General features: G+C 30.9%; 1 long non-coding RNA gene across 2 annotated transcripts; it reads left to right on the plus strand.

Moving 5' to 3' along the window:
* The first annotated feature begins 14,423 nt into the window (after positions 1–14,423).
* Positions 14,424–18,334, plus strand: LOC140051715 (uncharacterized). 2 transcript variants are annotated; one of them, XR_011845548.1, is made up of 6 exons: positions 14,424–14,528; positions 15,349–15,419; positions 15,980–16,063; positions 16,616–16,695; positions 17,243–17,332; positions 17,946–18,334. It is a non-coding gene; the product is annotated as an uncharacterized lncRNA (long non-coding RNA). The 2 variants fall into 2 exon arrangements; XR_011845547.1 differs by having other exon boundaries at positions 15,980–16,059.
* Positions 18,335–72,089: the final 53,755 nt, after the last annotated feature.

A 72,089-nucleotide genomic window follows, 5' to 3' on the forward strand; every position in this document is an offset into this window, starting at 1 on the left:
CTTCAAATCGCATTTGGAGACGTTTTAGACCATTTTGAGCATTTAGAAAAAACTTTTTCACACCAAAGTGCTTAGAATAGCTTCAAATCCCATTTGGAGACGTTTTAGATCATTTTGTGATTTTCGAAAAAAACTTGTTAACATAAAAACACCAAAGTGCTTAGAATAGCTTAAAATCGTATTTGGAGACGTTTTAGACCATTTTGTGATTTTCGAAAAAGCTTGGTTACACAAAAACATCAAAGTGCTTAAAATCACATTATAAACCATTTTAGACCATTTTGAGCATTTCTATAACACTTTTCACACAAAAACATCAAAGAGCACAAAATAGCTTAATATCGTATTTAAAAACGTTTTAGACCATTTTGAGCATTTCGACAAAACTTTTTCACACAAAACACCAAAGTGCTTAGAATAGCTTCAAATCGCATTTGGAGACGTTTTAGACCATTTTGTGATTTTCGAAAAAACTTGTTAACATAAAAACACCAAAGTGCTTAGAATAGCTTCAAATCGCAATTGGAGACGTTTTAGACCATTTTAGTGATTTTCGAAAAAACTTGGTTACACAAAAACATCAAATTGCTTAAAATCACATTATAAACCGTTTTAAACCATTTTGAGCATTTCGATAACACTTTTCACACAAAAACATCAAAGAGCACAAAATAGCTTAATATCGTATTATCAACGTTTTAGACCATTTTGAGCATTTCGACAAAACTTGTTAACATAAAAACACCAAAGTGCTTAGAATAGCTTCAAATCGCATTTGGAGACGTTTTAGACCGTTTTGTGATTTTCGAAAAAAATTGTTAACATAAAAAAACCAAAGTGCTTAGAATCACATTATAAACCGTTTTAGACCATTTTGAGCATTTCGATAACAATTTTCACACAAAAACATCAAAGAGCACAAAATAGCTTAATATCGTATTTAAAAATGTTTTAGACCATTTTGAGCATTTAGACAAAACTTTTTCACACAAAACACCAAAGTGCTTAGAATAGCTTCAAATCGTTTTTGGAGACGTTTTAGACCATTTTGAGATTTTCGAAAAAACTTGGTGACACAAAAACATCAAAGTGCTTAAAATCACATTATAAACCGTTTTAGACCATTTTGAGCATTTCGATAACACTTTTCACACAAAAACATCAAAGAGCACAAAATAGCTTAATATCGTATTTAAAAACGTTTTAGACCATTTTGAGCATTTCGACAAAACTTTTTCACACAAAACACCAAAGTGCTTAGAATAGCTTCAAATCGCATTTGGAGACGTTTTAGACCAATTTGTGCATTTCGATGAAACTTGGTTACACAAAAACATCAAAGTGCTTAAAATCACATTATAAATCGTTTTAGACCATTTTGAGCATTTCGATAACACTTTTCACACAAAAACATCAAAGAGCACAAAATAGCTTAATATCGTATTTAAAAACGTTTTAGACTATTTTGAGCATTTAGACAAAACTTTTTCACACAAAACACCAAAGTGCTTAGAATAGCTTCAAATCGCATTTGGAGACGTTTTAGACCATTTTCTGATTTTCGAAAAAACTGGTTAACATAAAAACACCAAAGTGCTTAGAATAGCTTCAAATCGTATTTGGAGACGTTTTAGACCATTTTGTGATTTTCGAAAAAACTTGTTAACATAAAAACACCAAAGTGCTTAGAATAGCTTCAAATCGCATTTGGAGACATTTTAGACCAATTTGTGATTTTCGAAAAAACTTGTCAACATAAAAACACCAAAGTGTTTAAAATAGCTTCAAATCGCATTTGGAGACGTTTTAGACCAATTTGTGATTTTCGAAAAAACTTATCAACATAAAAACACGAAAGTGCTTAGAATAGCTTCAAATCGCATTTGGAAACGTTTTAGACCATTTTGTGATTTTCGAAAAAACTTGTTAACATAAAAACACCAAAGTGCTTAGAATAGCTTCAAATCGTATTTGGAGACGTTTTAGACCATTTTGTGATTTTCGAAAAAAATTGTTTACATAAAAACACCAAAGTGCTTAGAATCACATTATAAACCGTTTTAGACCATTTTGAGCATTTCGATAACAATTTTCACACAAAAACATCAAAGAGCACAAAATAGCTTAATATCGTATTTAAAAATGTTTTAGACCATTTTGAGCATTTAGATAAAACTTTTTCACACAAAACACCAAAGTGCTTAGAATAGCTTCAAATCGCATTTGGAGACGTTTTAGACCATTTTGTGATATTTGAAAAAACTGGTTAACATAAAAACACCAAAGTGCTTAGAATAGCTTCAAATCGCATTTGGAGACGTTTTAGACGATTTGGTGATTTTCGAAAAAACTTGTTAACATAAAAACACCAAAGTGCTTAGAATAGCTTCAAATCGTATTTGGAGACGTTTTAGACCATTTTGAGATTTTCGAAAAAACTTGGTTACACAAAAACATAAAAGTGCTTAAAATCACATTATAAACCGTTTTAGACCATTTTGAGCATTTCGATAACACTTTTCACACAAAAACATCAAAGAGCACAAAATAGCTTAATATCGTATTTAAAAACGTTTTAGACCATTTTGAGCATTTCGACAAAACTTTTTCACACAAAACACCAAAGTGCTTAGAATAGCTTCAAATCGCATTTGGAGACGTTTTAGACCAATTTGTGCATTTCGATGAAACTTGGTTACACAAAAACATCAAAGTGCTTAAAATCACATTATAAATCGTTTTAGACCATTTTGAGCATTTCGATAACACTTTTCACACAAAAACATCAAACAGCACAAAATAGCTTAATATCGTATTTAAAAACGTTTTAGACCATTTTGAGCATTTAGACAAAACTTTTTCACACAAAACACCAAAGTGCTTAGAATAGCTTCAAATCGCATTTGGAGACGTTTTAGACCATTTTGAGATTTTCGAAAAAACTTGTTAACATAAAAACACCAAAGTGCTTAGAATAGCTTCAAATCGCATTTGGAGACGTTTTAGACCATTTTGTGCATTTCGATGAAACTTGGTTACACAAAAACATCAAAGTGCTTAAAATCACATTATAAACCGTTTTAGACCATTTTGAGCATTTCGATAACAGTTTTCACACAAAAACATCAAAGAGCACAAAATAGCTTAATATCGTATTTAAAAACGTTTTAGACCATTTTGAGCATTTCGACAAAACTTTTTCACACAAAACACCAAAGTGCTTAGAATAGCTTCATATCGCATTTGGAGACGTTTTAGACCATTTTGTGATTTTCGAAAAAACTTGTTAACATAAAAACACGAAAGTGCTTAGAATAGCTTCAAATCGCATTTCGAAACGTTTTAGACCATTTTGTGATTTTCGAAAAAACTTGTTAACATAAAAACACCAAAGTGCTTAGAATAGCTTCAAATCGTATTTGGAGACGTTTTAGACCATTTTGTGATTTTCGAAAAAATTGTTTACATAAAAACACCAAAGTGCTTAGAATCACATTATAAACCGTTTTAGACCATTTTGAGCATTTCGATAAAAATTTTCACACAAAAACATCAAAGAGCACAAAATAGCTTAATATCGTATTTAAAAATGTTTTAGACAATTTTGAGCATTTAGACAAAACTTTTTCACACAAAACACCAAAGTGCTTAGAATAGCTTCAAATCGCATTTGGAGACGTTTTAGACCATTTTGTGATTTTTGAAAAAACTTGTTAACATAAAAACACCAAAGTGCTTAGAATAGCTTCAAATCGCATTTGGAGACGTTTTAGACCATTTTGTGATTTTCGAAAAAACTTGTTAACATAAAAACACCAAAGTGCTTAGAATAGCTTCAAATCGTATTTGGAGACGTTTTAGACCATTTTGAGCATTTAGACAAAACTTTTTCACACCAAAGTGCTTAGAATAGCTTCAAATCGCATTTGGAGACGTTTTAGATCATTTTGTGATTTTAGAAAAAAACTTGTTAACATAAAAACACCAAAGTGTTCAGAATAGCTTCAAATCGCATTTGGAGACGTTTTAGACCATTTTGTGCATTTCGATGAAACTTGGTTACACAAAAACATCAAAGTGCTTAAAATCACCTTATAAACCGTTTTAGACCATTTTGAGCATTTCGATAACACTGTTCACACAAAAACATCAAAGAGCACAAAATAGCTTAATATCGTATTTAAAAACTTTTTAGACCATTTTGAGAATTTCGACAAAACTTTTTTACACAAAACACCAACGTGCTTAGAATAATTTCAAATCGCATTTGGAGACGTTTTAGACCAATTTGTGCATTTCGATGAAATTTCGTTACACAAAAACATCAAAGTGCTTAAAATCACATTATAAACCGTTTTAGACCATTTTGAGCATTTAGACAAAACTTTTTCACACAAAACACCAAAGTGCTTAGAATAGCTTCAAATCGCATTTGGAGACGTTTTAGACAATTTTGTGATTTTCGAAAAAACTTGTTAACATAAACACACCAAAGTGCTTAGAATAGCTTCTAATCGCATTTGGAGACATGTTAGACCAATTTGTGATTTTCGAAAAAACTTGTCAACATAAAAACACCAAAGGGTTTAGAATAGCTTCAAATCGCATTTGGAGACGTTTTAGACCAATTTGTGATTTTCGAAAAAACTTATCAACATAAAAACACCAAAGGGTTTAGAATAGCTTCAAATCGCATTTGAAGACGTTTTAGACCATTTTGTGATTTTCGAAAAAACTTGTTAACATAAAAACACCAAAGTGCTTAGAATAGCTTCAAATCGTATTTGGAGACGTTTTAGACCATTTTGAGATTTTCGAAAAAACTTGGTTACACAAAAACATCAAAGTGCTTAAAATCACATTATAAACCGTTTTAGACCATTTTGAGCATTTCGATAACACTTTTCACACAAAAACATCAAAGAGCACAAAATAGCTTAATATCGTATTTAAAAACGTTTTAGACCATTTTGAGCATTTTGACAAAACTTTTTCACAGAAAACACCAAAGTGCTTAGAATAGCTTCAAATCGCATTTGGAGACGTTTAGACCATTTTGTGATTTTCGAAAAAACTTGTTAACATAAAAACATCAAAGTGTACAGAATAGCTTCAAATCGCATTTGGAGACGTTTTAGACCATTTTGTGATTTTCGAAAAAAAATGTTAACATAAAAACACCAAAGTGCTTAGAATAGCGTCAAATCGTATTTGGAGACGTTTTAAACCATTTTGTGATTTTCGAAAAAACTTGTTAACATAAAAACACCAAAGTGCTTAGAATAGCTTCAAATCGTATTTGGAGACGTTTTAGGCCATTTTGTGATTTTCCAAAAAACTTGTTAACATAAAAACACCAAAGTGCTTAGAATAGCTTCAAATCGCATTTGGTGACGTTTTAGACAATTTTGTGCATTTCGATGAAACTTGGTTACACAAAAACATCAAAGTGCTTAAAATCACATTATAAACCGTTTTAGACCATTTTGAGCATTTCGATAACACTTTTCACACAAAAACATCAAAGAGCACAAAATCGCTTAATATCGTATTTAAAAACATTTTAGACCATTTTGAGCATTTAGACAAAACTTTTTCATACAAAACACCAAAGTGCTTAGAATAGCTTCAAATCGCATTTGGAGACGTTTTAGACCATTTTGTGATTTTCGACAAAACTTGTTAACATAAAAACACCAAAGTGCTTAGAATAGCTTCAAATCGTATTTGGAGACGTTTTAGACCATTTTGTGATTTTCGAAAAAACTTGTTAACATAAAAACACCAAAGTGCTTAGAATAGCTTCAAATCGCATTTGGAAACGTTTTAGACAATTTTGTGCATTTCGATGAAACTTGGTTACACAAAAACATCAAAGTGCTTAAAATCACATTATAAACCGTTTTAGACCATTTTGAGCATTTCGATAACACTTTTCACACAAAAACATCAAAGAGCACAAAATAGCTTAATATCGTATTTAAAAACGTTTTAGACCATTTTGAGCATTTCGACAAAACTTTTTCACACAAAACACCAAAGTGCTTAGAATAATTTCAAATCGCATTTGGAGACGTTTTAGACCAATTTGTGCATTTCGATGAAACTTGGTTACACAAAAACATCAAAGTGCTTAAAATCACATTATAAACCGTTTTAGACCATTTTGAGCATTTCGACAAAACTTTTTCACACAAAACACCAAAGTGATTAGAATAGCTTCAAATCGCATTTGGAGACGTTTTAGACCATTTTGTGATTTTCGAAAAAACTTGGTAACATAAAAACACCAAAGTGCTTAGAATAGCTTCAAATCGCATTTGGAGATGTTTTAGACAATTTTGTGATTTTCGAAAAAACTTGTTAACATAAAAACACCAAAGTGATTAGAATAGCTTCAAATCACATTTGGAGACGTTTTAGACCATTTTGTGGTTTTCGAAAAAACTTGTTAACATAAAAACACCAAAGTGCTTAGAATAGCTTCAAATCGCATTTGGAGACGTTTTAGACAATTTTGTGCATTTCGATGAAACTTGGTTACACAAAAACATCAAAGTGCTTAAAATCACATTATAAACCGTTTTAGACCATTTTGAGCATTTCGATAACACTGTTCACACAAAAACATCAAAGAGCACAAAATAGCTTAATATCGTATTTAAAAACGTTTTAGACCATTTTGAGCATTTCGACAAAACTTTTTCACACAAAACACCAAAGTGCTTAGAATAATTTCAAATCGCATTTGGAGATGTTTTAGACCAATTTGTGCATTTCGATGAAACTTCGTTACACAAAAACATCAAAGTGCTTAAAACCACATTATAAACCGTTTTAGACCATTTTGAGCATTTCGATAACACTTTTTCACACAAAACACCAAAGTGCTTAGAATAGCTTCAAATCGCATTTGGAGACGTTTTAGACCATTTTGTGATTTTCGAAAAAACTTGTTAACATAAAAACACCAAAGTGATTTGAATAGCTTCAAATCGCATTTGGAGGTGTTTTAGACCATTTTGTGATTTTCGAAAAAACTTGTTAACATAAAAACACCAAAGTGCTTAGAATAGCTTCAAATCGCATTTGGAGACGTTTTAGACCAATTTGTGATTTTCGAAAAAAAATTGTCAACATAAAAACACCAAAGTGTTTAGAATAGCTTCAAATCGCATTTGGAGACGTTTTAGACCAATTTGTGATTTTCGCAAAAACTTATCAACATAAAAACACCAAAGGGTTTAGAATAGCTTCAAATCGCATTTGGAGACGTTTTAGACCATTTTGTGATTTTTGAAAAAACTTGTTAACATAAAAACACCAAAGTGCTTAGAGTAGCTTCAAATCGCATTTGGAGACGTTTTAGACCATTTTGTGATTTTCGAAAAAACTTGTTAACATAAAAACACCAAAGTGATTAGAATAGCTTCAAATCGCATTTGGAGATGTTTTAGACCATTTTGTGATTTTCGAAAAAACTTGTTAACATAAAAACACCAAAGTGCTTAGAATAGCTTCAAATCGCATTTGGAGACGTTTTAGACCAATTTGTGATTTTCGAAAAAAATTGTCAACATAAAAACACCAAAGTGTTTAGAATAGCTTCAAATCGCATTTGGAGACGTTTTAGACCAATTTGTGATTTTCGCAAAAACTTATCAACATAAAAACACCAAAGGGTTTAGAATAGCTTCAAATCGCATTTGGAGACGTTTTAGACCATTTTGTGATTTTCGAAAAAAAGTGTTAACATAAAAACACCAAAGTGCTTAGAATCACATTATAAACCGTTTTAGACCATTTTGAGCATTTCGATAACACTTTTCACACAAAAACATCAAAGAGCACAAAATAGCTTAATATCGTATTTAAAAATGTTTTAGACCATTTTGAGCATTTAGACAAAACTTTTTCACACAAAACACCAAAGTGCTTAGAATAGCTTCAAATCGCATTTGGAGACGTTTTAGACCATTTTGTGATTTTCGAAAAAACTTGTTAACATAAACACACCAAAGTGCTTAGAATAGCTTCTAATCGCATTTGGAGACATTTTAGACCAATTTGTGATTTTCGAAAAAACTTGTCAACATAAAAACACCAAAGGGTTTAGAATAGCTTCAAATCGCATTTGGAGACGTTTTAGACCAATTTGTGATTTTCGAAAAAACTTATCAACATAAAAACACCAAAGTTCTTAGAATCACATTATAAACCGTTTTAGACCATTTTGAGCATTTCGATAACAATTTTCACACAAAAACATCAAAGAGCACAAAATAGCTTAATATCGTATTTAAAAACGTTTTAGACCATTTTGAGCATTTCGACAAAACTTTTTCACACTAAACACAAAAGTGCTTAGAATAGCTTCAAATCGCATTTGGAGACGTTTTAGACCAATTTGTGCATTTCGATGAAACTTGGTTACACAAAAACATCAAAGTGCTTAAAATCACATTATAAACCGTTTTAGACCATTTTGAGCATTTCGATAACACTTTTCACACAAAAACATCAAAGAGCACAAAATAGCTTAATATCGTATTTAAAAACGTTTTAGACCATTTTGAGCATTTAGACAAAACTTTTTCAAACAAAACACCAAAGTGCTTAGAATAGCTTCAAATCGCATTTGGAGACGTTTTAGACCATTTTGTGATTTTCGAAAAAACATGTCAACATAAAAACACCAAAGGGTTTAGAATAGCTTCAAATCGCATTTGGAGACGTTTTAGACCATTTTGTGATTTTCGAAAAAACTTGTTAACATAAAAACACCAAAGTGCTTAGAATAGCTTCAAATCGTATTTGGAGACGTTTTAGACCATTTTGAGATTTTCGAAAAAACTTGTTAACATAAAAACACCAATGTGATTATAATAGCTTCAAATCGCATTTGGAGATGTTTTAGACCATTTTGTGATTTTCGAAAAAACTTGTTAACATAAAGACACCAAAGTGCTTAGAATAGCTTCAAATCGCATTTGGAGACGTTTTAGACCAATTTGTGATTTTCGAAAAAAATTGTCAACATAAAAACACCAAAGTGTTTAGAATAGCTTCAAATCGCATTTGGAGACGTTTTAGACCAATTTGTGATTTTCGCAAAAACTTATCAACATAAAAACACCAAAGGGTTTAGAATAGCTTCAAATCGCATTTGGAGACGTTTTAGACCATTTTGTGATTTTCGAAAAAACTTGTTAACATAAAAACACCAAAGTGCTTACAATAGATTCAAATCGCATTTGGAGACGTTTTAGACCATTTTGTGATTTTCGAAAAAACTTGTTAACATAAAAACACCAAAGTGCTTAGAATCACATTATAAACCGTTTTAGACCATTTTGAGCATTTCGATAACACTTTTCACACAAAAACATCAAAGAGCACAAAATAGCTTAATATCGTATTTAAAAATGTTTTAGACCATTTTGAGCATTTAAACAAAACTTTTTCACACAAAACACCAAAGTGCTTAGAATAGCTTCAAATCGCATTTGGAGACGTTTTAGACCAATTTGTGATTTTCGAAAAAACTTATCAACATAAAAACACCAAAGGGTTTAGAATAGCTTCAAATCGCATTTGGAGACGTTTTAGACCATTTTGTGATTTTCGAAAAAAATTGTTAACATAAAAACACCAAAGTGCTTTAGAATCACATTATAAACCGTTTTAGACCATTTTGAGCATTTCGATAACACTTTTCACACAAAAACATCAAAGAGTACAAAATAGCTTAATATCGTATTTAAAAACGTTTTAGACCATTTTGAGCATTTCGACAAAACTTTTTCACACTAAACACAAAAGTGCTTAGAATAGCTTCAAATCGCATTTGGAGACGTTTTAGACCAATTTGTGCATTTCGATGAAACTTGGTTACACAAAAACATCAAAGTGCTTAAAATCACATTATAAACCGTTTTAGACCATTTTGAGCATTTCGATAACACTTTTCACACAAAAACATCAAAGAGCACAAAATAGCTTAATATCGTATTTAAAAACGTTTTAGACCATTTTGAGCATTTAGACAAAACTTTTTCAAACAAAACACCAAAGTGCTTAGAATAGCTTCAAATCGCATTTGGAGACGTTTTAGACCATTTTGTGATTTTCGAAAAAACATGTCAACATAAAAACACCAAAGGGTTTAGAATAGCTTCAAATCGCATTTGGAGACGTTTTAGACCATTTTGTGATTTTCGAAAAAACTTGTTAACATAAAAACACCAAAGTGCTTAGAATAGCTTCAAATCGTATTTGGAGACGTTTTAGACCATTTTGAGATTTTCGAAAAAACTTGTTAACATAAAAACACCAATGTGATTATAATAGCTTCAAATCGCATTTGGAGATGTTTTAGACCATTTTGTGATTTTCGAAAAAACTTGTTAACATAAAGACACCAAAGTGCTTAGAATAGCTTCAAATCGCATTTGGAGACGTTTTAGACCAATTTGTGATTTTCGAAAAAAATTGTCAACATAAAAACACCAAAGTGTTTAGAATAGCTTCAAATCGCATTTGGAGACGTTTTAGACCAATTTGTGATTTTCGCAAAAACTTATCAACATAAAAACACCAAAGGGTTTAGAATAGCTTCAAATCGCATTTGGAGACATTTTAGACCATTTTGTGATTTTCGAAAAAACTTGTTAACATAAAAACACCAAAGTGCTTACAATAGATTCAAATCGCATTTGGAGACGTTTTAGACCATTTTGTGATTTTCGAAAAAACATGTTAACATAAAAACACCAAAGTGCTTAGAATCACATTATAAACCGTTTTAGACCATTTTGAGCATTTCGATAACACTTTTCACACAAAAACATCAAAGAGCACAAAATAGCTTAATATCGTATTTAAAAATGTTTTAGACCATTTTGAGCATTTAAACAAAACTTTTTCACACAAAACACCAAAGTGCTTAGAATAGCTTCAAATCGCATTTGGAGACGTTTTAGACCAATTTGTGATTTTCGAAAAAACTTATCAACATAAAAACACCAAAGGGTTTAGAATAGCTTCAAATCGCATTTGGAGACGTTTTAGACCATTTTGTGATTTTCGAAAAAAATTGTTAACATAAAAACACCAAAGTGCTTTAGAATCACATTATAAACCGTTTTAGACCATTTTGAGCATTTCGATAACACTTTTCACACAAAAACATCAAAGAGCACAAAATAGCTTAATATCGTATTTAAAAATGTTTTAGACCATTTTGAGCATTTAGACAAAACTTTTTCACACAAAACACCAAAGTGCTTAGAATAGCTTCAAATCGCATTTGGAGACGTTTTAGACCATTTTGTGATTTTCGAAAAAACTTGTTAACATAAACACACCAAAAGGCTTAGAATAGCTTCTAATCGCATTTGGAGACATTTTAGACCAATTTGTGATTTTCGAAAAAACTTGTCAACATAAAAACACCAAAGGGTTTAGAATAGCTTCAAATCGCATTTGGAGACGTTTTAGACCATTTTGTGATTTTGGAAAAAAATTGTTAACATAAAAACACCAAAGTTCTTAGAATCACATTATAAACCGTTTTAGACCATTTTGAGCATTTCGATAACAATTTTCACACAAAAACATCAAAGAGCACAAAATAGCTTAATATCGTATTTAAAAATGTTTTAGACCATTTTGAGCATTTAGACAAAACTTTTTCACTCAAAACACCAAAGTGCTTAGGATAGCTTCAAATCGCATTTGGAGACGTTTTAGACCATTTTGTGATTTTCGAAAAAAAACTTGTTAACATAAAAACAACGAAGTGCTTAGAATAGCTTCAAATCGCATTTGGAGACGTTTTAGACCATTTTGTGATTTTCGAAAAAACTTGGTTACACAAAAACATCAAAGTGGCTTAAAATCACATTATAAACCGTTTTAGACCATTTTGAGCATTTCGATAACACTTTTCACACAAAAACATCAAAGAGCACAAAATAGCTTAATATCGTATTTAAAAACGTTTTAGACCATTTTGAGCATTTCGACAAAACTTTTTCACACAAAACACCAAAGTGCTTAGAATAGCTTCAAATCGCATTTGGAGACGTTTTAGACCATTTTGTGATTTTCGAAAAAACTTGTTAACATAAAAACACCAAAGTGCTTAGAATAGCTTCAAATCGCATTTGGAGACGTTTTAGACCATTTTGTGACTTTCGAAAAAAATTGTTAACATAAAAACACCAAAGTTCTTAGAATCACATTATAAAACCGTTTTAGACCATTTTGAGCATTTCGATAACACTTTTCACACAAAAACATCAAAGAGCACAAAACAGCTTAATATCCTATTTAAAAATGTTTTAGACCATTTTGAGCATTTAGACAAAACTTTTTCACACCAAAGTGCTTAGAATAGCTTCAAATCGCATTTGGAGACGTTTTAGACCATTTTGTGATTTTCGAAAAAACTTGTTAACATAAAAACACCAAAGTGCTTAGAATAGCTTCAAATCGCATTTGGAGACATTTTAGACCAATTTGTGATTTTCGAAAAAACTTGTTAACATAAAAACACCAAAGTGCTTAGAATAGCTCCAAATCGTATTTGGAGACGTTTTAGACCATTTTGTGATTTTCGAAAAAATTTGTTAACATAAAAACACCAAAGTGCTTAGAATAGCTTCAAATCGTATTTGGAGACGTTTTAGACCATTTTGTGATTTTCGAAAAAACTTGTTAACATAAAAACACCAATGTGCTTAGAATAGCTTCAAATCGCATTTTGAGACGTTTTAGACCATTTTGTGCATTTCGATGAAACTTGGTTACACAAAAACATCAAAGTGCTTAAAATCACATTATAAATCGTTTTAGACCATTTTGAGCATTTAGGTAAAACTTTTTCACACAAAACACCAAAGTGCTTAGAATAGCTTTAAATCGCATTTGGAGACGTTTTAGACCATTTTGTGATTTTTGAAAAAACTTGTTAACATAAAAACACCAAAGTGCTTAGAATAGCTTCAAATCGCATTTGGAGACGTTTTAGACCATTTTGTGATTTTCGAAAAAACTTTTTAACATAAAAACATCAAAGTGTACAGAATAGCTTCAAATCGCATTTGGAGACGTTTTAGACCAATTTGTGATTTTCGAAAGAACTTATTAACATAAAAACACCAAAGGGTTTAGAATAGCTTCAAATCGCATTTGGAGACGTTTTAGACCATTTTGTGATTTTCGAAAAAACTTGTTAACATAAAAACACCAAAGTGCTTAGAATAGCTTCAAATCGCATTTGGAAACGTTTTAGACCATTTTGTGATTTTCGAAAAAACTTGTTGACATAAAAACACCAAAGTGCTTAGAATAGCTTCAAATCGTATTTGGAGACGTTTTAGACCATTTTGTGCATTTCGATGAAACTTGGTTATACAAAAACATCAAAGTGCTTAAAATCACATTATAAACCATTTTAGACCATTTTGAGCATTTCGATAACACTTTTCACACAAAAACATCAAAGAGCACAAAATAGCTTAATATCGTATTTAAAAACGTTTTAGACCATTTTGAGCATTTCGACAAAACTTTTTCACACAAAACACCAAAGTGCTTAGAATAGCTTCAAATCGCATTTGGAGACGTTTTAGACCATTTTGTGATTTTCGAAAAAACTTGTTAACATAAAAACATCAAAGTGTACAGAATAACTTCAAATCGCATTTGGAGACCGTTTTAGGCCAATTTGTGATTTTCGAAAAAACTTGTTAACCTAAAAATACCAAAGTGTTTAGAATAGCTTCAAATCGCATTTGGAGACGTTTTAGACCATTTTGTGATTTTCAAAAAAACTTGTTAACATAAAAACACCAAAGTGCTTAGAATAGCTTCAAATCGCATTTGGAGACATTTTAGACCAATTTGTGATTTTTGAAAAAACTTGTTAACATAAAAACACCAAAGTGCTTACAATAGCTTCAAATCGTATTTGGAGACGTTTTAGACCATTTTGTGATTTTCGAAAAAACTTGTTAACATAAAAACACCAAAGTACTTACAATAGCTTCAAATCGCATTTGGAGACGTTTTAGACCATTTTGTGCATTTCGATGAAACTTGGTTACACAAAAACATCAAAGTGCTTAAAATCACATTATAAACCGTTTTAGACCATTTGAGCATTTCGATAACACTTTTCACACAAAAACATCAAAGAGCACAAAATACACAGCTGTTTCAAACATACGAATTAAGTCATGCGCCCTCAACGTTACAAGTCGTATCGCTGGAGTAACAATACATAAACAATTACTTACAAATCCACGTGTGCAGAGTGGAGTCAAACGTCATTTAAAGACATGTTTTAAACAGCCAATGAGAATGAGATAAAAAAATAAAGGGTCGCTAAAAATATGAATATTCATTAAAGAGTCCCTGGATGAAACAAGCACGTTGTCGTTTTGTTTTTTTACAAGGAATGTAACGCTGAAAATTAATGGAAGGGTGGACCATAAAATACAAGCATATACCAATTTACGCACGTGAGTGACATTTCCAAATTTGGTACATGTTTGTTTGTCCGTATCTTTAAAAAATGTAATTTTCACTCTAATTCTTTGGTACTGCATGATAATTTAGTTATCTGTGAATGTTATAACATAGTAATGGTCGAGAGGTGATGGTTGAATTTTTGAGCTACGGCCGTTTCAAATTGTTTCATTTTTAGGCTTAGGCTTGTGTCTACTCTAGTTGCAACACTGCCTTTCATGTGACAGCTGACACAAATGAGTTTGGAAATGTTACATTATATTAATTATTTAGGCCTGGCTGGGTAGGGTAGGCATATACCAATATTATAGGCCCTATTTTTATTTTAATACTAGGCCTAGGCCCTAGCTAGACCTGTGCTCTCTAGCAGCCTACTACAGAGAAGCAGCTTTCCGGCTTAGTTAGCCTGGCCTTGAGTAGGCTAGCCTACTACTAGCCTACTACTAGCCTAATAGGTATTAGTAGGCTACCTAATTAAAATTAGGCCCAGGATCTAGGCCTAGGCCTATATATTTTTAATATTATTTAATCAGTATAATTAATTTTAGTTTTAATAAATTTACAGTATTCATTACAAAAACTGTAAATTTAATATTATGAGGATTATATATACCATGTATGCAATGACATAGGGAATATTATAGGCCTACCCTGTATGTAATAATTACAATATAAATAATGACAAGCATCATATTAACATTCGGTTTTGCTCATCACTGCATATTCAAATTAGTATGCAATCATATTAAATTTAATAAGTTAAATTAATTTTATAAAATTGTTATAATAATTATTAATGTTATACTATTGTAGGTAGCCTACATATATAGAGCAGTAACCTGAAGTGGCTAAGCAGATTTGGACCATACCTACCATCTATATAGGTAAGATTATTTTGCTGTTCAAGAAGTAGCAAATATTAAATTGTGTTTACCATGCTATTAATTTTCAATATTAACAATCAATCACTACCTCTGGCTGGGTAGGCTAGGCCTATATGATAGGCCCTATTTTTATGTTAATATACTAGCTAGACCTGTGCTCTCTATCACTAGCAGCAGCCTACAGAGAAGCAGCTTTCCAGCTTATTTAGCCTAGCCTAGAGCAATTAGGCTAGGTATAAGTAGACTACCTAATTAGGTCTAGGCTCTACGCCTATATATTATTATTTAATTATTATTAATTTTAATTTAATATATTTACAGTATTTATTTAAATAATGTTTCTTATGAGAATACCTGGTTATATATACCCTATGCAATGACATAAGGCATATATGCCTTCCCTGTATGTAATAATTACAATTAATAATTATTATAAATAATGAATTTTAACATTCGTTTTTGCTCATCACTGCATATTCAAATTAGTATGTATGCAACCATATTAAATTTAATAAGCTAATTTTAAGTAATTCTTATAATAATGTTTTACTATTTTGTAGGTACATAGCGGCAACCCAAAGTGGCAAAAACATTTTAAACAGATTTGGACCAATACCTAGCAGCCTACCATCTATATACAGTAGGTAAGTTTATTTTACTGCTCAAGAACTAGTAAATTTTAAATTGTGTTTACCATGCTATTAATTTTCAATATTAACAATCAATCACTACCAGTGGCTGGGTAGGCTAGGCCTATATTATAGGCCCTATTTTTATTTTAATATACTAGCTAGACCTGTGCTCTCTAACACTAGCAGCCTACAGAGAAGCAGCTTTCCAGCTTATTTAGCCTAGCCTAGAGCAATAGGCTAGGTATAAGTAGACTACCTAATTAGGTCTAGGCTCTACGCCTATATATTATTATTTAATTATTATTAATTTTAGTTTTAATATATTTACAGTATTTTATTTAAATAATGTTTATTATGAGAATACCTGGTTATATATACCCTATGCAATGACATAAGGCATATATGCCTACCCTGTATGTAATAATTACAATTATTATAAATAATGAATTTTAACATTCGTTTTTGCTCATCACTGCATATTCAAATTAGTATGTATGCAACCATATTAAATTTAATAAGCTAATTTTAATTAATTCTTATAGTAATGTTTTACTATTTTTTTAGGTACATAGCGGCAACCCGAAGTGGAAAAATCATTTTAAACAGATTTGGACCAATACCTATACCTACCATCTATATTATAGGTAAGTTTATTTTACTGTTCAAGAACTAGTCAATTTTAAATTGTGTTTACCATGCTATTAATTTTCAATATTAACAACCAATCACTACCACTGGCTGGGCTAGGCTAGGCTAGGCCAGGCTAGGCTAGGCCCTATTTTTATTTTAATATACTAGCTAGACCTGTGCTCTCTTGCACTAGCAGCCTAAGAGAAGCAGCTTTCCAGCTTATTTAGCCTAGCCTAGAGCAATAGGCTAGGTATTAGTAGGCTACCTAATTAGGCCTAGAGGCTATTATTAATTTTTATTTTTAATATATTTACAGTATTTATTACAAATAATGTTTATTATGAGGATACCTGGTTATATATACCCTATGCAATGACATAAGGCATATATGCCTACCCTGTATGTAATAATTACAATTATTATAAATAATGAATTTTAACATTTGTTTTTGCTCATCACTGCATATTCAAATTTGTGTGTATGCAACCATAGTAAATATAATAAGTTAATTTTAATTAATTCTTATTATAATGTTATACTATTACTATTAATATTTTTTAGGTACATAATAATATAGTATAGCGGCAACCCAAAATGGCTAAAACATTTTAAACAGATTTGGACCAATACCTATACCTACCATCTATATAGGTAAGTTTATTTTACTGTTCAAGAACTAGTAAATTTTAAATTGTGTTTACCATGCTATGAATTTGTAACTTTAACAATCAATCACTAACACATGTACAGTACAGCAGTAGTACTATCAATCAATAGTAATTAGTTAGTAATTGAAATATAGACATACTACTGTATAGTATTACTTTTACATGTTCATTATCATTAGGCATTGTTAATAGGAAATCAATACAATGCAATATTCCTTTAACATTTAAAAATGTACAATATTTTATGATCATTAATGTTAATGAATCATTCTTTGTTGGCTTTCTTGCATTTGTTGGGTTTTATTATTTCATTTTGTATCATTGGAGATGTGAAAGTCAGATGAGTCTAAGTTTGACTCTAATCCACACTGCTGTTTTGTGACGGTTGAGTTTGGCATGTATTAGCTCCCCGCCTTGTTCAGAGACCACCTTCCATTCTCTCATGAATGCAATAGCATGGTGCTCAAGCATATGTAGCTTAGGCTGTATTACACCTGGTGCAATATGCCTGTATTCTGCTAAAAATACTTGTATCATATTTTTTATGTAATTAAAAAAATACTTATTTTACACATTAATACATTTTATAATTTCAGAAATTTTGTGATGAAAAAGTCAATCTGTGGTGACTGTAGAATGGACCCGAGTCCTGACTATCTTAGACATTTAAATAATAGAAAGTTCTGACAATTTAGTTGAATAGAAATGTACAATGTATGATGTAATCTTAATTGAAAATTGGCAGTTTTTAAACTATGTATATAAATTAGGATGAGAAAACAGTTATTTGATTATGAGGTATGTTCATTTAAATAAATTTGTTAGTATAAACTTTCAAAAAGAGTGAAGATATAAGGAAGAAAAGCAGATTATGGAGCAGCTGTACCAAATAAAAAAACTGTTCCCTTAAACGCCAGTGTGTTCTTTCACTTGTGAATGTAGTTTTTGCCCAGGTCATAGTTGTTGTAAGTTGTTGGTGTAGCATGCCAAGCAATTTTTCCATGCCCTGTTAATTTAAATGTTAGCGTGGTAGTATACAGTATCCATTGCAAATTCGTGAATGGCAGGTTGTACAAATGTATATAGGTTGTGATTTTACATTTGTTAGATTTAGTGCAAATTTGTGACGGCTTTTCATATTTTAAAAATTGTATTTTTTATCTTTTTCTTTAAATTTTGTTCCACAACAAAAGCAAGTAGAACGTAAAGCCTTTTCGTGAAACTGTGTTGCCTACAAAAATGAAAAGAAATGTTAATTTTACCAACCTTTAATTTTATATTATATTTATCATACAGTAGTTTGAGTATTTTTGTATAGGCTTTAATTTTAAAAGCCTAGGCCTGGTAGTTAGTAGTTTTACTAAATTTTTACATTTATGATGAATTATATTCAGTTGAAATAAATACAATGATAATAATTAAGCTTATTATTTAATCTATTGTAAATTAAAATGATATATAGCATGATTACACTACTTATACGTACCAACTAGGCCTAGCTACAACCTAGGCCTAGTTGCGTACAGCCTAGCGAGCGGTTATCAGACGCGTTCATCGACCTCTCGCCAAATACGCTGTTTCGCATTTAACAAAACAGTCGAGTTTTTCAATGAAAATTTCTTGAGATTTTCACCGTCACCTCCTAACAATTCAATGTCTCATGTAAGCATATATAATCAAACTTTTACCTAGATTTTCCAAGTATTATGAAAATTACGAATAAAAACAAAAAGTGTACAATTTGACAAGCATTTTTTCAAACTTTCCATTGTTTACATTTGCTAGGCCGATCGATGTTAATTTTTAAAACTTCCGGGTGTAAATAATTTCGTAAACTTGGTGTTATGCTTAATTACTTATTATTTCCAAAAAATCGGTAATTAAAAAACTTATTTTCTAACAAATAGTATAAAAATGGTTTTATAATATTTATGACGAAATTGATTAAAATAATTTAAAGTGTAGTTATAAAAGTTGCAAATGTCGCGAAAGTTGAACGAGATTCAACCACTCGCGCGGCGTCACGCTCAGGCACATATCGCCGTCTGACAATATTGAGGGCGCTTGACTTTCTCTATTTATTTTACATTGGTTGAAACAGCTGTGAATAGCTTAATATCGTATTTAAAAACGTTTTAGACCATTTTGAGCATTTCGACAAAACTTTTTTACACAAAACACCAAAGTGCTTAGAATAGCTTCAAATCGCATTTGGAGACGTTTTAGACCAATTTGTGCATTTCAATGAAACTTGGTTACACAAAAACATCAAAGTGCTTAAAATCACATTATAAATCGTTTTAGACCATTTTGAGCATTTTGATAACACTTTTCACACAAAAACATCAAAGAGCACAAAATAGCTTAATATCGTATTCAAAAACGTTTTAGACCATTTTGAGCATTTCGACAAAACTTGTTAACATAAAAACACCAAAGTGCTTAGAATAGCGTCAAATCGTATTTGGAGACGTTTTAGACCATTTTGTGATTTTCGAAAAAACTTGTTAACATAAAAACACCAAAGTGCTTAGAATAGCTTCAAATCGCATTTGGAGACGTTTTAGACCATTTTGTGATTTTCGATAAAACTTTTTAACATAAAAACACCAAAGTGCTTAGAATAGCTTCAAATCACATTTGGAGACGTTTTAGACCATTTTGTGATTTTCGAAAAAACTTGTTAACATAAAAACACGAAAGTGCTTAGAATAGCTTCAAATCGCATTTGGAAGCGTTTTAGACCATTTTGTGATTTTCGAAAAAAATTGTTAACATAAAAACACCAAAGTGCTTAGAATCACATTATAAACCGTTTTAGACCATTTTGAGCATTTCGATAACACTTTTCACACAAAAACATCAAAGAGCACAAAATAGCTTAATATCGTATTTAAAAACGTTTTAGACCATTTTGAGCATTTAGACAAAACTTTTTCACACAAAACACCAAAGTGCTTAGAATAGCTTCAAATCGCATTTGGAGACGTTTTAGAACATTTTGTGTTTTTCGAAAAAAACTGTTAACATAAAAACACCAAAGTGCTTAGAATAGCTTCAAATCGCATTTGGAGACGCTTTAGACCATTTTGTGATTTTCGAAAAAAATTGTTAACATAAAAACACCAAAGTGCTTAGAATCACATTATAAACCGTTTTAGACCATTTGAGCATTTCGATAACAATTTTCACACAAAAACATCAAAGAGCACAAAATAGCTTAATATCGTATTTAAAAATGTTTTAGACCATTTTGAGCATTTAGAAAAAACTTTTTCACACAAAACACCAAAGTGCTTAGAATAGCTTCAAATCGTATTTGGAGACGTTTTAGACCATTTTGAGATTTTCGAAAAAACTTGTTAACATAAAAACACCAAAGTGCTTAGAATAGCTTCAAATCGTATTTGGAGACGTTTTAGACCATTTTGTGATTTTCGAAAAAACTTGTTAACATAAAAACACCAAAGTGCTTAGAATAGCTTCAAATCGCATTTGGAGACGTTTTAGACCATTTTGTGCATTTTGATGAAACTTGGTTACACAAAAACTTCAAAGTGCTTAAAATCACATTATAAACCGTTTTAGACCATTTTGAGCATTTCGATAACACTTTTCACACAAAAACATCAAAGAGCACAAAATAGCTTAATATCGTATTTAAAAACGTTTTAGACCATTTTGAGCATTTCGACAAAACTTTTTCACACAAAACACCAAAGTGCTTAGAATAGCTTCAAATCGCATTTGGAGACGTTTTAGACAATTTTGTGATTTTCGAAAAAACTTGTTAACATAAAAACACCAAAGTGCTTAGAATAGCTTCAAATCGCATTTGGAGACGTTTTAGACCATTTTGTGATTTTCGAAAAAACTTGTTAACATAAAAACACCAAAGTGCTTAGAATAGCTTCAAATCGTATTTGGAGACGTTTTAGACCATTTTGTGATTTTCGAAAAAACTTGGTTACACAAAAACATCAAAGTGCTTAAAATCACATTATAAACCGTTTTAGACCATTTTGAGCATTTCTATAACACTTTTCACACAAAAACATCAAAGAGCACAAAATAGCTTAATATCGTGTTTAAAAACGTTTTAGACCATTTTGAGCATTTCGACAAAACTTTTTCACACAAAACACCAAAGTGCTTAGAATAGCTTCAAATCGCATTTGGAGACGTTTTAGACCATTTCGTGATTTTCGAAAAAAACTTGTTAACATAAAAACACCAAAGTGCTTAGAATAGCTTCAAATCGTATTTGGAGACGTTTTAGACCATTTTGTGATTTTCGAAAAAACTTGTTAACATAAAAACACCAAAGTTCTTAGAATCACATTATAAACAGTTTTAGACCATTTTGAGCATTTCGATAACAATTTTCACACAAAAACATCAAAGAGCACAAAATAGCTTAATATCGTATTTAAAAATGTTTTAGACCATTTTGAGCATTTAGACAAAACTTTTTCACACAAAACACCAAAGTGCTTAGGATAGCTTCAAATTGCATTTGGAGACGTTTTAGACCATTTTGTGATTTTCGAAAAAACTTGTTAACATAAAAACAACGAAGTGCTTAGAATAGCTTCAAATCGAATTTGGAGACGTTTTAGACCATTTTGTGATTTTCGAAAAAACATGTCAACATAAAAACACCAAAGGGTTTAGAATAGCTTCAAATCGCATTTGGAGACGTTTTAGACCATTTTGTGATTTTCGAAAAAACTTGTTAACATAAAAACACCAAAGTGCTTAGAATAGCTTCAAATCGTATTTGGAGACGTTTTAGACCATTTTGAGATTTTCGAAAAAACTTGGTTACACAAAAACATCAAAGTGCTTAAAATCACATTATAAACCGTTTTAGACCATTTTGAGCATTTCGATAAAACTTTTCACACAAAAACATCAAAGAGCACAAAATAGCTTAATATCGTATTTAAAAACGTTTTAGACCATTTTGAGCATTTCGACAAAACTTTTTCACACAAAACACCAAAGTGCTTAGAATAGCTTCAAATCGCATTTGGAGACGTTTTAGACCAATTTGTGCATTTCGATGAAACTTGGTTACACAAAAACATCACAGTGCTTAAAATCACATTATAAACAGTTTTAGACCATTTTGAGCATTTCGACAAAACTTTTTCACACAAAACACCAAAGTGCTTAGAATAGCTTCAAATCGCATTTGGAGACGTTTTAGACCATTTTGTGATTTTCGAAAAAACTTGTTAACATAAAAACACCAAAGTGCTTAGAATAGCTTCAAATCGTATTTGGAGACGTTTTAGACCATTTTGTGATTTTCGAAAAAACTTGTTAACATAAAAACACCAAAGTTCTTAGAATCACATTATAAACCGTTTTAGACCATTTTGAGCATTTCGATAACAATTTTCACACAAAAACATCAAAGAGCACAAAAAAACTTAATATCGTATTTAAAAATGTTTTAGACCATTTTGAGCATTTAGACAAAACTTTTTCACACAAAACACCAAAGTGCTTAGGATAGCTTCAAATCGCATTTGGAGACGTTTTAGACCATTTTGTGATTTTCGAAAAAACTTGTTAACATAAAAACAACGAAGTGCTTAGAATAGCTTCAAATCGAATTTGGAGACGTTTTAGACCATTTTGAGATTTTCGAAAAAACTTGGTTACACAAAAACATCAAAGTGCTTAAAATCACATTATAAACCGTTTTAGACCATTTTGAGCATTTCGATAACACTTTTCACACAAAAACATCAAAGAGCACAAAATAGCTTAATATCGTATTTAAAAACGTTTTAGACCATTTTGAGCATTTAGACAAAACTTTTTCAAACAAAACACCAAAGTGCTTAGAATAGCTTCAAATTGCATTTGGAGACGTTTTAGACCATTTTGTGATTTTCGAAAAAACATGTCAACATAAAAACACCAAAGGGTTTAGAATAGCTTCAAATCGCATTTGGAGACGTTTTAGACCATTTTGTGATTTTCGAAAAAACTTGTTAACATATAAACACCAAAGTGCTTAGAATAGCTTCAAATCGTATTTGGAGACGTTTTAGACCATTTTGAGATTTTCGAAAAAACTTGGTTACACAAAAACATCAAAGTGCTTAAAATCACATTATAAACCGTTTTAGACCATTTTGAGCATTTCGATAACACTTTTCACACAAAAACATCAAAGAGCACAAAATAGCTTAATATCGTATTTAAAAACGTTTTAGACCATTTTGAGCATTTCGACAAAACTTTTTCACACAAAACACCAAAGTGCTTAGAATAGCTTCAAATCGCATTTGGAGACGTTTTAGACCATTTTGTGATTTTCGAAAAAACATGTCAACATAAAAACACCAAAGGGTTTAGAATAGCTTCAAATCGCATTTGGAGACGTTTTAGACCATTTTGTGATTTTCGAAAAAACTTGGTTACACAAAAACATCAAATTGCTTAAAATCACATTATAAACCGTTTTAGACCATTTTGAGCATTTCGATAACACTTTTCACACAAAAACATCAAAGAGCACAAAATAGCTTAATATCGTATTTAAAAACGTTTTAGACCATTTTGAGCATTTCGACAAAACTTGTTAACATAAAAACACCAAAGTGCTTAGAATAGCTTCAAATCGCATTTGGAGACGTTTTAGACCATTTTGTGAATTTCGAAAAAAATTGTTAACATAAAAACACCAAAGTGCTTAGAATCACATTATAAACCGTTTTAGACCATTTTGAGCATTTCGATAACAATTTTCACACAAAAACATCAAAGAGCACAAAATAGCTTAATATCTAGTCTGGGTTCCAGACGGAGTTTTGTCTTAATATTAGTTAAAAGATAAATATTTTGGCACATATGGCGTTTCATACGTATACTACTTGATTTTGGATACTCCGTCTGGGGAAACACGCACAAGTCACGTGGTTTGACACCAAGAATTCTTGGTGCATACGATTATCCGGTTGACTAGTTTCAGCTGCATGCGATTGGCTACTCTCTCGTACACCGTTTAAATATTCATATTTAAGAATTTCAAAGACTCAACAAATAAGATGATGCGCATGCGCTATGTTACGTTTAGACAATGTGTACTTGTTGGGTACATTTATGAAAGTTCTGAAGGCTAGAAATTATTTTATATGCCTAGTAGTCTGGTAAACATTTGATGGGATCTTTGAAATATGAAAACTCGTCTTGATATATGATAGGCTAGCTTCTCCGCAAATCAAACATTGAATGGATCATTTATTACGCGGACATAATTTTGATTTAATTCTCACTCAGACCCTGTCCTGTTCTGTGTGGTGGTGTAGCCCTGTTGTGTGCCGGTGGTATGTAGGCCTACTTCATTGGCGTTTTATTTGGCAGGTCATACGTGCGAGTTGAGTAGGACCTACGAAAGAGGCCTAGGCCAAAGACTAAACAATTAATAAACAAAACAACTTGGCATTACTATTTTATATTTCAACAGTCTCGATCGTACATTAAGCACTGGTAGGCCTACGTACTCGATCTCTTTCATTTTGAAACAAAATGATCATTGGTTGATTCGAAATCCATATTTACATACCGCCCGCCCCATATAGCCAAATACGGTATGATAACCTACGTCATTCTTATCGTATGTTTGCGGTCTGCAAATCGATTTCTATACGTGTTTCACAAGTCTGTATTTTCAGAAAAAAATCGCGGTCGAAATAAAAACAAATAAATAAAAAAAAAAGATAATACAGACTTGGGGCAAGTCTACTTAATATCGTATTTAAAAATGTTTTAGACCATTTTGAGCATTTAGACAAAACTTTTTCACACAAAACACCAAAGTGCTTAGAATAGCTTCAAATCGTATTTGGAGACGTTTTAGACCATTTTGAGATTTTCGAAAAAACTTGGTTACACAAAAACATCAAAGTGCTTAAAATCACATTATAAACCGTTTTAGACCATTTTGAGCATTTCGATAACACTTTTCACACAAAAACATCAAAGAGCACAAAATAGCTTAATATCGTATTTAAAAACGTTTTGGACCATTTTGAGCATTTCGACAAAACTTTTTCACACAAAACACCAAAGTGCTTAGAATAGCTTCAAATCGCATATGGAGACGTTTTAGACCAAGTTGTGCATTTCGATGAAACTTGGTTACACAAAAACATCAAAGTGCTTAAAATCACATTATAAACCGTTTTAGACCATTTTGAGCATTTCGATAACACTTTTCACACAAAAACATCAAAGAGCACAAAATAGCTTAATATCGTATTTAAAAACATTTTAGACCATTTTGAGCATTTAGACAAAACTTTTTCAAACAAAACACCAAAGTGCTTAGAATAGCTTCAAATCGCATTTGGAGACGTTTTAGACCATTTTGTGATTTTCGACAAAACTTGTTAACATAAAAACACCAAAGTGCTTAGAATAGCTTCAAATCGTATTTGGAGACGTTTTAGACCATTTTGTGATTTTCCAAAAAACTTGTTAACATAAAAACACCAAAGTGCTTAGAATAGCTTCAAATCGCATTTGGAGACGTTTTAGACAATTTTGTGCATTTCGATGAAACTTGGTTACACAAAAACATCAAAGTGCTTAAAATCACATTATAAACCGTTTTAGACCATTTTGAGCATTTCGATAACACTTTTCACACAAAAACATCAAAGAGCACAAAATAGCTTAATATCGTATTTAAAAACGTTTTAGACCATTTTGAGCATTTCGACAACACTTTTTCACACAAAACACCAAAGTGCTTAGAATAGCTTCAAATCGCATTTGGAGACGTTTAGACCATTTTGTGATTTTCGAAAAAACTTGTTAACATAAAAACATCAAAGTGTACAGAATAGCTTCAAATCGCATTTGGAGACGTTTTAGACCATTTTGTGATTTTCGAAAAAACTTGTTAACATAAAAACACCAAAGTGCTTAGAATCACATTATAAAACCGTTTTAGACCATTTTGAGCATTTCGATAACACTTTTCACACAAAAACATCAAAGAGCACAAAACAGCTTAATATCCTATTTAAAAATGTTTTAGACCATTTTGAGCATTTAGACAAAACTTTTTCACACCAAAGTGCTTAGAATAGCTTCAAATCGCATTTGGAGACGTTTTAGACCATTTTGTGATTTTCGAAAAAACTTGTTAACATAAAAACACCAAAGTGCTTAGAATAGCTTCAAATCGCATTTGGAGACATTTTAGACCAATTTGTGATTTTCGAAAAAACTTGTTAACATAAAAACACCAAAGTGCTTAGAATAGCTTCAAATCGTATTTGGAGACGTTTTAGACCATTTTGTGATTTTCGAAAAAACTTTTTAACATAAAAACACCAAAGTGCTTAGAATAGCTTCAAATCGCATTTGGAGACGTTTTAGACCATTTTGTGCATTTCGATGAAACTTGGTTACACAAAAACATCAAAGTGTATAAAATCACATTATAAACCGTTTTAGACCATTGTGAGCATTTTGATAACACTTTTCACACAAAAACATCAAAGAGCACAAAATAGCTTAATATCGTATTTAAAAACGTTTTAGACCATTTTGAGCATTTCGACAAAACTTTTTCACACAAAACACCAAAGTGCTTAGAATAATTTCTAATCGCATTTGGAGACGTTTTAGACCAATTTGTGCATTTCGATGAAACTTCGTTACACAAAAACTTCAAAGTGCTTAAAATCACATTATAAACCGTTTTAGACCATTTTGAGCATTTCGATAACACTTTTTCACACAAAACACCAAAGTGCTTAGAATAGCTTCAAATCGCATTTGGAAACGTTTTAGACCATTTTGTGATTTTCGAAAAAACTTGTTAACATAAAAACACCAAAGTGATTATAATAGCTTCAAATCGCATTTGGAGATGTTTTAGACCATTTTGTGATTTTCGAAAAAACTTGTTAACATAAAGACACCAAAGTGCTTAGAATAGCTTCAAATCGCATTTGGAGACGTTTTAGACCAATTTGTGATTTTCGAAAAAAATTGTCAACATAAAAACACCAAAGTGTTTAGAATAGCTTCAAATCGCATTTGGAGACGTTTTAGACCAATTTGTGATTTTCGCAAAAACTTATCAACATAAAAACACCAAAGGGTTTAGAATAGCTTCAAATCGCATTTGGAGACGTTTTAGACCATTTTGTGATTTTTGAAAAAACTTGTTAACATAAAAACACCAAAGTGCTTAGAATAGCTTCAAATCGCATTTAGAGACGTTTTAGACCATTTTGTGATTTTCGATGAAACTTGGTTACACAAAAACATCAAAGTGCTTAAAATCACATTATAAACCGTTTTAGACCATTGTGAGCATTTCGATAACACTTTTCACACAAAAACATCAAAGAGCACAAAATAGCTTAATATCGTATTTAAAAACGTTTTAGACCATTTTGAGCATTTCGACAAAACTTTTTCACACAAAACACCAAAGTGCTTAGAATAGCTTCAAATCGCATTTGGAGACGTTTTAGACCATTTTGTGATTTTCGAAAAAACTTGTTAACATAAAAACACCAAAGTGCTTAGAATAGCTTCAAATTGCATTTGGAGACGTTTTAGACCATTTTGTGCATTTCGATGAAACTTGGTTACACAAAAACATCAAAGTGCTTAAAATCACATTATAAACCGTTTTAGACCATTTTGAGCATTTCGATAACACTTTTCACACAAAAACATCAAAGAGCACAAAATAGCTTAATATCGTATTTAAAAACTTTTTAGACCATTTTGAGCATTTCGACAAAACTTTTTCACACAAAACACCAAAGTGCTTAGAATAGCTTCAAATCGCATTTGGAGACGTTTTAGACCATTTTGTGATTTTCGAAAAAACTTGTTAACATAAAAACACCAAAGTGCTTAGAATAGCTTCAAATCGTATTTGGAGACGTTTTAGACCATTTTGTGATTTTCGAAAAAAATTGTTAACATAAAAACACCAAAGTTCTTAGAATCACATTATAAAACCGTTTTAGACCATTTTGAGCATTTCGATAACACTTTTCACACAAAAACATCAAAGAGCACAAAACAGCTTAATATCCTATTTAAAAAAGTTTTAGACCATTTTGAGCATTTAGACAAAACTTTTTCACACCAAAGTGCTTAGAATAGCTTCATATCGCATTTGGAGACGTTTTAGACCATTTTGTGATTTTCGAAAAAACTTGTTAACATAAAAACACCAAAGTGCTTAGAATAGCTTCAAATCGTATTTGGAGACGTTTTAGACCATTTTGTGATTTTCGAAAAAACTTGTTAACATAAAAACACCAAAGTGCTTAGAATAGCTTCAAATCGCAATTGGAGACGTTTTAGACCATTTTGTGCATTTCGATGAAACTTGGTTACACAAAAACATCAAAGTGCTTAATATCGTATTTAAAAACGTTTAAGACCATTTTGAGCATTTCGACAAAACTTTTCACACAAAACACCAAAGTGTTTAGAATAGCTTCAAATCGCATTTGGAGACGTTTTAGACCATTTTGTGATTTTCGAAAAAACTTGTTAACATAAAAACATCAAAGTGTACAGAATAGCTTCAAATCGCATTTGGAGACGTTTTAGACCATTTTGTGATTTTCGAAAAAACTTGTTAACATAAAAACACCAAAGTGCTTAGAATCACATTATAAAACCGTTTTAGACCATTTTGAGCATTTCGATAACACTTTTCACACAAAAACATCAAAGAGCACAAAACAGCTTAATATCCTATTTAAAAATGTTTTAGACCATTTTGAGCATTTAGACAAAACTTTTTCACACCAAAGTGCTTAGAATAGCTTCAAATCGCATTTGGAGACGTTTTAGACCATTTTGTGATTTTCGAAAAAACTTGTTAACATAAAAACACCAAAGTGCTTAGAATAGCTTCAAATCGCATTTGGAGACATTTTAGACCAATTTGTGATTTTCGAAAAAACTTGTTAACATAAAAACACCAAAGTGCTTAGAATAGCTTCAAATCGTATTTGGAGACGTTTTAGACCATTTTGTGATTTTCGAAAAAACTTGTTAACATAAAAACACCAAAGTGCTTAGAATAGCTTCAAATCGCATTTGGAGACGTTTTAGACCATTTTGTGCATTTCGATGAAACTTGGTTACACAAAAACATCAAAGTGTATAAAATCACATTATAAACCGTTTTAGACCATTGTGAGCATTTTGATAACACTTTTCACACAAAAACATCAAAGAGCACAAAATAGCTTAATATCGTATTTAAAAACGTTTTAGACCATTTTGAGCATTTCGACAAAACTTTTTCACACAAAACACCAAAGTGCTTAGAATAATTTCTAATCGCATTTGGAGACGTTTTAGACCAATTTGTGCATTTCGATGAAACTTCGTTACACAAAAACTTCAAAGTGCTTAAAATCACATTATAAACCGTTTTAGACCATTTTGAGCATTTCGATAACACTTTTTCACACAAAACACCAAAGTGCTTAGAATAGCTTCAAATCGCATTTGGAAACGTTTTAGACCATTTTGTGATTTTCGAAAAAACTTGTTAACATAAAAACAACAAAGTGATTATAATAGCTTCAAATCGCATTTGGAGATGTTTTAGACCATTTTGTGATTTTCGAAAAAACTTGTTAACATAAAGACACCAAAGTGCTTAGAATAGCTTCAAATCGCATTTGGAGACGTTTTAGACCAATTTGTGATTTTCGAAAAAAATTGTCAACATAAAAACACCAAAGTGTTTAGAATAGCTTCAAATCGCATTTGGAGACGTTTTAGACCAATTTGTGATTTTCGCAAAAACTTATCAACATAAAAACACCAAAGGGTTTAGAATAGCTTCAAATCGTATTTGGAGACGTTTTAGACCATTTTGTGATTTTCGAAAAAACTTGTTAACATAAAAACACCAAAGTGCTTAGAATAGCTTCAAATCGCAATTGGAGACGTTTTAGACCATTTTGTGCATTTCGATGAAACTTGGTTACACAAAAACATCAAAGTGCTTAATATCGTATTTAAAAACGTTTTAGACCATTTTGAGCATTTCGACAAAACTTTTCACACAAAACACCAAAGTGCTTAGAATAGCTTCAAATCGCATTTGGAGACGTTTTAGACCATTTTGTGATTTTCGAAAAAACTTGTTAACATAAAAACATCAAAGTGTACAGAATAGCTTCAAATCGCATTTGGAGACGTTTTAGACCATTTTGTGATTTTCGAAAAAACTTGTTAACATAAAAACACCAAAGTGCTTAGAATCACATTATAAAACCGTTTTAGACCATTTTGAGCATTTCGATAACACTTTTCACACAAAAACATCAAAGAGCACAAAACAGCTTAATATCCTATTTAAAAATGTTTTAGACCATTTTGAGCATTTAGACAAAACTTTTTCACACCAAAGTGCTTAGAATAGCTTCAAATCGCATTTGGAGACGTTTTAGACCATTTTGTGATTTTCGAAAAAACTTGTTAACATAAAAACACCAAAGTGCTTAGAATAGCTTCAAATCGCATTTGGAGACATTTTAGACCAATTTGTGATTTTCGAAAAAACTTGTTAACATAAAAACACCAAAGTGCTTAGAATAGCTTCAAATCGTATTTGGAGACGTTTTAGACCATTTTGTGATTTTCGAAAAAACTTGTTAACATAAAAACACCAAAGTGCTTAGAATAGCTTCAAATCGCATTTGGAGACGTTTTAGACCATTTTGTGCATTTCGATGAAACTTGGTTACACAAAAACATCAAAGTGTATAAAATCACATTATAAACCGTTTTAGACCATTGTGAGCATTTTGATAACACTTTTCACACAAAAACATCAAAGAGCACAAAATAGCTTAATATCGTATTTAAAAACGTTTTAGACCATTTTGAGCATTTCGACAAAACTTTTTCACACAAAACACCAAAGTGCTTAGAATAATTTCTAATCGCATTTGGAGACGTTTTAGACCAATTTGTGCATTTCGATGAAACTTCGTTACACAAAAACTTCAAAGTGCTTAAAATCACATTATAAACCGTTTTAGACCATTTTGAGCATTTCGATAACACTTTTTCACACAAAACACCAAAGTGCTTAGAATAGCTTCAAATCGCATTTGGAAACGTTTTAGACCATTTTTTGATTTTCGAAAAAACTTGTTAACATAAAAACACCAAAGTGATTATAATAGCTTCAAATCGCATTTGGAGATGTTTTAGACCATTTTGTGATTTTCGAAAAAACTTGTTAACATAAAGACACCAAAGTGCATAGAATAGCTTCAAATCGCATTTGGAGACGTTTTAGACCAATTTGTGATTTTCGAAAAAAATTGTCAACATAAAAACACCAAAGTGTTTAGAATAGCTTCAAATCGCATTTGGAGACGTTTTAGACCAATTTGTGATTTTCGCAAAAACTTATCAACATAAAAACACCAAAGGGTTTAGAATAGCTTCAAATCGCATTTGGAGACGTTTTAGACCATTTTGTGATTTTCGAAAAAACTTGTTAACATAAAAACACCAAAGTGCTTAGAATAGCTTCAAATCGCATTTAGAGACGTTTTAGACCATTTTGTGATTTTCGATGAAACTTGGTTACACAAAAACATCAAAGTGCTTAAAATCACATTATAAACCGTTTTAGACCATTGTGAGCATTTCGATAACACTTTTCACACAAAAACATCAAAGAGCACAAAATAGCTTAATATCGTATTTAAAAACGTTTTAGACCATTTTGAGCATTTCGACAAAACTTTTTCACACAAAACACCAAAGTGCTTAGAATAGCTTCAAATCGCATTTGGAGACGTTTTAGACCATTTTGTGATTTTCGAAAAAACTTGTTAACATAAAAACACCAAAGTTCTTAGAATAGCTTCAAATCGCATTTGGAGACGTTTTAGACCATTTTGTGCATTTCGATGAAACTTGGTTACACAAAAAAATCAAAGTGCTTAAAATCACATTATAAACCGTTTTAGACCATTTTGAGCATTTCGATAACACTTTTCACACAAAAACATCAAAGAGCACAAAATAGCTTAATATCGTATTTAAAAACGTTTTAGACCATTTTGAGCATTTCGACAAAACTTTTTCACACAAAACACCAAAGTGCTTAGAATAGCTTCAAATCGCATTTGGAGACGTTTTAGACCATTTTGTGATTTTCGAAAAAACTTGTTAACATAAAAACACCAAAGTGCTTAGAATAGCTTCAAATCGTATTTGGAGACGTTTTAGACCATTTTGTGATTTTCGAAAAAACTTGTTAACATAAAAACACCAAAGTGCTTAGAATAGCTTCAAATCGCATTTGGAGACGTTTTAGACCATTTTGTGCATTTCGATGAAACTTGGTTACACAAAAACATCAAAGTGCTTAAAATCACATTATAAACCGTTTTAGACCATTTTGAGCATTTCGATAACACTTTTCACACAAAAACATCAAAGAGCACAAAATAGCTTAATATCGTGTTTAAAAACGTTTTAGACCATTTTGAGCATTTCGAAAAAAACTTTTTCACACAAAACACCAAAGTGCTTAGAATAGCTTGAAATCGCATTTGGAGACGTTTTAGACCAATTTGTGCATTTCGATGAAACTTGGTTACACAAAAACATCAAAGTGCTTAAAATCACATTATAAATCGTTTTAGACCATTTTGAGCATTTCGATAACACTTTTCACACAAAAACATCAAAGAGCACAAAATAGCTTAATATCGTATTTAAAAACGTTTTAGACCATTTTGAGCATTTAAACAAAACTTTTTCACACAAAACACCAAAGTGCTTAGAATAGCTTCAAATCGCATTTGGAGACGTTTTAGACCATTTTGTGATTTTCGAAAAAACTTGTTAACATAAAAACACCAAAGTGCTTAGAATAGCTTCAAATCGCATTTGGAGACATTTTAGACCAATTTGTGATTTTCGAAAAAACTTGTTAACATAAAAACACCAAAGTGCTTAGAATAGCTTCAAATCGCATTTGGAGACGTTTTAGACCATTTTGTGATTTTCGAAAAAACTTGTTAACATAAAAACACCAAAGTGCTTAGAATAGCTTCAAATCGCATTTGGAGACGTTTTAGACCATTTTGTGATTTTCGAAAAAACTTGGTTACACAAAAACATCAAATTGCTTAAAATCACATTATAAACCGTTTTAGACCATTTTGAGCATTTCGATAACCCTTTTCACACAAAAACATCAAAGAGCACAAAATAGCTTAATATCGTATTTAAAAACGTTTTAGACCATTTTGAGCATTTCGACAAAACTTTTTCACACAAAACACCAAAGTGCTTAGAATAGCTTCAAATCGCATTTGGAGACGTTTTAGACCAATTTGTGCATTTCGAAAAAACTTGTTAACATAAAAACACTAAAGTGCTTAGAATAGCTTCAAATCGCATTTGGAGACGTTTTAGACCATTTTGTGATTTTCGAAAAAACTTAACATAAAAACACCAAAGTGCTTAGAATAGCTTTAAATCGTATTTGGAGACGTTTTAGACCATTTTGTGATTTTCGAAAAAACTTGTTAACATAAAAACACCAAAGTGCTTAGAATAGCTTCAAATCGCATTTGGAGACGTTTTAGACCATTTTGTGTTTTTCGAAAAAACTTGTTAACATAAAAACACCAAAGTGCTTAGAATAGCTTCAAATCGCATTTGGAGACGTTTTAGACCATTTTGTGCATTTCGATGAAACTTGGTTACACAAAAACATCAAAGTGCTTAAAATCACATTATAAATCGTTTTAGACCATTTTGAGCATTTAGATAACACTTTTCACACAAAAACATCAAAGAGCACAAAATAGCTTAATATCGTATTTAAAAACGTTTTAGACCATTTTGAGCATTTCGACAAAACTTTTTCACACAAAACACCAAAGTGCTTAGAATAGCTTCAAATCGCATTTGGAGACGTTTTAGACCATTTTGTGATTTTCGAAAAAACTTGTTAACATAAAAACATCAAAGTGTACAGAATAACTTCAAATCGCATTTGGAGACCGTTTTAGGCCAATTTGTGATTTTCGAAAAAACTTTTTAACCTAAAAATATCAAAGTGTTTAGAATAGCTTCAAATCGCATTTGGAGACGTTTTAGACCATTTTGTGATTTTCGAAAAAACTTGTTAACATAAAAACACCAAAGTGCTTAGAATAGCTTCAAATCGCATTTGGAGACGTTTTAGACCATTTTGTGCATTTCGATGAAACTTGGTTACACAAAAACATCAAAGTGCTTAAAATCACATTATAAACCGTTTTAGACCATTTTGAGCATTTCTATAACACTTTTCACACAAAAACATCAAAGAGCACAAAATAGCTTAATATCGTATTTAAAAACGTTTTAGACCATTTTGAGCATTTCGACAAAAACTTTTTCACACAAAACACCAAAGTGCTTAGAATAGCTTCAAATCGCATTTGGAGACGTTTTAGACCATTTTGTGATTTTCGAAAAAACTTGTTAACATAAAAACACCAAAGTGCTTAGAATAGCTTCAAATCGCATTTGGAGACGTTTTAGACCATTTTGTGATTTTCGAAAAAACTTGGTTACACAAAAACATCAAATTGCTTAAAATCACATTATAAACCGTTTTAAACCATTTTGAGCTTTTCGATAACACTTTTCACACAAAAACATCAAAGAGCACAAAATAGCTTAATATCGTATTTAAAAACGTTTTAGACCAATTTGAGCATTTCGACAAAACTTGTTAACATAAAAACACCAAAGTGCTTAGAATAGCTTAAAATCGCATTTGGAGACGTTTTAGACGATTTTGTGATTTTCGAAAAAAATTGTTAACATAAAAACACCAAAGTGCTTAGAATCACATTATAAACCGTTTTAGACCATTTTGAGCATTTCGATAACAATTTTCACACAAAAACATCAAAGAGCACAAAATAGCTTAATATCGTATTTAAAAATGTTTTAGACCATTTTGAGCATTTAGACAAAAACTTTTTCACACAAAACACCAAACTGCTTAGAATAGCTTCAAATTGTATTTGGAGACGTTTTAGACCATTTTGAGATTTTCGAAAAAACTTGGTTACACAAAAACATCAAAGTGCTTAAAATCACATTATAAACCGTTTTAGACCATTTTGAGCATTTCGATAACACTTTTCACACAAAAACATCAAAGAGCACAAAATAGCTTAATATCGTATTTAAAAACGTTTTAGACCATTTTGAGCATTTCGAAAAAAACTTTTTCACACAAAACACCAAAGTGCTTAGAATAGCTTGAAATCGCATTTGGAGACGTTTTAGACCAATTTGTGCATTTCGATGAAACTTGGTTACACAAAAACATCAAAGTGCTTAAAATCACATTATAAATCGTTTTAGACCATTTTGAGCAATTCGATAACACTTTTCACACAAAAACATCAAAGAGCACAAAATAGCTTAATATCGTATTTAAAAACGTTTTAGACCATTTTGAGCATTTCGACAAAACTTGTTAACATAAAAACACCAAAGTTCTTAGAATAGCTTCAAATCGCAGTTGGAGACGTTTTAGACCATTTTGTGATTTTCGAAAAAAATTGTTAACATAAAAACACCAAAGTGCTTAGAATCACATTATAAACCGTTTTAGACCATTTTGAGCATTTCGATAACAATTTTCACACAAAAACATCAAAGAGCACAAAATAGCTTAATATCGTATTTAAAAATGTTTTAGACCATTTTGAGCATTTAGATAAAACTTTTTCACACAAAACACCAAAGTGCTTAGAATAGCTTCAAATCGTATTTGGAGACGTTTTAGACCATTTTGAGATTTTCGAAAAAACTTGGTTACACAAAAACATAAAAGTGCTTAAAATCTCATTATAAACCATTTTAGACCATTTTGAGCATTTCGATAACACTTTTCACACAAAAACATCAAAGAGCACAAAATAGCTTAATATCGTATTTAAAAACGTTTTAGACCATTTTGAGCATTTCGACAAAACTTTTTCACACAAAACACCAAAGTGCTTAGAATAGCTTCAAATCGCATTTGGAGACGTTTTAGACCAATTTGTGCATTTCGATGAAACTTGGTTACACAAAAACATCAAAGTGCTTAAAATCACATTATAAATCGTTTTAGACCATTTTGAGCATTTCGATAACACTTTTCACACAAAAACATCAAAGAGCACAAAATAGCTTAATATCGTATTGAAAAATGTTTTAGACCATTTTGAGCATTTAGACAAAACTTTTTCACACAAAACACCAAAGTGCTTAGAATAGCTTCAAATCGCATTTGGAGACATTTTAGACCATTTTGTGATTTTCGAAAAAACTTGTTAACATAAAAACACCAAAGTGCTTAGAATAGCTTCAAATCGCATTTGGAGACGTTTTAGACCATTTTGTGCATTTCGATGAAACTTGGTTACACAAAAACATCAAAGGGCTTAAAATCACATTATAAACCGTTTTAGACCATTTTGAGCATTTCGATAACACTTTTCACACAAAAACATCAAAGAGCACAAAATAGCTTAATATCGTATTTAAAAACGTTTTAGACCATTTTGAGCATTTCGACAAAACTTTTTCACACAAAACACCAAAGTGCTTAGAATAGCTTCAAATCGCATTTGGAGACGTTTTAGACCATTTTGTGATTTTCGAAAAAACTTGTTAACATAAAAACACCAAAGTGCTTAGAATAGCTTCAAATCGCATTTGGAGACGTTTTAGACAATTTTGTGATTTTCGAAAAAACTTGTTAACATAAAAACACCAAAGTGCTTAGAATAGCGTCAAATCGTATTTGGAGACGTTTTAGACCATTTTGTGATTTTCGAAAAAACTTGTTAACATAAAAACACCAAAGTGCTTAGAATAGCTTCAAATCGCATTTGGAGACGTTTTAGACCATTTTGTGCATTTCGATGAAACTTGGTTACACAAAAACATCAAAGTGCTTAAAATCACATTATAAATCGTTTTAGACCATTTTGAGCATTTAGGTAAAACTTTTTCACACAAAACACCAAAGTGCTTAGAATAGCTTTAAATCGCATTTGGAGACGTTTTAGACCATTTTGTGATTTTTGAAAAAACTTGTTAACATAAAAACACCAAAGTGCTTAGAATAGCTTCAAATCGCATTTGGAGACGTTTTAGACCATTTTGTGATTTTCGAAAAAACTTTTTAACATAAAAACATCAAAGTGTACAGAATAGCTTCAAATCGCATTTGGAGACGTTTTAGACCAATTTGTGATTTTCGAAAAAACTTATTAACATAAAAACACCAAAGGGTTTAGAATAGCTTCAAATCGCATTTGGAGACGTTTTAGACCATTTTGTGATTTTCGAAAAAACTTGTTAACATAAAAACACCAAAGTGCTTAAAATCACATTATAAACCGTTTTAGACCATTTTGAGCATTTCGATAACACTTTTCACACAAAAACATCAAAGAGCACAAAATAGCTTAATATCGTATTTAAAAACGTTTTAGACCATTTTGAGCATTTAGACAAAACTTTTTCAAACAAAACACCAAAGTGCTTAGAATAGCTTCAAATCGCATTTGGAGACGTTTTAGACCATTTTGTGATTTTCGAAAAAACATGTCAACATAAAAACACCAAAGGGTTTAGAATAGCTTCAAATCGCATTTGGAGACGTTTTAGACCATTTTGTGATTTTCGACAAAACTTGTTAACATAAAAACACCAAAGTGCTTAGAATAGCTTCAAATCGTATTTGGAGACGTTTTAGACCATTTTGTGATTTTCCAAAAAACTTGTTAACATAAAAACACCAAAGTGCTTAGAATAGCTTCAAATCGCATTTGGAGACGTTTTAGACAATTTTGTGCATTTCGATTAAACTTGGTTACACAAAAACATCAAAGTGCTTAAAATCACATTATAAACCGTTTTAGACCATTTTGAGCATTTCGATAACACTTTTCACACAAAAACATCAAAGAGCACAAAATAGCTTAATATCGTATTTAAAAACGTTTTAGACCATTTTGAGCATTTCGACAACACTTTTTCACACAAAACACCAAAGTGCTTAGAATAGCTTCAAATCGCATTTGGAGACGTTTAGACCATTTTGTGATTTTCGAAAAAACTTGTTAACATAAAAACATCAAAGTGTACAGAATAGCTTCAAATCGCATTTGGAGACGTTTTAGACCATTTTGTGATTTTCGAAAAAACTTGTTAACATAAAAACACCAAAGTGCTTAGAATCACATTATAAAACCGTTTTAGACCATTTTGAGCATTTCGATAACACTTTTCACACAAAAACATCAAAGAGCACAAAACAGCTTAATATCCTATTTAAAAATGTTTTAGACCATTTTGAGCATTTAGACAAAACTTTTTCACACCAAAGTGCTTAGAATAGCTTCAAATCGCATTTGGAGACGTTTTAGACCATTTTGTGATTTTCGAAAAAACTTGTTAACATAAAAACACCAAAGTGCTTAGAATAGCTTCAAATCGCATTTGGAGACATTTTAGACCAATTTGTGATTTTCGAAAAAACTTGTTAACATAAAAACACCAAAGTGCTTAGAATAGCGTCAAATCGTATTTGGAGACGTTTTAGACCATTTTGTGATTTTCGAAAAAACTTGTTAACATAAAAACACCAAAGTGCTTAGAATAGCTTCAAATCGCATTTGGAGACGTTTTAGACCATTTTGTGCATTTCGATGAAACTTGGTTACACAAAAACATCAAAGTGCTTAAAATCACATTATAAATCGTTTTAGACCATTTTGAGCATTTGGATAAAACTTTTTCACACAAAACACCAAAGTGCTTAGAATAGCTTTAAATCGCATTTGGAGACGTTTTAGACCATTTTGTGATTTTTGAAAAAACTTGTTAACATAAAAACACCAAAGTGCTTAGAATAGCTTCAAATCGCATTTGGAGACGTTTTAGACCATTTTGTGATTTTCGAAAAAACTTTTTAACATAAAAACATCAAAGTGTACAGAATAGCTTCAAATCGCATTTGGAGACGTTTTAGACCAATTTGTGATTTTCGAAAAAACTTATTAACATAAAAATACCAAAGTGTTTAGAATAGCTTAAAATCCATTTGGAGACGTTTTAGACCATTTTGTGATTTTCGAAAAAACTTGTTAACATAAAAACACCAAAGTGCTTAGAATAGCTTCAAATCGCATTTGGAGACGTTTTAGACCATTTTGTGCATTTCGATGAAACTTGGTTACACAAAAACATCAAAGTGTATATAATCACATTATAAACCGTTTTAGACCATTGTGAGCATTTTGATAACACTTTTCACACAAAAACATCAAAGAGCACAAAATAGCTTAATATCGTATTTAAAAACGTTTTAGACCATTTTGAGCATTTCGACAAAACTTTTTCACACAAAACACCAAAGTGCTTAGTATAATTTCTAATCGCATTTGGAGACGTTTTAGACCAATTTGTGCATTTCGATGAAACTTCGTTACACAAAAACTTCAAAGTGCTTAAAATCACATTATAAACCGTTTTAGACCATTTTGAGCATTTCGATAACACTTTTTCACACAAAACACCAAAGTGCTTAGAATAGCTTCAAATCGCATTTGGAAACGTTTTAGACCATTTTGTGATTTTCGAAAAAACTTGTTAACATAAAAACACCAAAGTGATTATAATAGCTTCAAATCGCATTTGGAGATGTTTTAGACCATTTTGTGATTTTCGAAAAAACTTGTTAACATAAAGACACCAAAGTGCTTAGAATAGCTTCAAATCGCATTTGGAGACGTTTTAGACCAATTTGTGATTTTCGAAAAAAATTGTCAACATAAAAACACCAAAGTGTTTAGAATAGCTTCAAATCGCATTTGGAGACGTTTTAGACCAATTTGTGATTTTCGCAAAAACTTATCAACATAAAAACACCAAAGGGTTTAGAATAGCTTCAAATCGCATTTGGAGACGTTTTAGACCATTTTGTGATTTTCGAAAAAACTTGTTAACATAAAAACACCAAAGTGCTTAGAATAGCTTCAAATCGCATTTAGAGACGTTTTAGACCATTTTGTGATTTTCGATGAAACTTGGTTACACAAAAACATCAAAGTGCTTAAAATCACATTATAAACCGTTTTAGACCATTGTGAGCATTTCGATAACACTTTTCACACAAAAACATCAAAGAGCACAAAATAGCTTAATATCGTATTTAAAAACGTTTTAGACCATTTTGAGCATTTCGACAAAACTTTTTCACACAAAACACCAAAGTGCTTAGAATAGCTTCAAATCGCATTTGGAGACGTTTTAGACCATTTTGTGATTTTCGAAAAAACTTGTTAACATAAAAACACCAAAGTGCTTAGAATAGCTTCAAATCGCATTTGGAGACGTTTTAGACCATTTTGTGCATTTCGATGAAACTTGGTTACACAAAAACATCAAAGTGCTTAAAATCACATTATAAACCGTTTTAGACCATTTTGAGCATTTCGATAACACTTTTCACACAAAAACATCAAAGAGCACAAAATAGCTTAATATCGTATTTAAAAACGTTTTAGACCATTTTGAGCATTTCGACAAAACTTTTTCACACAAAACACCAAAGTTCTTAGAATAGCTTCAAATCGCATTTGGAGACGTTTTAGACCATTTTGTGATTTTCGAAAAAACTTGTTAACATAAAAACACCAAAGTGCTTAGAATAGCTTCAAATCGTATTTGGAGACGTTTTAGACCATTTTGTGATTTTCGGAAAAACTTGTTAACATAAAAACACCAAAGTGCTTAGAATAGCTTCAAATCGCATTTGGAGACGTTTTAGACCATTTTGTGCATTTCGATGAAACTTGGTTACACAAAAACATCAAAGTGCCTAAAATCACATTATAAACCGTTTTAGACCATTTTGAGCATTTCGATAACACTTTTCACACAAAAACATCAAAGAGCACAAAATAGCTTAATATCGTATTTAAAAACGTTTTAGACCATTTTGAGCATTTCGACAAAACTTTTTCAGACAAAACACCAAAGTGCTTAGAATAGCTTCAAATCGCATTTGGAGACGTTTTAGACCATTTTGTGATTTTCGAAAAAACTTGTTAACATAAAAACACCAAAGTGCTTAGAATAGCTTCAAATCGCATTTGGAGACGTTTTAGACCATTTTGTGACTTTGGAAAAAAATTGTTAACATAAAAACACCAAAGTTCTTAGAATCACATTATAAAACCATTTTAGACCATTTTGAGCATTTCGATAACACTTTTCACACAAAAACATCAAAGAGCACAAAACAGCTTAATATCCTATTTAAAAATGTTTTAGACCATTTTGAGCATTTAGACAAAACTTTTTCACACCAAAGTGCTTAGAATAGCTTCAAATCGCATTTGGAGACGTTTTAGACCATTTTGTGATTTTCGAAAAAACTTGTTAACATAAAAACACCAAAGTGCTTAGAATAGCTTCAAATCGCATTTGGAGACATTTTAGACCAATTTGTGATTTTCGAAAAAACTTGTTAACATAAAAACACCAAAGTGCTTAGAATAGCTCCAAATCGTATTTGGAGACGTTTTAGACCATTTTGTGATTTTCGAAAAAATTTGTTAACATAAAAACACCAAAGTGCTTAGAATAGCTTCAAATCGTATTTGGAGACGTTTTAGACCATTTTGTGATTTTCGAAAAAACTTGTTAACATAAAAACACCAAAGTTCTTAGAATAGCTTCAAATCGCATTTGGAGACGTTTTAGACCATTTTGTGCATTTCGATGAAACTTGGTTACACAAAAACATCAAAGTGCTTAAAATCACATTATAAACCGTTTTAGACCATTGTGAGCATTTCGATAACACTTTTCACACAAAAACATCAAAGAGCACAAAATAGCTTAATATCGTATTTAAAAACGTTTTAGACCATTTTGAGCATTTCGACAAAACTTTTTCACACAAAACACCAAAGTGCTTAGAATAATTTCTAATCGCATTTGGAGACGTTTTAGACCAATTGGTGCATTTCGATGAAACTTCGTTACACAAAAACTTCAAAGTGCTTAAAATCACATTATAAACCGTTTTAGACCATTTTGAGCATTTCGATAACACTTTTTCACACAAAACACCAAAGTGCTTAGAATAGCTTCAAATCGCATTTGGAAACGTTTTAGACCATTTTGTGATTTTCGAAAAAACTTGTTAACATAAAAACACCAAAGTGATTATAATAGCTTCAAATCGCATTTGGAGATGTTTTAGACCATTTTGTGATTTTCAAAAAAAACTTGTTAACATAAAGACACCAAAGTGCTTAGAATAGCTTCAAATCGCATTTGGAGACGTTTTAGACCAATTTGTGATTTTCGAAAAAAATTGTCAACATAAAAACACCAAAGTGTTTAGAATAGCTTCAAATCGCATTTGGAGACGTTTTAGACCAATTTGTGATTTTCGCAAAAACTTATCAACATAAAAACACCAAAGGGTTTAGAATAGCTTCAAATCGCATTTGGAGACGTTTTAGACCATTTTGTGATTTTCAAAAAAACTTGTTAACATAAAAACACCAAAGTGCTTAGAATAGCTTCAAATCGTATTTGGAGACGTTTTAGACCATTTTGAGATTTTCGAAAAAACTTGGTTACACAAAAACATCAAAGTGCTTAAAATCACATTATAAACCGTTTTAGACCATTTTGAGCATTTCGATAACACTTTTCACACAAAAACATCAAAGAGCACAAAATAGCTTAATATCGTATTTAAAAACGTTTTAGACCATTTTGAGCATTTCGACAAAACTTTTTCACAGAAAACACCAAAGTGCTTAAAATAGCTTCAAATCGCATTTGGAGACGTTTTAGACCAATTTGTGCATTTCGATGAAACTTGGTTACACAAAAACATCAAAGTGCTTAAAATCACATTATAAACAGTTTTAGACCATTTTGAGCATTTCGATAACACTTTTCACACAAAAATATCAAAGAGCACAAATTAGCTTAATATCGTATTTAAAAACGTTTTAGACCATTTTGAGCATTTCGACAAAACTTTTTCAAACAAAACACCAAAGTGCTTAGAATAGCTTCAAATCGCATTTGGAGACGTTTTAGACCATTTTGTGATTTTCGAAAAAACTTGTTAACATAAAAACACTAAAGTGCTTAGAATAGCTTCAAATCGCATTTGGAGACGTTTTAGACCATTTTGTGATTTTCGAAAAAACTTAACATAAAAACACCAAAGTGCTTAGAATAGCTTAAAATCGTATTTGGAGACGTCTTAGACCATTTTGTGATTTTCGAAAAAACTTGGTTACACAAAAACATCAAAGTGCTTAAAATCACATTATAAACCATTTTAGACCATTTTGAGCATTTCTATAACACTTTTCACACAAAAACATCAAAGAGCACAAAATAGCTTAATATCGTATTTAAAAACGTTTTAGACCATTTTGAGCATTTCGACAAAACTTTTTCACACAAAACACCAAAGTGCTTAGAATAGCTTCAAATCGCATTTGGAGACGTTTTAGACCATTTTGTGATTTTCGAAAAAACTTGTTAACATAAAAACACCAAAGTGCTTAGAATAGCTTCAAATCGCAATTGGAGACGTTTTAGACCATTTTAGTGATTTTCGAAAAAAATTGGTTACACAAAAACATGAAATTGCTTAAAATCACATTATAAACCGTTTTAGACCCTTTTGAGCATTTCGATAACACTTTTCACACAAAAACATCAAAGAGCACAAAATAGCTTAATATCGTATTTAAAAACGTTTTAGACCATTTTGAGCATTTCGACAAAACTTGTTAACATAAAAACACCAAAGTGCTTAGAATAGCTTCAAATCGCATTTGGAGACGGTTTAGACCGTTTTGTGATTTTCGAAAAAAATTTTTAACATAAAAACACCAAAGTGCTTAGAATCACATTATAAACCGTTTTAGACCATTTTGAGCATTTCGATAACAATTTACACACAAAAACATCAAAGAGCACAAAATAGCTTAATATCGTATTTAAAAATGTTTTAGACCATTTTGAGCATTTAGACAAAACTTTTTCACACAAAACACCAAAGTGCTTAGAATAGCTTCAAATCGTTTTTGGAGACGTTTTAGACCATTTTGAGATTTTCGAAAAAACTTGGTTACACAAAAACATCAAAGTGCTTAAAATCACATTATAAACCGTTTTAGACCATTTTGAGCATTTCGATAACACTTTTCACACAAAAACATCAAAGAGCACAAAATAGCTTAATATCGTATTTAAAAACGTTTTAGACCATTTTGAGCATTTCGACAAAACTTGTTAACATAAAAACACCAAAGTGCTTAGAATAGCTTCAAATCGCATTTGGAGACGTTTTAGACCGTTTTGTAATTTTCGAAAAAAATTGTTAACATAAAAACACCAAAGTGCTTAGAATCACATTATAAACCGTTTTAGACCATTTTGAGCATTTCGATAACAATTTTCACACAAAAACATCAAAGAGCACAAAATAGCTTAATATCGTATTTAAAAATGTTTTAGACCATTTTGAGCATTTAGACAAAACTTTTTCACACAAAACACCAAAGTGCTTAGAATAGCTTCAAATCGTTTTTGGAGACGTTTTAGACCATTTTGATATTTTCGAAAAAACTTGGTTACACAAAAACATCAAAGTGCTTAAAATCACATTATAAACCGTTTTAGACCATTTTGAGCATTTCGATAACACTTTTCACACAAAAACATCAAAGAGCACAAAATAGCTTAATATTGTATTTAAAAACGTTTTAGACCATTTTGAGCATTTCGACAAAACTTTTTCACACAAAACACCAAAGTGCTTAGAATAGCTTCAAATCGCATTTGGAGACGTTTTAGACCAATTTGTGCATTTCGATGAAACTTGGTTACACAAAAACATCAAAGTGCTTAAAATCACATTATAAATCGTTTTAGACCATTTTGAGCATTTCGATAACACTTTTCACACAAAAACATCAAAGAGCACAAAATAGCTTAATATCGTATTTAAAAACGTTTTAGACCATTTTGAGCATTTCGACAAAACTTTTTCACACAAAACACCAAAGTGCTTAGAATAGCTTCAAATCGCATTTGGAGACGTTTTAGACCATTTTCTGATTTTCGAAAAAACTTGTTAACATAAAAACACCAAAGTGCTTAGAATAGCTTCAAATCGTATTTGGAGACGTTTTAGACCATTTTGTGATTTTCGAAAAAACTTGTTAACATAAAAACACCAAAGTGCTTAGAATAGCTTCAAATCGCATTTGAAGACATTTTAGACCAATTTGTGATTTTCGAAAAAACTTGTCAACATAAAAACACCAAAGTGTTTAGAATAGCTTCAAATCGCATTTGGAGACGTTTTAGACCAATTTGTGATTTTCGAAAAAACTTATCAACATAAAAACACCAAAGGGTTTAGAATAGCTTCAAATCGCATTTGGAGACGTTTTAGACCATTTTGTGATTTTCGAAAAAACTTGTTAACATAAAAACACGAAAGTGCTTAGAATAGCTTCAAATTGCATTTGGAAACGTTTTAGACCATTTTGTGATTTTCGAAAAAACTTGTTGACATAAAAACACGAAAGTGCTTAGAATAGCTTCAAATCGCAGTTGGAAACGTTTTAGACCATTTTGTGATTTTCGAAAAAAATTGTTAACATAAAAACACCAAAGTGCTTAGAATCACATTATAAACCGTTTTAGACCATTTTGAGCATTTCGATAACAATTTTCACACAAAAACATCAAAGAGCACAAAATAGCTTAATATCGTATTTAAAAATGTTTTAGACCATTTTGAGCATTTAGAAAAAACTTTTTCACACAAAACACCAAAGTGCTTAGAATAGCTTCAAATCGTATTTGGAGACGTTTTAGACCATTTTGAGATTTTCGAAAAAACTTGTTAACATAAAAACACCAAAGTGCTTAGAATAGCGCCAAATCGCATTTGGAGACGTTTTAGACCATTTTGTGATTTTCAAAAAAACTTGTTAACATAAAAACACCAAAGTGCTTAGAATAGCTTCAAATCGCATTTGGAGACGTTTTAGACCATTTTGTGCATTTCGATGAAACTTGGTTACACAAAAACATCAAAGTGCTTAAAATCACATTATAAATCGTTTTAGACCATTTTGAGCATTTAGATAAAACTTTTTCACACAAAACACCAAAGTGCTTAGAATAGCTTCAAATCGCATTTGGAGACGTTTTAGACCATTTTGTGATTTTTGAAAAAACTTGTTAACATAAAAACACCAAAGTGCTTAGAATAGCTTCAAATCGCATTTGGAGACGTTTTAGACCATTTTGTGATTTTCGAAAAAACTTTTTAACATAAAAACATCAAAGTGTACAGAATAGCTTCAAATCGCATTTGGAGACGTTTTAGACCAATTTGTGATTTTCGAAAAAACTTATTAACATAAAAATACCAAAGTGTTTAGAATAGCTTAAATTCGCATTTGGAGACGTTTTAGACCATTTTGTGATTTTCGAAAAAACTTGTTAACATAAAAACACCAAAGTGCTTAGAATAGCTTTAAATCGCATTTGGAGACGTTTTAGACCATTTTGTGATTTTTGAAAAAACTTGTTAACATAAAAACACCAAAGTGCTTAGAATAACTTCAAATCGTATTTGGAGACGTTTTAGACCATTTTGTGATTTTCGAAAAAACTTGTTAACATAAAAACACCAAAGTGCTTAGAATAGCTTCAAATCGCATTTGGAGACGTTTTAGACCATTTTGTGCATTTCGATGAAACTTGGTTACACAAAAACATCAAAGTGCTTAAAATCAAATTATAAACCATTTTAGACCATTTTGAGCATTTCGATAACACTTTTCACACAAAAACATCAAAGAGCACAAAATAGCTTAATATCGTATTTAAAAACGTTTTAGACCATTTTGAGCATTTCGACAAAACTTTTTCACACAAAACACCAAAGTGCTTAGAATAGCTTCAAATCGCATTTGGAGACGTTTTAGACCAATTTGTGCATTTCAATGAAACTTGGTTACACAAAAACATCAAAGTGCTTAAAATCACATTATAAACCGTTTTAGACCATTTTGAGCATTTCGATAACACTTTTCACACAAAAACATCAAAGAGCACAAAATAGCTTAATATCGTATTTAAAAACGTTTTAGACCATTTTGAGCATTTAGACAAAACTTTTTCACACAAAACACCAAAGTGCTTAGAATAGCTTCAAATCGCATTTGGAGACGTTTTAGACCATTTTGTGCATTTCGATGAAACTTGGTTACACAAAAACATCAAAGTGCTTAAAATCACATTATAAATCGTTTTAGACCATTTTGAGCATTTCGACAAAACTTTTTCACACAAAATACCAAAGTGCTTAGAATAGCTTCAAATCGCATTTGGAGACGTTTTAGACCATTTTGTGATTTTCGAAAAAACCTTTTAACATAAAAACACCAAAGTGCTTAGAATAGCTTCAAATCACATTTGGAGACGTTTTAGACCATTTTGTGATTTTCGAAAAAACTTGTTAACATAAAAACACGAAAGTGCTTAGAATAGCTTCAAATCGCATTTGGAAACGTTTTAGACCATTTTGTGATTTTCGAAAAAAATTGTTAACATAAAAACACCAAAGTGCTTAGAATCACATTATAAACCGTTTTAGACCATTTTGAGCATTTCGATAACAATTTTCACACAAAAACATCAAAGAGCACAAAATAGCTTAATATCGTATTTAAAAATGTTTTAGACCATTTTGAGCATTTAGATAAAACTTTTTCACACAAAACACCAAAGTGCTTAGAATAGCTTCAAATCGCATTTGGAGACGTTTTAGACCATTTTGTGATTTTTGAAAAAACTTGTTAACATAAAAACACTAAAGTGCTTAGAATAGCTTCAAATCACATTTGGAGACGTTTTAGACCATTTTGTGATTTTCGAAAAAACTTGTTAACATAAAAACACGAAAGTGCTTAGAATAGCTTCAAATCGCATTTGGAAACGTTTTAGACCATTTAGTGATTTTCGAAAAAAACTTGTTAACATAAAAACACGAAAGTGCTTAGAATAGCTTCAAATCGCATTTGGAAACGTTTTAGACCATTTTGTGATTTTCGAAAAAAATTGTTAACATAAAAACACCAAAGTGTTTAGAATAGCTTCAAATCGCATTTGGAGACGTTTTAGACCAATTTGTGATTTTCGAAAAAACTTATCAACATAAAAACACCAAAGGGTTTAGAATAGCTTCAAATCGCATTTGGAGACGTTTTAGACCATTTTGTGATTTTCGAAAAAACTTGTTAACATAAAAACACGAAAGTGCTTAGAATAGCTTCAAATCGCATTTGGTGTCGAGAAGCGATGCGAGTAAGACGTGTCGAATAATCGCTCCTGGAAATCAAACATTTCACGTGTCACACCAGCTGAATGCATTGTTACACATAGTCGCAACCTACGTTTACTATTGTTCATTTACCTCAAGGAATTTTGTTTACTCGATTTCAGTGTTTTATTTGCCCGCAACATGGGCGGTGGTAAGCCAAAAGGAGGACAGAGGGACGATTCGCCTGCAGCCAGGCCACGTCGTAACCAAAAAGAGGCTGAAGGAAAAGGCATCCCTTGCCTTAATGATAAATTAGATAAGTCCAATTGCGACATAGACTCTAAGGAAATCGCTGGCATTATCCAATCTGAATTGAAACTCTTATTTGATGGCAAATCGGACATATTGGATAACTTAGCGAAACAAATAACATCGATGATCAAGGACCAACTGGCTGAGCATATTATGCAAATTGTTAGTAAAGCCACTATGGATGCTCTTAGATTTGAACTTGACGAGTCGAATGATCGCATGAAGAAAATGGAACAGGAAATCGAGGACATTAGGGAATCACTGGATGAAAGTGAACAATATTCCAGGAGGAACTGTTTGGTGATACACGGACTGGAGGAGAAAGTAGGTGAGAATACCGATAATATTGTTACACAATTATTTAGTTCTAAGATGAACCTTACGGTGAATCATAATGACATTGATAGGAGTCACAGACTAGGCCCCAAGAAACCAAGTAACGGCAAGCCCCGGGGAGTTATTGTGAAGTTTGCTCAATACAATAAAAGAAATGAAGTTTATAAAGCAAAAAGAAAACTGAAAGGTACCGATACCTTTATACACGAGAACCTAACAATGAAAAGGATGAAATTGTTAAGAACCATCAAAACCCAGCATAATTCCGCCTTGACCGCAGTCTGGACCCAAGATGGACGCATACATGTACTAACTAAGAATAATAAGAAGATTATCGTAACAAAATTTTCCGATCTCAACAAACTGCATTCCACCTAATTTACCGTGTGGTAGTACATTAAATGTGAAATTTTGAGATTTCTTGTTTTTGCCCTGAAACCAGAATTTTAACTATTGTATACATTATAGACTGCATTAACTGTTTGGTGTGTGTGCTTTATTGTGATTCTTTTTATTGTAAATTGTGTTTTTTTTTATTATTGTATTGCTAACCTGCCGGTTTTTAGTCATTTATTTGAACGCCATTTTGCTTAACAGCTTTGGTGAATTGATTATATTTTGTTCTTTTTCCAATACTACTTTATGAGCACGACTCAATATGAAAATAAATCGAGTCCTACACATTCCATAGATTGCTTTGAAAGTGACGAGGCTGGTTTATGCAAATATTTCACTCCAACACAACTTAATGAGCTACAGGCGCAAATTGATAACAATGGTATCTTTACAACGTTACACATGAATGCACGTAGTCTTCCAAAACACTTCGACGAAATTAGCATTATGTTAGATACCATAGGTCGTGCGTTTGATGTACTTGGTTTCTCGGAAACCTGGATAAATAAGAACACGCCAATTGACTTATTAAATATCAATGGATACAATATGTACACTTGTAATAGAGAAGGTAGAGTCGGTGGTGGAGTTTGTCTATATTTAAAAGAACAAATCAACACCGTAACACGTGATGATTTTGTATTTAATGATAATTCCATTGATTCACTTTTTCTAGAAATAATAAACACAAACGGCAAAAATACTATTGTAGGTATGTTGTATCGACCACCAAATTCAAACGTCAACTCATTTAACTCTGATCTGGAAGAAATCTTACATAAACTTAATCGCGAAAACAAAAACTGCTATATCTTAGGAGATTTTAATCAAGACTTATTAAAATATGACATTAAAAAAACAACACAGGAATTCACAAACATTATTTACTCAACATCTTTTAATCCATTAATCAACTTACCCACCAGAATAACATCGTCTTCTGCTACAATTTTAGATAATATTATTACAAATGATGATAACATTTCGCATTGTGGAGTAATAGTCACTGACATTACCGATCATCTACCCATTTTCATGACAACACACTTGTCATTAAATACTAACACACAAGCTCCAATTACAAAACAAAAAGTAATTAATGATACAACATTAAATAACTTGCTTATTGCTATTTCTAATGAGGATTGGGGTGAACTATATTTATGCACAGATACCAATACATCATATAACCTATTTATTAATAAACTATCCAATCTCATAGATAGTAACATACCTACAAAAAGTAATAAGCCAAATGGTAATACAAAGAAAAAACCATGGATCACAACAGGAATTTTGATTTCAATAAAAAAGAAAAATAAACTTTATAAAAAATACCTTAAAAACCCAACACAATTATTAAAAAATATATATAAAAAGTACAAAAATAAATTAACTCATTTAATTAGAATTCGGAAAAAACAATATTATTCCAAAAAACTGGATGCAGCTCGACACGATTCAAAGCAAACATGGAAAGTTTTAAATGAAGTTCTAAATAGAAAAAAATCGAGTGTTAAGCCAAATGAGGTAATTAACCATAGTAATAAAACTTTGGTATGTGATCCAAAAGGTATGTCTGACGCTTTTAATGACTTCTTCTCCAACATTGGAAATGAATTAGCAAACAAAATACCAAATGTAAACAATTCTGACTTTAAACAATATATGAAAGAGAGTCAATCCCAATCCATATTTTTCAATCCTACGAATGAAGAAGAGGTCATTGAAATAGTTAGTCAAATCAAAAATTCAAATTCAGAAGGTGTTGATAACTTAAGTAATCGCATTCTAAAACATATTATTGCTGCTGTGGCATCTCCTCTTGTACATATCTTTAACCTCTCTCTTGAGACAGGCATGGTCCCTGATAGTATGAAAGTAGCTAGAGTAGTTCCAATTTTTAAATCTGGCAATAAAAGTGACGTCAGTAATTATAGGCCGATCTCTATTCTGCCTACCGCTTCAAAAATTCTTGAAAAAATTGTTCAAATTAGAGTAAATAATTATATCACAAAGTTTAACATCCTTAATAATGCACAATATGGTTTCAGAAAAAACAGTTCTACTTTTATGGCTGTTATAGATCTGGTTGAACGAATAACCGATGCGCTTGATAAGAAAAAAAATACCATCGGAATATTTATTGATTTGTCAAAAGCGTTTGACACCATCAACCATGATATACTTCTTAAAAAATTGGAACACTATGGCATAAGAGGCACGGCCCTTAAATGGTTTAGAAACTATATTAGTGGAAGGAAACAATTTACGTCTATTGATAACACAAGTTCGTGTTTGATGGATATAAATTGCGGTGTACCACAGGGTTCAATTCTGGGGCCTCTACTTTTTATTTTGTACATTAACGATGTATTTAATTGCTCAAACTCGTTATCTTTTGTTTTATTTGCTGACGACACAAACATATCTGCATCTCACGAAAACTTGGATACGCTCATAGAACTAGTTAATGGTGAACTAAAAAATGTTTCGGATTGGTTCATGTGCAATAAACTATCAATCAACGTTAAAAAAACTAATTACATAATTTTCCGCAATCAGCGAAATCCAAGTAATTTAGAGAATGTAAATATTTATGTCAACAATAAAAGAATAGATAGAGTTAAATCGACTAAATTCCTTGGAGTACATATTGATGAATTTCTCACATATAAGAACCACATCAATGTTACAGCTAGGAAAATATCTCGATATGTAGGCATACTATATAAAGTAAGACATTTTTTACCAACCTATGCTCTCTGGACAATAAACAAATCACTCATTGAACCAGTATTAAATTATTGCAACATAATATGGTGTAGCACATTTCCAAGTTATTTAGATGAGTTATTTAAACTCCAGAAAAGGGCATTACGAGCTATAACATGGTCAAAGTTTAATGATTCAATGACTGAATGCTTCTATAAATTTAAACTTCTTAAAATTGCTGATATCAATAAGTACCAAATTGGGCTTTTCATGTATAATGTTACTACTAATCAGGACGTGCGTTTTTCATCGCTCTTTATTAAAAATGGTTCTTACCATAATTATAATACAAGATCTAAAGACAAAATGAGACTCAGAAAACGTAATCGTACTTCTACTAGTTTTACTGTGTCATGTGTGGGACCCAAATTGTGGAATGACTTGAATTACGAACTACAAAGTACCAAATCAATATATATATTTAAATCATTGTTTAAAGAACATTTATTATCATTTTACAAATAATTTTAAAAATCATACTTGTTGCAGGATTTAGCTTTTTTATTATTTATGTTTTAGTTTTTTAGGCTAGTTAGGGACTTAGGGGGACACAACTAATCAAGCTCTTTTGAGTTTTTATGTGTTTCCTTTTCATCTTTTTTATGTTCTCATATATTGTTGTTGTATATTTTCATGATAGAGGATGAATAAAGAATATTTGATTTGATTTGATTTGATTTGATTTGAAACGTTTTAGACCATTTTGTGATTTTCGAAAAAACTTGTTAACATAAAAACATGAAAGTGCTTAGAATAGCTTCAAATCGTATTTGGAGACGTTTTAGACCATTTTGTGATTTTCGAAAAAACTTGTTAACATAAAAACACCAAAGTGCTTAGAATAGCTTCAAATCACATTTGGAGACGTTTTAGACCATTTTGTGATTTTCGAAAAAACTTGTTAACATAAAAACACGAAAGTGCTTAGAATAGCTTAAAATCGCATTTGGAGACGTTATAGACCATTTTGTGATTTTCGAAAAAACTTGTTAACATAAAAACACCAAAGTGCTTAGAATAGCGTCAAATCGTATTTGGAGACGTTTTAGACCATTTTGTGATTTTCGAAAAAACTTGTTAACATAAAAACACCAAAGTGCTTAGAATAGCTTCAAATCGCATTTGGAGACGTTTTAGACCATTTTGTGCATTTCGATGAAACTTGGTTACACAAAAACATCAAAGTGCTTAAAATCACATTATAAATCGTTTTAGACCATTTTGAGCATTTAGATAAAACTTTTTCACACAAAACACCAAAGTGCTTAGAATAGCTTCAAATCGCATTTGGAGACGTTTTAGACCATTTTGTGCATTTCGATGAAACTTGGTTACACAAAAACATCAAAGTGCTTAAAATCACATTATAAACCATTTTAGACCATTTTGAGCATTTCGATAACACTTTTCACACAAAAACATCAAAGAGCACAAAATAGCTTAATATCGTATTTAAAAACGTTTTAGACCATTTTGAGCATTTCGACAAAACTTTTTCACACAAAACACCAAAGTGCTTAGAATAGCTTCAAATCGCATTTGGAGACGTTTTAGACCATTTTGTGATTTTCGAAAAAACTTGTTAACATAAAAACATCAAAGTGTACAGAATAACTTCAAATCGCATTTGGAGACCGTTTTAGGCCAATTTGTGATTTTCGAAAAAACTTGTTAACCTAAAAATACCAAAGTGTTTAGAATAGCTTCAAATCGCATTTGGAGACGTTTTAGACCATTTTGTGATTTTCGAAAAAACTTGTTAACATAAAAACACCAAAGTGCTTAGAATAGCTTCAAATCGCATTTGGAGACATTTTAGAGCAATTTGTGATTTTTGAAAAAACTTGTTAACATAAAAACACCAAAGTGCTTACAATAGCCTAAAATCGTATTTGGAGACGTTTTAGACCATTTTGTGATTTTCGAAAAAACTTGTTAACATAAAAACACCAAAGTACTTAGAATAGCTTCAAATCGCATTTGGAGACGTTTTAGACCATTTTGTGCATTTCGATGAAACTTGGTTACACAAAAACATCAAAGTGCTTAAAATCACATTATAAACCGTTTTAGACCATTTGAGCATTTCGATAACACTTTTCACACAAAAACATCAAAGAGCACAAAATAGCTTAATATCGTATTTAAAAACGTTTTAGACCATTTTGAGCATTTCGACAAAACTTTTTCACACAAAACACCAAAGTGCTTAGAATAGCTTCAAATCGCATTTGGAGACGTTTTAGACCAATTTGTGCATTTCAATGAAACTTGGTTACACAAAAACATCAAAGTGCTTAAAATCACATTATAAATCGTTTTAGACCATTTTGAGCATTTTGATAACACTTTTCACACAAAAACATCAAAGAGCACAAAATAGCTTAATATCGTATTTAAAAACGTTTTAGACCATTTTGAGCATTTCGACAAAACTTGTTAACATAAAAACACCAAAGTGCTTAGAATAGCGTCAAATCGTATTTGGAGACGTTTTAGACCATTTTGTGATTTTCGAAAAAACTTGTTAACATAAAAACACCAAAGTGCTTAGAATAGCTTCAAATCGCATTTGGAGACGTTTTAGACCATTTTGTGCATTTCGATGAAACTTGGTTACACAAAAACATCAAAGTGCTTAAAATCACATTATAAATCGTTTTAGACCATTTTGTGCATTTCGACAAAACTTTTTCACACAAAATACCAAAGTGCTTAGAATAGCTTCAAATCGCATTTGGAGACGTTTTAGACCATTTTTTTATTTTCGATAAAACTTTTTAACATAAAAACACCAAAGTGCTTAGAATAGCTTCAAATCACATTTGGAGACGTTTTAGACCATTTTGTGATTTTCGAAAAAACTTGTTAACATAAAAACACGAAAGTGCTTAGAATAGCTTCAAATCGCATTTGGAAGCGTTTTAGACCATTTTGTGATTTTCGAAAAAAATTGTTAACATAAAAACACCAAAGTGCTTAGAATAGCTTCAAATCGCATTTGGAGACATTTTAGACCAATTTGTGATTTTCGAAAAAAACTTGTCAACATAAAAACACCAAAGTGTTTAGAATAGCTTCAAATCGCATTTTGAGACGTTTTAGACCATTTTGTGATTTTCGAAAAAACTTGTTAACATAAAAACACGAAAGTGCTTAGAATAGCTTCAAATCGCATTTAGAGACGTTTTAGACCATTTTGTGATTTTCAATGAAACTTGGTTACACAAAAACATCAAAGTGCTTAAAATCACATTATAAATCGTTTTAGACCATTTTGAGCATTTTGATAACACTTTTCACACAAAAACATCAAAGAGCACAAAATAGCTTAATATCGTATTTAAAAACGTTTTAGACCATTTTGAGCATTTCGACAAAACTTGTTAACATAAAAACACCAAAGTGCTTAGAATAGCGTCAAATCGTATTTGGAGACGTTTTAGACCATTTTGTGATTTTCGAAAAAACTTGTTAACATAAAAACACCAAAGTGCTTAGAATAGCTTCAAATCGCATTTGGAGACGTTTTAGACCATTTTGTGCATTTCGATGAAACTTGGTTACACAAAAACATCAAAGTGCTTAAAATCACATTATAAATCGTTTTAGACCATTTTGTCCATTTCGACAAAACTTTTTCACACAAAATACCAAAGTGCTTAGAATAGCTTCAAATCGCATTTGGAGACGTTTTAGACCATTTTGTGATTTTCGATAAAACTTTTTAACATAAAAACACCAAAGTGCTTAGAATAGCTTCAAATCACATTTGGAGACGTTTTAGACCATTTTGTGCATTTCGATGAAACTTGGTTACACAAAAACATCAAAGTGCTTAAAATCACATTATAAACCGTTTTAGACCATTTGAGCATTTCGATAACACTTTTCACACAAAAACATCAAAGAGCACAAAATAGCTTAATATCGTATTTAAAAACGTTTTAGACCATTTTGAGCATTTCGACAAAACTTTTTCACACAAAACACCAAAGTGCTTAGAATAGCTTCAAATCGCATTTGGAGACGTTTTAGACCAATTTGTGCATTTCAATGAAACTTGGTTACACAAAAACATCAAAGTGCTTAAAATCACATTATAAATCGTTTTAGACCATTTTGAGCATTTTGATAACACTTTTCACACAAAAACATCAAAGAGCACAAAATAGCTTAATATCGTATTTAAAAACGTTTTAGACCATTTTGAGCATTTCGACAAAACTTGTTAACATAAAAACACCAAAGTGCTTAGAATAGCGTCAAATCGTATTTGGAGACGTTTTAGACCATTTTGTGATTTTCGAAAAAACTTGTTAACATAAAAACACCAAAGTGCTTAGAATAGCTTCAAATCGCATTTGGAGACGTTTTAGACCATTTTGTGCATTTCGATGAAACTTGGTTACACAAAAACATCAAAGTGCTTAAAATCACATTATAAATCGTTTTAGACCATTTTGTCCATTTCGACAAAACTTTTTCACACAAAATACCAAAGTGCTTAGAATAGCTTCAAATCGCATTTGGAGACGTTTTAGACCATTTTGTGATTTTCGATAAAACTTTTTAACATAAAAACACCAAAGTGCTTAGAATAGCTTCAAATCACATTTGGAGACGTTTTAGACCATTTTGTGATTTTCGAAAAAACTTGTTAACATAAAAACACGAAAGTGCTTAGAATAGCTTCAAATCGCATTTGGAAGCGTTTTAGACCATTTTGTGATTTTCGAAAAAAATTGTTAACATAAAAACACCAAAGTGCTTAGAATAGCTTCAAATCGCATTTGGAGACATTTTAGACCAATTTGTGATTTTCGAAAAAAACTTGTCAACATAAAAACACCAAAGTGTTTAGAATAGCTTCAAATCGCATTTGGAGACGTTTTAGACCAATTTGTGATTTTCGAAAAAACTTATCAACATAAAAACACCAAAGGGTTTAGAATAGCTTCAAATCGCATTTTGAGACGTTTTAGACCATTTTGTGATTTTCGAAAAAACTTGTTAACATAAAAACACGAAAGTGCTTAGAATAGCTTCAAATCGCATTTGGAAACGTTTTAGACCATTTTGTGATTTTCGAAAAAACTTGTTAACATAAAAACACGAAAGTGCTTAGAATAGCTTCAAATCGCATTTGGAAACGTTTTAGACCATTTTGTGATTTTCGAAAAAAATTGTTAACATAAAAACACCAAAGTGCTTAGAATCACATTATAAACCGTTTTAGACCATTTTGAGCATTTCGATAACAATTTTCACACAATAACATCAAAGAGCACAAAATAGCTTAATATCGTATTTAAAAATGTTTTAGACCATTTTGAGCATTTGGATAAAACTTTTTCACACAAAACACCAAAGTGCTTAGAATAGCTTCAAATCGCATTTGGAGACGTTTTAGACCATTTTGTGATTTTTGAAAAAAATTGTTAACATAAAAACACCAAAGTGCTTAGAATAGCTTCAAATCACATTTGGAGACGTTTTAGACCATTTTGTGATTTTCGAAAAAACTTGTTAACATAAAAACACGAAAGTGCTTAGAATAGCTTCAAATCGCATTTGGAAGCGTTTTAGACCATTTTGTGATTTTCGAAAAAAATTGTTAACATAAAAACACCAAAGTGCTTAGAATAGCTTCAAATCGCATTTGGAGACATTTTAGACCAATTTGTGATTTTCGAAAAAAACTTGTCAACATAAAAACACCAAAGTGTTTAGAATAGCTTCAAATCGCATTTGGAGACGTTTTAGACCAATTTGTGATTTTCGAAAAAACTTATCAACATAAAAACACCAAAGGGTTTAGAATAGCTTCAAATCGCATTTTGAGACGTTTTAGACCATTTTGTGATTTTCGAAAAAACTTGTTAACATAAAAACACGAAAGTGCTTAGAATAGCTTCAAATCGCATTTGGAAACGTTTTAGACCATTTTGTGATTTTCGAAAAAACTTGTTAACATAAAAACACGAAAGTGCTTAGAATAGCTTCAAATCGCATTTGGAAACGTTTTAGACCATTTTGTGATTTTCGAAAAAAATTGTTAACATAAAAACACCAAAGTGCTTAGAATCACATTATAAACCGTTTTAGACCATTTTGAGCATTTCGATAACAATTTTCACACAAAAACATCAAAGAGCACAAAATAGCTTAATATCGTATTTAAAAATGTTTTAGACCATTTTGAGCATTTGGATAAAACTTTTTCACACAAAACACCAAAGTGCTTAGAATAGCTTCAAATCGCATTTGGAGACGTTTTAGACCATTTTGTGATTTTTGAAAAAAATTGTTAACATAAAAACACCAAAGTGCTTAGAATAGCTTCAAATCACATTTGGAGACGTTTTAGACCATTTTGTGATTTTCGAAAAAACTTGTTAACATAAAAACACGAAAGTGCTTAGAATAGCTTCAAATCGCATTTGGAAACGTTTTAGACCATTTTATGATTTTCGAAAAAACTTGTTAACATAAAAACACCAAAGTGCTTAAAATCACATTATAAACCGTTTTAGACCATTTTGAGCATTTCGATAACACTTTTCACACAAAAACATCAAAGAGCACAAAATAGCTTAATATCGTATTTAAAAACGTTTTAGACCATTTTGAGCATTTAGATAAAACTTTTTCACACAAAACACCAAAGTGCTTAGAATAGCTTCAAATCGCATTTGGAGACGGTTTAGAACATTTTGTGATTTTGAAAAAACTTGTTAACATAAAAACACCAAAGTGCTTAGAATAGCTTCAAATCGCATTTGGAGACGTTTTAGACCATTTTGTGATTTTCGAAAAAACTTGTTAACATAAAAACACCAAAGTGCTTAGAATAGCTTCAAATCGTATTTGGAGACGTTTTAGACCATTTTGAGATTTTCGAAAAAACTTGGTTACACAAAAACATCAAAGTGCTTAAAATCACATTATAAACCGTTTTAGACCATTTTGAGCATTTCGATAACACTTTTCACACAAAAACATCAAAGAGCACAAAATAGCTTAATATCGTATTTAAAAACGTTTTAGACCATTTTGAGCATTTCGACAAAACTTTTTCACACAAAACACCAAAGTGTTTAGAATAGCTTCAAATCGCATTTGGAGACGTTTTAGACCAATTTGTGCATTTCGATGAAACTTGATTACACAAAAACATCAAAGTGCTTAAAATCACATTATAAACCATTTTAGACCATTTTGAGCATTTCGATAACACTTTTCACACAAAAACATCAAAGAGCACAAAATAGCTTAATATCGTATTTAAAAACGTTTTAGACCATTTTGAGCATTTAGACAAAACTTTTTCACACAAAACACCAAAGTGCTTAGAATAGCTTCAAATCGCATTTGGAGACGTTTTAGACCATTTTGTGCATTTCGATGAAACTTGGTTACACAAAAACATCAAAGTGCTTAAAATCACATTATAAATCGTTTTAGACCATTTTGAGCATTTCGACAAAACTTTTTCACACAAAATACCAAAGTGCTTAGAATAGCTTCAAATCGCATTTGGAGACGTTTTAGACCATTTTGTGATTTTCGAAAAAACCTTTTAACATAAAAACACCAAAGTGCTTAGAATAGCTTCAAATCACATTTGGAGACGTTTTAGACCATTTTGTGATTTTCGAAAAAACTTGTTAACATAAAAACACGAAAGTGCTTAGAATAGCTTCAAATCGCATTTGGAAACGTTTTAGACCATTTTGTGATTTTCGAAAAAAATTGTTAACATAAAAACACCAAAGTGCTTAGAATCACATTATAAACAGTTTTAGACCATTTTGAGCATTTCGATAACAATTTTCACACAAAAACATCAAAGAGCACAAAATAGCTTAATATCGTATTTAAAAATGTTTTAGACCATTTTGAGCATTTAGATAAAACTTTTTCACACAAAACACCAAAGTGCTTAGAATAGCTTCAAATCGCATTTGGAGACGTTTTAGACCATTTTGTGATTTTTGAAAAAACTTGTTAACATAAAAACACCAAAGTGCTTAGAATAGCTTCAAATCACATTTGGAGACGTTTTAGACCATTTTGTGATTTTCGAAAAAACTTGTTAACATAAAAACACGAAAGTGCTTAGAATAGCTTCAAATCGCATTTGGAAACGTTTTAGACCATTTTGATTTTGTGATTTTCGAAAAAACTTGTTAACATAAAAACACGAAAGTGCTTAGAATAGCTTCAAATCGCATTTGGAAACGTTTTAGACTATTTTGTGATTTTCGAAAAAAATTGTTAACATAAAAACACCAAAGTGTTTAGAATAGCTTCAAATCGCATTTGGAGACGTTTTAGACCAATTTGTGATTTTCGAAAAAACTTATCAACATAAAAACACCAAAGGGTTTAGAATAACTTCAAATCGCATTTGGAGACGTTTTAGACCATTTTGTGATTTTCGAAAAAACTTGTTAACATAAAAACACGAAAGTGCTTAGAATAGCTTCAAATCGCATTTGGAAACGTTTTAGACCATTTTGTGATTTTTGAAAAAACTTGTTAACATAAAAACACCAAAGTGCTTAGAATAGCTTCAAATCACATTTGGAGACGTTTTAGACCATTTTGTGATTTTCGAAAAAACTTGTTAACATAAAAACACGAAAGTGCTTAGAATAGCTTAAAATCGCATTTGGAGACGTTTTAGACCATTTTGTGTTTTTCGAAAAAACTTGTTAACATAAAAACACCAAAGTGCTTAGAATAGCGTCAAATCGTATTTGGAGACGTTTTAGACCATTTTGTGATTTTCGAAAAAACTTGTTAACATAAAAACACCAAAGTGCTTAGAATAGCTTCAAATCGCATTTGGAGACGTTTTAGACCATTTTGTGCATTTCGATGAAACTTGGTTACACAAAAACATCAAAGTGCTTAAAATCACATTATAAATCGTTTTAGACCATTTTGAGCATTTGGATAAAACTTTTTCACACAAAACACCAAAGTGCTTAGAATAGCTTTAAATCGCATTTGGAGACGTTTTAGACCATTTTGTGATTTTTGAAAAAACTTGTTAACATAAAAACACCAAAGTGCTTAGAATAGCTTCAAATCGCATTTGGAGACGTTTTAGACCATTTTGTGATTTTCGAAAAAACTTTTTAACATAAAAACATCAAAGTGTACAGAATAGCTTCAAATCGCATTTGGAGACGTTTTAGACCAATTTGTGATTTTCGAAAAAACTTATTAACATAAAAATACCAAAGTGTTTAGAATAGCTTAAAATCCATTTGGAGACGTTTTAGACCATTTTGTGATTTTCGAAAAAACTTTTTAACATAAAAACACCAAAGTGCTTAGAATAGCTTCAAATCGCATTTGGAGACGTTTTAGACCATTTTGTGATTTTTGAAAAAACTTGTTAACATAAAAACACCAAAGTGCTTAGAATAGCTTCAAATCGTATTTGGAGACGTTTTAGACCATTTTGTGATTTTCGAAAAAACTTGTTAACATAAAAACACCAAAGTGCTTAGAATTGCTTCAAATCGCATTTGGAGACGTTTTAGACCATTTTGTGCATTTCGATGAAACTTGGTTACACAAAAACATCAAAGTGCTTAAAATCACATTATAAACCATTTTAGACCATTTTGAGCATTTCGATAACACTTTTCACACAAAAACATCAAAGAGCACAAAATAGCTTAATATCGTATTTAAAAACGTTTTAGACCATTTTGAGCATTTCGACAAAACTTTTTCACACAAAACACCAAAGTGCTTAGAATAGCTTCAAATCGCATTTGGAGACGTTTTAGACCATTTTGTGATTTTCGAAAAAACTTGTTAACATAAAAACATCAAAGTGTACAGAATAACTTCAAATCGCATTTGGAGACCGTTTTAGGCCAATTTGTGATTTTCGAAAAACTTGTTAACCTAAAAATACCAAAGTGTTTAGAATAGCTTCAAGTCGCATTTGGAGACGTTTTAGACCATTTTGTGATTTTCGAAAAAACTTGTTAACATAAAAACACCAAAGTGCTTAGAATAGCTTCAAATCGCATTTGGAGACATTTTAGACCAATTTGTGATTTTTGAAAAAACTTGTTAACATAAAAACACCAAAGTGCTTACAATAGCTTCAAATCGTATTTGGAGACGTTTTAGACCATTTTGTGATTTTCGAAAAAACTTGTTAACATAAAAACACCAAAGTACTTAGAATAGCTTCAAATCGCATTTGGAGACGTTGTAGACCATTTTGTGCATTTCGATGAAACTTGGTTACACAAAAACATCAAAGTGCTTAAAATCACATTATAAACCGTTTTAGACCATTTGAGCATTTCGATAACACTTTTCACACAAAAACATCAAAGAGCACAAAATAGCTTAATATCGTATTTAAACGTTTTAGACCATTTTGAGCATTTCGACAAAACTTTTTCACACAAAACACCAAAGTGCTTAGAATAGCTTCAAATCGCATTTGGAGACGTTTTAGACCAATTTGTGCATTTCAATGAAACTTGGTTACACAAAAACATCAAAGTGCTTAAAATCACATTATAAATCGTTTTAGACCATTTTGAGCATTTTGATAACACTTTTCACACAAAAACATCAAAGAGCACAAAATAGCTTAATATCGTATTTAAAAACGTTTTAGACCATTTTGAGCATTTCGACAAAACTTGTTAACATAAAAACACCAAAGTGCTTAGAATAGCGTCAAATCGTATTTGGAGACGTTTTAGACAATTTTGTGATTTTCGAAAAAACTTGTTAACATAAAAACACCAAAGTGCTTAGAATAGCTTCAAATCGCATTTGGAGACGTTTTAGACCATTTTGTGATTTTCGAAAAAACTTGTTAACATAAAAACACGAAAGTGCTTAGAATAGCTTCAAATCGCATTTGGAAACGTTTTAGACCATTTTGTGATTTTCGAAAAAAATTGTTAACATAAAAACACCAAAGTGCTTAGAATCACATTATAAACCGTTTAGACCATTTTGAGCATTTCGATAACAATTTTCACACAAAAACATCAAAGAGCACAAAATAGCTTAATATCGTATTTAAAAATGTTTTAGACCATTTTGAGCATTTGGATAAAACTTTTTCACACAAAACACCAAAGTGCTTAGAATAGCTTCAAATCGCATTTGGAGACGTTTTAGACCATTTTGTGATTTTTGAAAAAAATTGTTAACATAAAAACACCAAAGTGCTTAGAATAGCATCAAATCACATTTGGAGATGTTTTAGACCATTTTGTGATTTTCGAAAAAACTTGTTAACATAAAAACACGAAAGTGCTTAGAATAGCTTCAAATCGCATTTGGAAACGTTTTAGACCATTTTATGATTTTCGAAAAAACTTGAATCACATTATAAACCGTTTTAGACCATTTTGAGCATTTCGATAACAATTTTCACACAAAAACATCAAAGAGCACAAAATAGCTTAATATCGTATTTAAAAATGTTTTAGACCATTTTGAGCATTTAGATAAAACTTTTTCACACAAAACACCAAAGTTCTTAGAATAGCTTCAAATCGCATTTGGAGACGTTTTAGACCATTTTGTGATTTTTGAAAAAACTTGTTAACATAAAAACACCAAAGTGCTTAGAATAGCTTCAAATCACATTTGGAGATGTTTTAGACCATTTTGTGATTTTTGAAAAAACTTGTTAACATAAAAACACGAAATGCTTAGAATAGCTTCAAATCACATTTGGAGACGTTTTAGACCATTTTGTGATTTTTGAAAAAACTTGTTAACATAAAAACACGAAAGTGCTTAGAATAGCTTCAAATCGCATTTGGAAACGTTTTAGACCATTTTGTGATTTTCGAAAAAGATTGTTAACATAAAAACACGAATGTGCTTAGAATCACATTATAAACCGTTTTAGACCATTTTGAGCATTTCGATAACAATTTTCACACAAAAACATCAAAGAGCACAAAATAGCTTAATATCGTATTTAAAAATGTTTTAGACCATTTTGAGCATTTGGATAAAACTTTTTCACACAAAACACCAAAGTGCTTAGAATAGCTTCAAATCGCATTTGGAGACGGTTTAGACCATTTTGTGATTTTGAAAAAACTTTATAACATAAAAACACCAAAGTGCTTAGAATAGCTTCAAATCGCATTTGGAGACGTTTTAGACCATTTTGTGATTTTCGAAAAAACTTGTTAACATAAAAACACCAAAGTGCTTAGAATAGCTTCAAATCGTATTTGGAGACGTTTTAGACCATTTTGAGATTTTCGAAAAAACTTGGTTACACAAAAACATCAAAGTGCTTAAAATCACATTATAAACCGTTTTAGACCATTTTGAGCATTTCGATAACACTTTTCACACAAAAACATCAAAGAGCACAAAATAGCTTAATATCGTATTTAAAAACGTTTTAGCCATTTTGAGCATTTCGACAAAACTTTTTCACACAAAACACCAAAGTGCTTAGAATAGCTTGAAATCGCATTTGGAGACGTTTTAGAACATTTTGTGTTTTTCGAAAAAAACTGTTAACATAAAAACACTAAAGTGCTTAGAATAGCTTCAAATCGCATTTGGAGACGTTTTAGAACATTTTGTGTTTTTCGAAAAAACCTGTTAACATAAAAACACCAAAGTGCTTAGAATAGCTTCAAATCGCATTTGGAGACGTTTTAGACCATTTTGTGATTTTTGAAAAAACTTGTTAACATAAAAACACCAAAGTGCTTAGAATAGCTTCAAATCACATTTGGAGACGTTTTAGACCATTTTGTGATTTTCGAAAAAACTTGTTTAAATAAAAACACGAAAGTGCTTAGAATAGCTTCAAATCACATTTGGAGACGTTTTAGACCATTTTGTGATTTTTGAAAAAAATAGTTAACATAAAAACACGAAAGTGCTTAGAATAGCTTCAAATCGCATTTGGAAACGTTTTAGACCATTTTGTGATTTTCGAAAAAGATTGTTAACATAAAAACACCAAAGTGCTTAGAATCACATTATAAACCGTTTTAGACCATTTTGAGCATTTCGATAACAATTTTCACACAAAAACATCAAAGAGCACAAAATAGCTTAATATCGTATTTAAAAATGTTTTAGACCATTTTGAGCATTTAGATAAAACTTTTTCACACAAAACACCAAAGTGCTTAGAATAGATTCAAATAGCATTTGGAGACGGTTTAGACCATTTTGTGATTTTGAAAAAACTTGTTAACATAAAAACACCAAAGTGCTTAGAATAGCTTCAAATCGTATTTGGAGACGTTTTAGACCATTTTGTGATTTTCGAAAAAACTTGTTAACATAAAAACACCAAAGTGCTTAGAATAGCTTCAAATCGTATTTGGAGACGTTTTAGACCATTTTGAGATTTTCGAAAAAACTTGGTTACACAAAAACATCAAAGTGCTTAAAATCACATTATAAACCGTTTTAGACCATTTTGAGCATTTCGATAACACTTTTCACACAAAAACATCAAAGAGCACAAAATAGCTTAATATCGTATTTAAAAACGTTTTAGACCATTTTGAGCATTTCGACAAAACTTTTTCACACAAAACACCAAAGTGCTTAAAATAGCTTCAAATCGCATTTGGAGACGTTTTAGACCAATTTGTGCATTTCGATGAAACTTGATTACACACAAAAACATCAAAGTGCTTAAAATCACATTATAAACCGTTTTAGACCATTTTGAGCATTTCGATAACACTTTTCACACAAAAACATCAAAGAGCACAAAATAGCTTAATATCGTATTTAAAAACGTTTTAGACCATTTTGAGCATTTAGACAAAACTTTTTCACACAAAACACAAAAGTGCTTAGAATAGCTTCAAATCGCATTTGGAGACGTTTTAGACCATTTTGTGATTTTCAAAAAAACTTGTTAACATAAAAACACCAAAGTGCTTAGAATAGCTTCAAATCGTATTTGGAGACGTTTTAGACCATTTTGTGATTTTCGAAAAAACTTGTTAACATAAAAACACCAAAGTGCTTAGAATAGCTTCAAATCGCATTTGGAAACGTTTTAGACCATTTTGTGATTTTCGAAAAAAATTGTTAACATAAAAACACCAAAGTGCTTAGAATCACATTATAAACCGTTTTAGACGATTTTGAGCATTTCGATAACAATTTTCACACAAAAACATCAAAGAGCACAAAATAGCTTAATATCGTATTTAAAAATGTTTTAGACCATTTTGAGCATTTAGATAAAACTTTTTCACACAAAACACCAAAGTGCTTAGAATAGCTTCAAATCACATTTGGAGACGTTTTAGACCATTTTGTGATTTTTGAAAAAACTTGTTAACATAAAAACACCAATGTGCTTAGAATAGCTTCAAATCACATTTGGAGACGTTTTAGACCATTTTGTGATTTTTGAAAAAACTTGTTAACATAAAAACACGAAAGTGCTTAGAATAGCTTCAAATCGCATTTGGAAACGTTTTAGACCATTTTGTGATTTTCGAAAAAAATTGTTAACATAAAAACACCAAAGTGCTTAGAATCACATTATAAACCGTTTTAGACCATTTTGAGCATTTCGATAACAATTTTCACACAAAAACATCAAAGAGCACAAAATAGCTTAATATCGTATTTAAAAATGTTTTAGACCATTTTGAGCATTTAGATAAAACTTTTTCACACAAAACACCAAAGTGCTTAGAATAGCTTCAAATCGCATTTGGAGACGGTTTAGACCATTTTGTGTTTTTCGAAAAAAACTTGTTAACATAAAAACACCAAAGTGCTTAGAATAGCTTCAAATCGCATTTGGAGACGTTTTAGACCATTTTGTGATTTTCGAAAAAACTTGTTAACATAAAAACACCAAAGTGCTTAGAATAGCTTCAAATCGTATTTGGAGACGTTTTAGACCATTTTGTGATTTTTGAAAAAACTTGTTAACATAAAAACACCAAAGTGCTTAGAATAGCTTCAAATCACATTTGGAGACGTTTTAGACCATTTTGTGATTTTCGAAAAAACTTGTTAACATAAAAACACGAAAGTGCTTAGAATAGCTTCAAATCACATTTGGAGACGTTTTAGACCATTTTGTGATTTTTGAAAAAACTTGTTAACATAAAAACACGAAAGTGCTTAGAATAGCTTCAAATCGCATTTGGAAACGTTTTAGACGATTTTGTGATTTTCGAAAAAGATTGTTAACATAAAAACACCAAAGTGCTTAGAATCACATTATAAACCGTTTTAGACCATTTTGAGCATTTCGATAACAATTTTCACACAAAAACATCAAAGGGCACAAAATAGCTTAATATCGTATTTAAAAACGTTTTAGACCATTTTGAGCATTTAGATAAAACTTTTTCACACAAAACACCAAAGTGCTTAGAATAGATTCAAATCGCATTTGGAGAGGGTTTAGACCATTTTGTGATTTTCGAAAAAGATTGTTAACATAAAAACACCAAAGTGCTTAGAATCACATTATAAACCGTTTTAGACCATTTTGAGCATTTCGATAACAATTTACACAAAAACATCAAAGAGCACAAAATAGCTTAATATCGTATTTAAAAATGTTTTAGACCATTTTGAGCATTTAGATAAAACTTTTTCACACAAAACACCAAAGTGCTTAGAATAGATTCAAATCGCATTTGGAGACGGTTTAGACCATTTTGTGATTTTGAAAAAACTTGTTAACATAAAAACACCAAAGTGCTTAGAATAGCTTCAAATCGCATTTGGAGACGTTTTAGACCATTTTGTGATTTTCGAAAAAACTTGTTAACATAAAAACACCAAAGTGCTTAGAATAGCTTCAAATCGTATTTGGAGACGTTTTAGACCATTTTGAGATTTTCGAAAAAACTTGGTTACACAAAAACATCAAAGTGCTTAAAATCACATTATAAACCGTTTTAGACCATTTTGAGCATTTCGATAACACTTTTCACACAAAAACATCAAAGAGCACAAAATAGCTTAATATCGTATTTAAAAACGTTTTAGACCATTTTGAGCATTTCGACAAAACTTTTTCACACAAAACACCAAAGTGCTTAGAATAGCTTCAAATCGCATTTGGAGACGTTTTAGACCAATTTGTGCATTTCGATGAAACTTGATTACACACAAAAACATCAAAGTGCTTAAAATCACATTATAAACCGTTTTAGACCATTTTGAGCATTTCGATAACACTTTTCACACAAAAACATCAAAGAGCACAAAATAGCTTAATATCGTATTTAAAAACGTTTTAGACCATTTTGAGCATTTAGACAAAACTTTTTCACACAAAACACCAAAGTGCTTAGAATAGCTTCAAATCGCATTTGGAGACGTTTTAGACCATTTTGTGCATTTCGATGAAACTTGGTTACACAAAAACATCAAAGTGCTTAAAATCACATTATAAATCGTTTTAGACCATTTTGAGCATTTCGACAAAACTTTTTCACACAAAATACCAAAGTGCTTAGAATAGCTTCAAATCGCATTTGGAGACGTTTTAGACCATTTTGTGATTTTCGAAAAAACCTTTTAACATAAAAACACCAAAGTGCTTAGAATAGCTTCAAATCACATTTGGAGACGTTTTAGACCATTTTGTGATTTTCGAAAAAACTTGTTAACATAAAAACACGAAAGTGCTTAGAATAGCTTCAAATCGCATTTGGAAACGTTTTAGACCATTTTGTGATTTTCGAAAAAAATTGTTAACATAAAAACACCAAAGTGCTTAGAATCACATTATAAACCGTTTTAGACCATTTTGAGCATTTCGATAACAATTTTCACACAAAAACATCAAAGAGCACAAAATAGCTTAATATCGTATTTAAAAATGTTTTAGACCATTTTGAGCATTTAGATAAAACTTTTTCACACAAAACACCAAAGTGCTTAGAATAGCTTCAAATCGCATTTGGAGACGTTTTAGACCATTTTGTGATTTTTGAAAAAACTTGTTAACATAAAAACACCAAAGTGCTTAGAATAGCTTCAAATCACATTTGGAGACGTTTTAGACCATTTTGTGATTTTCGAAAAAACTTGTTAACATAAAAACACGAAAGTGCTTAGAATAGCTTCAAATCACATTTGGAGACGTTTTAGACCATTTTGTGATTTTTGAAAAAACTTGTTAACATAAAAACACGAAAGTGCTTAGAATAGCTTCAAATCGCATTTGGAAACGTTTTAGACGATTTTGTGATTTTCGAAAAAGATTGTTAACATAAAAACACCAAAGTGCTTAGAATCACATTATAAACCGTTTTAGACCATTTTGAGCATTTCGATAACAATTTTCACACAAAAACATCAAAGGGCACAAAATAGCTTAATATCGTATTTAAAAACGTTTTAGACCATTTTGAGCATTTAGATAAAACTTTTTCACACAAAACACCAAAGTGCTTAGAATAGATTCAAATCGCATTTGGAGAGGGTTTAGACCATTTTGTGATTTTCGAAAAAGATTGTTAACATAAAAACACCAAAGTGCTTAGAATCACATTATAAACCGTTTTAGACCATTTTGAGCATTTCGATAACAATTTACACAAAAACATCAAAGAGCACAAAATAGCTTAATATCGTATTTAAAAATGTTTTAGACCATTTTGAGCATTTAGATAAAACTTTTTCACACAAAACACCAAAGTGCTTAGAATAGATTCAAATCGCATTTGGAGACGGTTTAGACCATTTTGTGATTTTGAAAAAACTTGTTAACATAAAAACACCAAAGTGCTTAGAATAGCTTCAAATCGCATTTGGAGACGTTTTAGACCATTTTGTGATTTTCGAAAAAACTTGTTAACATAAAAACACCAAAGTGCTTAGAATAGCTTCAAATCGTATTTGGAGACGTTTTAGACCATTTTGAGATTTTCGAAAAAACTTGGTTACACAAAAACATCAAAGTGCTTAAAATCACATTATAAACCGTTTTAGACCATTTTGAGCATTTCGATAACACTTTTCACACAAAAACATCAAAGAGCACAAAATAGCTTAATATCGTATTTAAAAACGTTTTAGACCATTTTGAGCATTTCGACAAAACTTTTTCACACAAAACACCAAAGTGCTTAGAATAGCTTCAAATCGCATTTGGAGACGTTTTAGACCAATTTGTGCATTTCGATGAAACTTGATTACACACAAAAACATCAAAGTGCTTAAAATCACATTATAAACCGTTTTAGACCATTTTGAGCATTTCGATAACACTTTTCACACAAAAACATCAAAGAGCACAAAGTAGCTTAATATCGTATTTAAAAACGTTTTAGACCATTTTGAGCATTTAGACAAAACTTTTTCACACAAAACACCAAAGTGCTTAGAATAGCTTCAAATCGCATTTGGAGACGTTTTAGACCATTTTGTGCATTTCGATGAAACTTGGTTACACAAAAACATCAAAGTGCTTAAAATCACATTATAAATCGTTTTAGACCATTTTGAGCATTTCGACAAAACTTTTTCACACAAAATACCAAAGTGCTTAGAATAGCTTCAAATCGCATTTGGAGACGTTTTAGACCATTTTGTGATTTTCGAAAAAACCTTTTAACATAAAAACACCAAAGTGCTTAGAATAGCTTCAAATCACATTTGGAGACGTTTTAGACCATTTTGTGATTTTCGAAAAAACTTGTTAACATAAAAACACGAAAGTGCTTAGAATAGCTTCAAATCGCATTTGGAAACGTTTTAGACCATTTTGTGATTTTCGAAAAAAATTGTTAACATAAAAACACCAAAGTGCTTAGAATCACATTATAAACCGTTTTAGACCATTTTGAGCATTTCGATAACAATTTTCACACAAAAACATCAAAGAGCACAAAATAGCTTAATATCGTATTTAAAAATGTTTTAGACCATTTTGAGCATTTAGATAAAACTTTTTCACACAAAACACCAAAGTGCTTAGAATAGCTTCAAATCGCATTTGGAGACGTTTTAGACCATTTTGTGATTTTTGAAAAAACTTGTTAACATAAAAACACCAAAGTGCTTAGAATAGCTTCAAATCACATTTGGAGACGTTTTAGACCATTTTGTGATTTTCGAAAAAAGTTGTTAACATAAAAACACGAAAGTGCTTAGAATAGCTTCAAATCGCATTTGGAAACGTTTTAGACCATTTTGTGATTTTCGAAAAAACTTGTTAACATAAAAACACGAAAGTGCTTAGAATAGCTTCAAATCGCATTTGGAAACGTTTTAGACCATTTTGTGATTTTCGAAAAAAATTGTTAACATAAAAACACCAAAGTGCTTAGAATCACATTATAAACCGTTTTAGACCATTTTGAGCATTTCGATAACAATTTTCACACAAAAACATCAAAGAGCACAAAATAGCTTAATATCGTATTTAAAAATGTTTTAGACCATTTTG

This window comes from Antedon mediterranea, chromosome 6, assembly GCF_964355755.1.
Source record: "Antedon mediterranea chromosome 6, ecAntMedi1.1, whole genome shotgun sequence".
In the NCBI taxonomy this organism is placed as follows: domain Eukaryota; kingdom Metazoa; phylum Echinodermata; class Crinoidea; order Comatulida; family Antedonidae; genus Antedon; species Antedon mediterranea.